At 41.4% G+C, this 62080-nt stretch overlaps 2 protein-coding genes across 2 annotated transcripts; both read left to right on the top strand.

Annotated features, from left to right (window-relative positions):
• Positions 1-8183: 8183 nt before the first annotated feature.
• epas1b (endothelial PAS domain protein 1b) lies at positions 8184-33406 on the top strand. The gene is given in 16 exon segments (XM_076079001.1): positions 8184-8203; positions 17241-17431; positions 20724-20914; positions 22208-22295; positions 23692-23810; positions 24148-24350; positions 26787-26893; positions 28893-29040; positions 29779-29987; positions 30226-30446; positions 30829-30939; positions 31234-31769; positions 31988-32084; positions 32610-32703; positions 32879-32968; positions 33095-33406. Coding segments are annotated over 16 exon segments (2685 nt in total). The 3' UTR covers positions 33355-33406.
• Positions 33407-46450: 13044 nt separating this feature from the next.
• On the top strand, positions 46451-52304 carry LOC142934588 (solute carrier family 22 member 7-like). Its single transcript, XM_076079004.1, has 10 exons — positions 46451-46831; positions 46995-47098; positions 47370-47524; positions 47727-47895; positions 48903-49026; positions 49427-49527; positions 49695-49909; positions 50078-50186; positions 51270-51476; positions 52229-52304. The coding sequence occupies exons 1-10, from the start codon at positions 46451-46453 to the stop codon at positions 52302-52304; spliced, it is 1641 nt and encodes a 546-aa protein (XP_075935119.1).
• The last annotated feature ends 9776 nt before the right edge of the window (positions 52305-62080 follow it).

The following is a 62080-nucleotide window of genomic DNA, read 5'->3' on the forward strand; positions in this document are numbered from 1 at the left end:
TTTCATTTACTTATTTTAATTTTAAATACATTGCTGTATTTTTCAATGTTCAAGACCACAACTTGAACTTTCAGGTTCACATTGTTTTTTCAAATGAACAAAACTCTCGACCTGGATTTAGCTCCATACATACATGCTCACATCTGGTCTGTCATGAACGCTCATGAGGAGGCTGCTTTCATCTCATCGTTTAATTTAATTATCAGTAAACTACAGACGAGTTTAAATAAATGAAGCCGCTCTCTATGTCTGCTACACTTACTGTCAACTCTTACTATGATGTGCAAAGTCTGTGCACAAACACCCTGCTGTTGATTGACAGCTGAGGAGGGAGTAGAGACCATAGATGTGTTTTGGTGAGGTGAACAAGTTCGAAATGTAAAAAAAAGAAAAACTTGGAGCTTGGAATTGTCAGTGTGTAGCAGCCAGCCTGTTCTTTTCCACAGCAATGTTACCCACCTCTCTATCGCCACACATGTGTTTTCAGTGGATAATTCCTTTAAAGCATAACTGCTATAAATAAGATTCAAAATATCATGATTATGGCTTTCATACGAGCATTGTAGCCTAAAGGCCCATTTGTATCATTTTACTGGCGGGAACGGACCTCCATGCTGACATCGTTTACAGCCTGTTGCACCTCAGGTACACTCAGGTAAGTGAGCAGCGCACACAGGGGAGGGCGGGGCTGTTTAGAGGGAGGGCGGGCAGTTCCCGGCTCCCGGCTCCCGGCTGCGTTTCCAGCCAATCACGGCGCGCGGACCTGGACAGCGGCTTTGACTTGTGCCAGCTGAGCTCCAGGTCCAGAGACCGACCGGAGAGCTCTGCGGGTTTTTCACAGATCAGCAAAGCGAGGAAAAAGTTTGTGCGAGTGGACCTGCGGTGCGGCTTCTGTCAGCAACAGCAGCTTCCAGCCCCAGCCGGTGTAAAGAAGGGGTGGTGTGGGTGTCTCTTCTGCGGGTAAGAGGCTGTGCAATCCTCGGCAGTGTTCTGAGACTGTACGGCTCCCGATCCCGATCACCGTCAGCCTGGTGGACTAACCTAACCTACAGGGTTTTAATGACATGATCTGTCAGAGGACTTCTGACCCGCGCACGTCGATATAATAAAAAACCTACAGGTGTTACTTCTTTTGACTTCTAAAGTCGGACTTGACCTAGACTGTCGGGGAATTACAACAGCAGATAAAAACATGACGGCCGATAAGGATAAAAAGAGGTAAGACTTTCGCTTTCTTTCTTTTATTCCCACGTTTTGTTTAAATGCGCTCGTTAATGCGCAGCTTGTGTTGGTGCTCAGATCGCGGCTGTCAGTTGCCTCTCTGGCGCAGACCTGTTGCAGCAGAGCCGCATGTGACTTGGCCCGCGGTTCTGCTCAGATAGCGGTTGCTGCAAATCACAGTCACAGTCTATGGATTCATGTGCAAACTTTTTTTTTTTTTTTTAACGCAACGACGGCACGTTGGTAGTGATTCGACGTGTTTTAGGTGATTGGGTGATTTGAGTCTGTGCTTGGCAGGAGATTCAGTCTGCTACAGGTTGTCAGTGTGATAAACCAGATTTAAGTCTGATTTTGGACATTTTTAAATTCCATACAACCTTAAAGGCTTATAAGACTTGTTTGTTATGACCAAAAACATGCAAAATGTATAACTACACTAAATTCTAAACAGGTGGAGGATATTCCATCATGCCTCTATTATATCTAATGTGTTTACTCCTCTAAGGATAAATACTTTAATCTTTTAAATCCAAATAAAGCCTTTCCTCTGGTAACTCTTTCCATACTAAGTTTCCCTCTAAATAAATGAGCTTTTATCTGATTATTGGTGAACAGTTTTGTGGATATGTAGCTGAGCGGTGGCTCAGGGGCAGAAAGTACAACACTTGTGTTTTTTCTTTTTGAATGAAAGCTGTGATTTGTCAACATGAAGCTTCAGTTTCCTGCAGATTCAGACAGGACATCGTACCTCTGCATAGAGGATGCTTACCAGACAGTTGAACTACCACAACAGCCTTGCATGTTGAGGTAACTGTGTTTAAAAATCTATTAATAGAAATGTTTAAATAGAGCCTGTCAGAGATAGACCATATGAATTGTTTTTCTATCAATAAAGCTGCCCTTTCAGAAGAGAACCTAAGTTCCTAACGTGGAACCTCCTTTCAGAGACAATCACTAATCAGTCATTGCAGCAGATATCAGACTGCTCCGTCAGGACATTTCTAGAACTTGCGGTAGCCGCATGTCTGCTTTCCTGTCGAGGAGATTGCAGCTGGTTAATCACCACTTGCAGTTCTGCTAGATCTGAAAAACTGCATCTATTTATTTGGGGATTTAATTCATGCTGCCTTTATTTTATTTTGTCTGCTTAGTCAGCTGATGCACCAGAATAAAGTTTTGTCCTAAAACCAGCTTATCGCACAGTGAATTACATTGTAAAAGATACTTGTGATATTTGGATTGAAATACTTGATGCTTCGTAATCATAATTTATACATTTGTCAATATGTTGTAGGTGCATGTTCCTCATTTCAAACAACTTCTTTATTGTGATTGTTTCTTCCTAAGTGCCGGTTTTCGGTTGTCAATTGTTAGCGGTGAGGTCATGGACCTAATCTTGCGTAATAACGCTGTACTGGTTCCAGCTTGTCCCAGTTTGTGTCGCCATAACAGCTGCTTCATCAAAGGGAGAGAAGTACCGTCTCACCTGTGTGGAAAATCCTTCATTTAATCGACTGTGTCTATACAATCACATCATAAAAAAACAATGTTTAATATGAAACATGGAAAAAGCAGATGGGACGTTTAATAATCAAGAGATTCAAACTGTTCGCTCAGTTTATTCGAAACTGAGCGAACAAAAATCTTCAACCTTCACACCACTAAGAGAAGAACATTGATTCGAATCAGCAGAGTTGGGTTTGACTTCTGCTTTCTTGTCCGTCCAGATTTTTGTCATTTTGTTTTGCTAATTTAATGGTCTGCCACTTGAGAATCCCCAGTATAATGGAGGGACTTGGTAGCTGAATGTGTATGCTAGGTAACCAGAATGTCCCTGGTTCCTGGGACATTTGTTGCATGTCATACCCCCTAATAAAGCCACAAAAAGCCCCCCCAAAAAATCCCAAATAGGTGATTTTGGATTCTCTTTTTGAAACAAACTCTTCCCCGATTGCATTCGCTGAAAATGGCGCGTGAGTTGGGACTCACCTGCACAAAAACATAACTGCAATATCTGGTTGTCGGGCATGCCGGGTGGAACATTTGAACATATCTGCCAACCTTTATCAGGTGTTAAGACACATGACAGAGACACTGGACTCCGTGTCATCGGCGATGAAAGGGAGACAATAACATTAGGAGACAGAAAGTCCACGATTGTCTTCCTCTGGCTCGTCGGCGCCTTGGCGCCTCCGCCGGAGAGCTTTCGGCCATTTTAGGGGAGGAGATCTGCGAGTGTGTATCCGTCGGGCTGCACATGAAAAGCGTCTCTGTGTGTGTTTGTGTGTATGTGTGTGTGTGTGTGTGAGAGAGAGAGAGAGTTCACCAGTTTCTGTCTCCTCATTGATGTGTGTTTGTATTACACAGTAGCACATTGTCACTGCTGCTGCTGCCTGGAAGTCATAATTGCTCTGAGAAGTTGTATGATTCATAACGGGCTGCCCGGCAATCACAGCTGTAGTCGAGTTCCTGTCAAATATCTTACTTCCCTGTATAAGGACACCTCAGATTGCATCATTACACCGCTGTCACCTGTCACAGCAAAAAAACAGTAGCTTCAAACCATCATATCTGAAGTTACAACCTCTGTTTTTGATAAACACTCCAGTGGTTGTTGTGTGCTGTCACAGCTTTACTCAGCTTTTACCACAATGTGACGCAGTAACACATCAGCAGTGTCTCTCACCTCACTTTCCCACCGCTGACTTTACAACCTAGCTTTATGTAAATTAGGGTTTATGTGTTTTTGACCAATAAGGGTCAGTATAAAGATTGCATAATGTTCCGATACAGTATATCAAAGTTGTAGGTATTTAAAGGGCCAGTGTGTATGATTTAGGGGATCTATGAGCAGAAATGTAATATTACATTCATAACTATGTTTTCATTAGTGTACAATCCCCATATAACTCATGAGAAGAGAGCAAGTTGCCAAAAACAAGTCGGAGAGAACCGAAGGGGAGGACAGGTAGTTGTTAAACATAACAGAGTGATAATCAACTTGGCTCAGAGGTGATATTAGTATGAAGTTGGGTAAAGACAGACAGGAGAAGCAGCTCTGGCATCGTGTCGGTCTGTTCATGACTGTCAACTCAGCGGTTCATATTATCGCAGCGCACTGCGGCGAGCCGAGGCCTGGTTGGCACGGAGCCGCTAACCCCCTGCCAGCCCGGCCTCCCAACACTACCCAAACATCACGCCACTTACAGCAGCCGCTCAGACTGAAACACGGAGAGCGTGAAGCCCAATATGTCTCCAATGAGGGGCTTTATTGTGTCTTGTAGACAGAAAGAGAGGAAGCACATAAAGTGCATGGACTCAAGTATTGTGCTTCAGGAGAGTTTTAAGTTCTGGTTCCAGGGTGTTTGCATTACTCCTCTATATTTCAAAATAAAAGAGTAATTCAGCTTTCACATTAAGCATGAGATATGATCATAATATTTTCTTTCTTTGTGATTTTTTTATAAATTTTTTCCTGGAAGTTTTTGTCATTAAATCTTTTGCCGTCCAATTCAACTCAAGCAAATTCTTATTTTTAAGGGCTGCAACCAACAATTATTATTATTATCATTGATTCATTTCTTTGATTCACGTTGCTTCTCATCCTGACTTTCCTCTGCTGAGTAATCGGTTTGTTTCGGGGCTGTGGTGGACATGGAGTTTACCAAAACCAGTGTGCTGGATCAATTTGGGGAAAGCAGTTGGACCTCTGCATGACAAAGCTGGGAAATGAACCCTTGGACAACACTGAGGTTTTACTTTTGGTTTGATGACTTACAATTATCAGTCTGTAATGATTTCCAGAGCAAAGCTGAACCTTGTGATAGGTCGATAGATGTCAGGCAGCAACAGAATACCTTCCTTTTCCCAAAAGAAACCCACAAATCATTGATTCAGCTCAAAACGTGTGATTGTATCCATGTTTAGATTCTTGTTGTTTTTCAGCTGGAATCTGATGAAACAAGCAGCAGCTTTATATCGGCAGCAACATTAAAAGCCACTTCAGTCTGTTTGTCAGTTTTGAACAAGTCTCTCTGTGGTTAAGAATCTTCTACTGTTTGTGTTTAAAGCTCTTATTCCGTATGTAGACAAGTGAGAGGAAGATGAAGACTGAAACACAGGGAGTCAATATATACTGAGGGGTGGAATGAGTAAAAGATTTACTGGAGAGAGTGAAGGACCCTGGGTTATTAAGTAGAGCAGTGCTAGAGATACAGATGTGTTTCCTAGCTGTGTGATGGACACCAAGTTACGTTTTAACTGAGCCAGCTGCTTCTTGTGAACAGCGGTGGACTTTATACTTCAGAGGTATGTGTGGATTCAGACCAGCAGCTATTTAACACCTCACTGCTGAGAGCACTTAGAGGACGGGGGAGTAATACAGGCTTTAAAAGGCTCATTTGGTGTTTTTAAGTGAAGCTTTCAGAAATTGAATTTTTCTGTACTGTTTTCATGTTATTGTCTGCTTATTGAATTAATCTTTTTGATGCTTTTCACTGAACATCCATGGATTTTTTTGACTAACAAGGAACAGATGTTATCCTAGATTGCTGATTTCTTTATTTTGTTGAGCCCAATAAAAGAAATATTCAAACGCATTGTGTAGCGTAACTTTGCATAATGTAAAAGCTCAATGTAATAATCAGCACATAATGTAAGAAAACCATGCGCGTATAACGTATTCAAAATGCTGTGCATGTAATAAGTTATTACACTATGCACAAAATGATTAAAGGGTTCCTATTCTTTTATCCGTCCGTCCGTCCGTCCTCTTCTGCTTATCCGGGGCTCGGTGATAATAAAATCTAAATGAATTTGAGCGACAGACAAAGTGAGAAGTGTTGTTATTGTACACAACAGTAGAAATCAAACTGTATGTCCTGATATTAAACATACTGGTGGTGAACCTGAGGCCCCGTGGAGCCCGGAGGCCCTCTGGTAAGCCGTAAACTTTGGCCCCCGCACACTGAGGGGAAACAGCAGGGGGTGACGAAGTGGTCTGGGAAACCTCTCTGCATCTTTCCACTGTTATTTTTGTCTCACTCATTCTCACCCGCCCACTCCTCCTCGGGCTTTCCGTCTTTGTTTTTTTTCTTTGTGTCTTTTTGCTCATACGTATCACACTCGCTCACATTAATCCAGGACTCCCCCCTGTTAACCCCATGTTTAAGGTCGTTTGACCAGGCCTATATGTTCCCCTCTCTCCCCTCCTTCAGAACTCTGTCTCCTTGCCATTTCCTATTTCCTGTCCGGCAGCTCCCCTTCTTCCTCTGCCGGTGTACCAAAATGGCTCCCTGAACTGCTGTGTGTCACCTGGCTGAGCTCCAGGTCCTCTGAGACTCCTTCAGGTTGACCATGAAAGTCTAGCGCCCCTAAGTCAAGTCTCCTAAGTTAAACCACTTCATGGCAGCTTAACTTTAGCTAGCAGTCGTTTTCTTCACTGCATCTGTGGGCATGTTGTGCTGCACTTGTTTGCACGTTACTTCTACCGACTGGCATTCAGTGGAATAGAGAGAAACTTTAGCTTGTGTCTTCCTGCTCGTGCACGATACAAAAACACCAAAACAGGACCCCACTGGTAAAAATATTGCTCCATGGTCAAAAACTCCACAGGATACCTTTAACCAAAACTATACTGTAGTTCCCTTGTGTGAAAACCCGACATGGAACATTAGAAATGTTATCGCAATATCAATATATTCATTGTTTCATACATGAGGGAAATAAAATAAGTGACTCTTTCTATGAAAGCTTGATTATCTCATGAAAAGTCTGTCTGTGTTGAAAGGAAGTTTTAAGAGAGTCTTCCTCTCCGTTTGTCCCGCCCGTGTGTTTAATAGTGTTCTTCTTCTGCCTCACTGACAGACAATCTCACTGTCCAAAGTGAATTTGTTCACTCTAACAAGCAGTGAAAACACTAAAGGGGCTGAAAGCCAGACACCCCCGACAGGACACCATAACACTATCGGAGCTGGTTTTCACCTTCAGATGCAGCAGCAAAAACATGTTCTGGACACAAAATGTCCCACGATGCAGTTCATCAGAGTAAACATTCAACCTCAGTTTGGTGTACTTCACTTTTTTTAATTTTTTAATTTATTTTGCACAGTTGAATTGAAGTTATTTAACATGCACAAAGAGAAATCGTTTCTTACCTTTTCATCTTAAACACACGTATCATTCTTTTGACTTTGGCTGCTTTGCAAACTGGAATTTGAGAAGCTTCAGTGAGAATGGTGACGAAGTGAAAAAACAGTGCGAGGCTTGCATTCCTTTCTCTTTAAGTCTCTGTAATCCTTTTCTACAGATTTACACTGAGTCATTCCAGGTTGTATTACATAAAGAACTAATGAAATACAGCTTTCACTCACCTCTCTTTAGCTCTGTATTCTCACTTGCCCAAAGTGGTACCCTTCCACGAAGATGGTCTCATCGTTTATGCTTATTGATAAGATCGATGAGAATCTAAAAATCCTGATACGAAATGCAACATGAAATAAAAGTTACACTGGAACATCTCTGAGGTTTCTCATCCTAAAGAGTAACTAGGAAGGTATTTAGGAAAAAGCCATGTTGCTGTTGAATTTGTTAAATGCTATTTTTCCCCAAACAAACTTCTATTCACCTTCATTGTACTGAGATGAAGGCAGAAGTCTCAGAGACGGATATCCCAAAACCTGGACAAATACAATTATGTAGATCCTATATTTTAATTTCCCAGTCATTAAGTTTGACTCCCAGTTTAAATCTCAGCCATGCAGCTTGTTTGATATTCTGAGAGGGTCCCAGTCTAGTCAGCTGACCTCCCTCACACCACCTGGTGTGACCCCTTCTGTCCCCTCATGCCTCTTTCAATCAGCCAGTCTATCCCGACCATCAGCGTGGCGTGGGTGAGTTTGTTTGTTTATAGTGCCAGAATATATGTGTGTGTGTGTGTGTGTGTGTGTGTGTGCCTCTCTTTCATGGACTATCAGATACATCAGCAATCTCCTGCATCGTTCTTCCCCTGTTTCAGGCGAAGTCGGGGCCACTGTCTGGGATAACTGTTTGTTCGGCCGCACGCTTGTGTGTATGTTGTGTGCGTGTGGGTGTTTGGCTGTGTTTCTAGAACTCTATGTTCCTCAGGATCACAGATTAGCAGTACTGTATTGTTGCTCTGTGTTTGTGTTCGGCCAGGCGCCACAACTACAGGAAGACCCACTGTAAGCAAGGAGAGGTGTGTGTGTGTGCGTGTGCGCATGCTTTGGGTGTGGGCAGACTCATCGGCCTACTTACGGTGGCCCTAAGAGGTCACCGCACTGTAACTAGACCCAACAGAAGCAAATGAAGAAACATCAATTTGACGACAGATGTGCAGCATTTAGGAAACGTTCACTAACTTCACGACACACGAAAGCATCAATGTGATGACACATGAAAGCATCAATGTGATGACACATGAAAGCATCAATGTGATGACACATGAAAGCATCAATGTGATGACACATGAAAGCATCAATGTGATGACACATGAGCAGCATTTAGGAAAAACGCTGCAAGAAACTTTCAACCCAACGGAAACTGTTACCAGGGGAAACAAAAAAGTGATGCGCTCAGCTTGGACTCGCTTCTTGTTGCCATGGTTGTTGGCTTATGATGTTATTGAAAGTCGGCTGTCGGTGGAGTTGGAAAATGACCAAACTGTAAGGTTTAGGAAATGTATAATAGGAGAGTTTCGAAGTTGTTGGAAGTGGTATTTTTCCTCCACCTTCCAGTTTCTGAGGAAAAAATCGACACAGATCTTCAGAAAAGCAGACTGTTCCTTTTTCAGAGCAAGTTAAGGTGCGGTCAAATGTTCAGGCTCCAGTTGACGTCAATTAAATCTGTAAATCTGTTCTTCAGTGGGAGAGATGGAAACGACAAGAACGTGATTAGGACATTTCTAGAGCAAATGATCCATGGAGAGCTGTTGTGAACTTACCGTACCCCCCCCCCCCCCCCCCCCCCCCCCCCCCACACACACACACACACACACAGCCTGACACCTGCTCTGGTTACAGGATCTGTTTTCTATAAGCACCTCTTGGCTTGTTATCACAATAATCAAATGGTCAATGTTGGGGGGGGGGGGGCTGTATTTCTGTGCACGTGTGTGTGCATGTTGCATGTGTCAAGCCTGAGGGAACAGTTTGCATTCAAGATGAGAAAACTGAAAAGTACAGATGATTTTTAATTCAACAAATTATTCCAAATGGCTCAGAGCCCTAAAGTCCCTAAAGATCTCAGTTCTGAGGCAGTGACATGCAGCCCCAGCGCAACAATCAACAATCAGGGACTCTAGCTTGAGATAAAACGTGAAACTGGATACCAACATGCATCGATCGTTCCTCACTCCTGAACATTATTCTGCATAAGCAGTGTTTTCTGGCATTTAATAATGTGAGAAATGAAAGACGAGACTTCAGCAGTAAAAAGACGTTGACATGAGTAAATGCATTACACATTTTAAAAGACATTTCCCCATTCGTGTGTCTGGTTTTTGCATGTCACGATACAGCTCGCATGTAAATGAATGAACATCAAGCTCATTTTCTTTCATCAGCACACGAGCAATGATACGGCCAAGTAATCCTGAACACACACACTGTTCACATGCAGATACGAGCAGGTGAAGCGTCGTGCAGGGAAAGCTGTATTATCAGTCTCATTACTGCCAGCAGAGCGACGAACAGACACAACATATCCTCTATCTGTTGTTTTGTTTGTTTTTAAGATTTGGACCTGAAAATGAGAGCTGAGTAGCATCTAATCTTTCATACGTGTATTTGCGTTTGCACGTAAATGTTCGAGCACATGTTGTAGCCGCTCAGGCTGCAGGGCATTGGAGGCGTTAACTGACAAGTTAATCACAAAGAGAGAAAGAGAAGTGATTGAAAAAAAGCCGGAGGGTGTGTGAGGAAAGCAAACTGAATGAGCACCCCAGGGCGAGGAGGACAGTTGCTGTCTTCACTGGGTACCATGAAATTAAAGTGAGCATAGGCTACTTCGCCCAGGAGCTAACTGAAGCAAGCTTCACGTAGAAGAAACATCTGGCTCAGCTGCATTGTTTAAATGTGCCGCAGCCTTCTGGGCATGCTGATGATGTTGATTGACGGACTTTAATACAAGTTGTAAACATCAGTTTTCTATGTAATTATGGAGTAATATGCCAGCATTGATGTCAATCAGAGCATCCCTGTTGATCAGTGTTAGAAGGCGACTGCTCTTGTTGCCTCTTCTGTCACCAAAAAAAACATTGCGATACATTTAGCACTCGCTATCGTCTTCAACCCTAAATCCTAGTTTCATGCTTCTGTCACCACGGTTCCACATTCAGTGTGAGTCAGTCCGTCTGTGTGTGCGTGTGATCTTTTTCCTCCTGTGTGCTAACTGGCGTTGTGACTCTCTGTGGTTTAGAGTGACAGCGTTGCTTCTGGCACAGAGGTTTGAGAATGCCAGGTATGTATTTTCTTCCTGTCTTCTCTCTCTCTCTCTCTCTCTCTCTCTCTCTCTCAGTCTATTATTGTATTATTGTATTTAATTATCTGTCCATCTGTCCGTCCGTCCATCTGTTCGTGGGGGAAGAAGTACTCAAATCCTTCAGTTAATTAAAAGTTCCACTACAACAATCTAAAAACACTCTGTTACAAGACAAAGGTCTACATTCAAAATCCGGATTAAAGAACATTAATGCGATATTCAGAGAGTTAATATAGCAGCAGAGGAGTAATGTCAACATGAAGTCGCTCTCCCATCGCCATGTTGAGAGCCGTTGAGAGACAACAGAAAGGCTCCCAAACTCAAATGTAGCACCTTTAAGTAAAAGTAAAGAAATATTCTCACAAAAAATGTACTCAAACTATCAAAAGTTGAAGTAATTGTTCCACAGAAAAATGTCCCCTCTGACTGATATAAGAATCATAGACTGTATATAAAAAGTGGACGTAGCTACCGTGACGTCGCCCATTGTTTTGAGTTTGGCATTTTGGTAATAAATCAAGTGAGAAGAAGGTTCATTGTCTAATAGTCTATTATACAATCGGAGGTGCCCGACGTAAGGGTCCTGCCTCGCCAACAATAATAATAATTTTACAATTAATAAAGCAGTTAGTTAAATGAGACAATGTGAGAAGTTTAGAGGGAAAATGTCTCCTTGGTGGAGCTGCTTACAACTCATAGACCTCTGAAACGTGGAGAAAATGTTTTAATCTATAGCAATTTGTTGTTTCATAAACCGATTACATGTTTCTTTATGTACAGTAACAATAAGTGAACTGTTCGATAAAAAAACGACACTATGTTCCTCTTAAATGTATGTCGTAGAAGTATAATATAGCAGAAAATATAAATACTCAAGTAAAAGTACCTCAAAAGTACAGCACTTGACCGATGTCAAACACAAACGCATGACGAACCATCCCGGCGGGCCGCAGGTATACTTCAGATATCCTTTTAGAGCTGCGCATGCAATGTTTGTGAGAGTGCAGGATGATGAAAATAGCTGGCAACCCGCATCGCATCACATGTGATTCATGTAAGGCGTTTTTTTATTCTGGGAAGCTTCAACTTTACCGCGTTTTGATTGGTTTGTTTTGATAAAGGTGCCAAAAGGCCGGAGGTCAATATGTGGACATTTTCTCTGATTCTATTCGAAGTAACAATATTCTTTGGTCATTTCATTGTTTTTCAGTGTGTTTTGGTTACGTGTTGAGTGGTCTGACAGACACTTGGGTTGTGGCTTGTTTGTTATGTGTTACTGCAGTATGCAGCTAAAGATGTGTGGCTAAAGGGCCGAGGAAGAATCCAGGAGGACTTCTGCCTGTAGCAACAGAGAAGACACAAGGGACAAAACAACCTGTGTGTGTGTGTGTGTGCGTGTGTGTGTGACCTTTTTAATCATCACAAGACTCTGTGACTGTGACAGGCATACACCGGTCACATATCTCAAATTGGCTGCAGTTGAAAAGGTTATGTCACGAAGCTCGTGTGTGATTGCGTGAGAATTATTGGCAGTGCTATTTATGAACGACCGTTGGGCTCGCTCGTGTTAACAGCGGCACATACCTGCAGTACATGGCTGACTGTATTGGCCTCCTTTAGAAGACAGACAGGGGTTTTCCTTCGCACTCGAATCTAAATGTTTTGTGTAGAAACGCTTTCACGCCGAAACGTCCCACAGAAATTCAAATGAAAATTGCTACAGATACTTGGATTAATAGCTTAGAAAATTGATTCCAATTTTTTTTTTTTTAGTTAAATATTTTGGAAAATACACTGGTTTACTTTCTCCTGAGCTATGTCGCATCGGATCATTTGTCGGCCGTAGCACACAGCGTATGATCAACACATGAATCATAGTACAGTAAAGTAAAGGTAGCCAGGACGAATGTGATTGAACACTTCAGCACTGTCAAATCGGACAGCGCCGTGTTCCTGTGTGTCATCGTGGGATGACGCTCTCTTTGACAGTTCAAAAAGTCCGTCAAAAATGTATTGTCCAAAACGGATGTTTTAATCAAAACACATAACTACATATTTTTGGTAAAGATCTCTTAAAGTGGGTTTTTAAAGAATACAGTGAACGATTCTCTGGTGACATTTCTGAACTCACATTTATTACTTATCACTTGACATCTAAGCCAATACAGATTTCTTTGAGATTGTTTGTGGGGTTTTTTTTCCTTCATCGCCATCAAAAAATATACAAAATGTTGAATATAAATAATCCAATCTCTAAATAGAGATGATGTTACAAGTTTAGAATTCTCCTCTTGACTCTGTTCATGCTGTGGACCTGTTCACGGTATTTTCTGGTAATGTTTATCCTTTTTTACTTTATTCTCAAAATTGCATTTTTTTTCTATTCTAACCTAATAATTTGTTGTTATGGGAATAAGATAAAGAGTCCGCTCATGATAAATAAACGTAACATGGTTCTATAATAATCCCTCACTGGCTTCAATAAGGTAGAAAAATGTCTCACGAGTGCTGTAGTGACCTGAAAACTGAACACACAAAAGGTGAAGTACGTTCTGATCATACAGCTGTAAGCTGATCAGAGTGCCTTGTGCCAGTGATAATAATGAGAACTGATCCTTCATGCTACATCATCAAACGCCTGACTCCTCCTGACTCTCTCTGTTGGCTGAAGAAGCAAAAGGTCTTAAAAACAGCCCTAAAAAGGAAACTAAATCTGGCCTACAAAAGACTTCAAGTGATTTTCGGGATGTTTGATAAGTGTCTTATTGGGATGAGTGGAGCGACTGATAGTTGCTGTATTTTCACATGGTTAAGCGCATGAACTCAGTGCCCTTCTGCAGCCAGACTGTTGTGTCTGCACTGAGCGACAGCGACTGCACCAAAGATAAATGTTGAAATCAAGTTTATTTACTCAGCACCTTTCTGTCGGACGTCACGAACTGCGTCACAATAAGAGAAAACTGAAGAGTGGGAAAGCTAAACAAAGGCCCGTCTAAACAGGTGCTGTAGGTGGTGGGCTGTGTTTAACAAACCCAGAGCAGACGCTCTCTACAGGGCTGTAGCAGATCAGGTGATCTAGAGGTCAAGAGATCAAGAAAGGTGTCACATGAGACCAGCTGGTTCTGGTTCCCAGTTGTAATCAAATTCGCTATCCACCAGTCTATAGATTCATAATTTATGCCTCACTATGTGGAAGTGACTATGATCAACCTGCTTGAACTTTGCTTTCCTAACATTGTAAAACAAAATGCAAAAAATACATAGATAGATACGAATTTACTGAATTGTTCTGAATTATTAGAATAATAAATTGTACACCAGAAAAAAACAACAAATTACAATTAAAGTGTAAACCTTTCTAATGCAGCAACAAATTAGTCAAAACCTAGACGGGGATTAAGACAGATGGGCTGTTAACGCTGTTGATAATTTCCCCACAAAATGTTGCTTTCATAATACTATGAATAAGGAAACGAAGGAAAGAAAAAGCAAAAGAGTGAAGATAGAACGGAAATGTGAAGTTTAGCTCCAGCACTGTACTTAGGTACAGTATGCACTTAGTTACCTCTGAACTCTGGTGTGTGTGTGTGTGTGTGTGTGTGTGTGTGAGAACGTGAGTGAGGGGTCAGTGAGTGCATCAGAATCAGAAGGCTCAGCAGCTCGATGAAGCTCTGTGACTCCCATTGTCTCAGATCCTGAAAGAATGCAGCAACAATGGTCCCAGACAATCAAAGAGTGGCATTACACACACACACACACACACACACACACACACACACACACACATACGCACACTCAGGAGCTAGTTGAAGTAAGCTGTTCCAGTTGACTTGATTGAGTGGAAGCGGTCGGTGTCTGTCTGCTGGCTCATCAGTAATGAGGGTTTGGGTGATGGTCAGTCGGGGTTAATGAGTTTAAACCGACGAGCAGGGAGACTGATGGGACCTACACTCGATGAGATAAGATAATGGTGCTTCTGTGCTCTGCCTTCCCTGTTAATCGTACGATATCGACTCCTTAATGTGCATTTGCATGTTTGACTGTGTAGCTTCTGTGTTTCTGTAGCGTCTCGATTGTAGCCAGAGGGGGATGACTGTGATTTTAATGATCTGAACCCACCAACACTGATGTTGTTGATGTAAAGCAGATGGTTTCTTTCACCTGTGTTTATTGCTGCATGGCGTTCCCTGTCAAATGAGTCGTCAACTAGATTTGGAATTGATGGATTTAGGAGATGGCACTGTGCCACAATGCGGCTACAATATAAATCATTTTAGTCTGGAATTGGGTCCTAAGAACATTTCTGTGTGTTCTTAATTCATATCATCATGTTATGCGTTTTTTTAAATTATTTTTTATTTATATTAATTATAATATCAATTAATTTATATTATAATTAATATTTTCATTATATTTATATGCAACTAGTTTGCATTGGCTGATACGTTTAGCAGGAAAGTCTGACTACACTGTTGGATTTTGAATCAATATAATGTCAAAATTTCCAACGTACAGTATTTCATCTGTTTCCGTTTTTACGATTGTGTTTAGGCAACTTGAAGTACTTGATCTTCTACAACGTGTTTCTGTTGCATTGTCTGTTTGCACTCTTGTGTGTTTTTTCCCTCTGGTCCTGCATGTTGCAGGTTTGACACAGACCTGATCCTCTGCGATGAGCTGCATGGCGTCACCACAGAGGGAGGCTATCTAAAGTTCAGCCACACCTCATCTGTTGATGTGGTTTATGACGTGATCTGCGACGTTCAGCCTGCAGACGGATCAGAAGTTGAAAATCTCTTTGTTCAGAGAGATGTGTTTTACCGAAATCAGATAAGCTTTTTAACCTCATCACGCTCAGCTCGTGCTAAAACACAACGTTGCTCCCTTCGGGTCTTTGAAATATAGCGTTCATTTAAACTTGGTATGCAAACTCGTTAATCTTCCCCGTGGGACTTCATGAGGCCTGCAGTGACTCTTACAGCTAACCGCCACGCTGTTAACACCTTCTGGCTTTCATGTCTTGATGACAGAAACATGGTCTTTTACTTCTGAGGTCCTTGGAACAGATAACGTATCTCACTGCTGTTGTGCAAGTTGTGATAACCCCGGTCTAGACCAGATTCTCCTTTTTAGTGATACGATTTTTTTCCTCCACCTGCAAGAAAGCATGAGGCAATAACATAAAAAAAGAACTATTTTTCTTTATTAGCAACCAAATCAACAACATTAACTGACATTAGCGGCGACTGTTTCACCAAGTTGTTGATTTCTCCGTCAAAACGAATACCATAGTGTAATCTACAGTTTGTTTGGTTGTATTGGTCATTGTCCATCCCTACATGACTGTATTAGTAGCAGAGACATGACATCAGGGTGCTGCCGAGGCTTCAGTCCATGCTTCTCCATCCTCCACACAGTCTGCTGCCTGTGACGCTGCTGGCCTGAAACCATGAAGAGGATTCAAACACGCCGGTGTGACGTTGTGTTTATGATGCTTATTTATGATTCCTCACTCTCCTCTTGTCGAGTTTTTTTTCTTCGTGCTGCATTCTTTTCTTATAAATCTGAACATTGTTGCACACTGTGTGGACAAGTATGAACGTGAGCATTGGACAGAACCCGGAGAAAGCCAAACTCCACGTGTGATGTCTCAATATGGTTTGTTGTGCTGCTCTCTTGGACTGACCTTCTGGACTGTCTGTCTGTTTGAGCTTTCAAAAGGCGACTCATTTCAGAGCACATGGCCAGAAAATGAAACCATATCCTTGTGCTTGCATAGTTTGGGCATTCTGCAGGTCTCATGCAGTGTTTGTAGACAGCGTGAGTGACCCCCCGAGACAGATGTTGGGATTGTAGGTTGATTGTTGGAATACATTTTATCTCGTGACGTTATCGTTCGGTCCAAAAGCGCTCTTTAAACAACAACCAAATTAATGTGAGGAAATTAAAATAATGCTTTAGAGAAAGTAGTATTGATAATATTAGAGTTAAATATCTTAATTTTTGGAGGCTGGAACAATGCAGATAATTTACTTTGGAGAAAAAACACAACGTCCTGGCCTTTTACTGTATTCAGACTGAAGTACATCTCTTGTTTCTCGTTTTGTGTTTCACTGCTGTTAGAAGTGTGATTGTTTCTCTTTCCCTTATTTTCTGATGTCTCTACATTATGTGTGTGCCAGTGTTTCTGGGCAGCATCGTAGTTGATTATAATTTATGGATATTGTTTTTATTGGGGGACCACTGCTGCTTTAGATTGGTTTCAGTCATCGCTTGGTTTAGGATGAAGGTTTCTTTGAGTATTTGTTTAAGTCAAGGAAAGCTTCCAGTGAATTAAGAAATAATCTGTTTCTAGTCCACTAAGAACTTCTTTGGTTGAGGACAGCCATACTGTCGAATCGCATGAGGATTTATGACAGATTTATAATAATAAGCATCGACACACCAGCTGGTTTTCAGTGTCACAAAACCAACTGAAGGTGTAACTCTCCTCCTGTCTGTGTTGTTTGTTTCCCGTGCAGGAGCAGCTCGGAGCGGCGTAAGGAGAAGTCTCGGGATGCAGCTCGCTCCAGGCGCAGCAAAGAGACGGAGGTTTTCTATGAGCTCGCTCACCAGCTGCCTTTACCCCACAGCGTCAGCTCTCACCTGGACAAGGCCTCCATCATGAGGCTGGCTATCAGCTCCCTGCGCACACGCAAGGTGCTCGCCACAGGTATGAACACTGCACACACACACACACACACACACACATTCAAATTTCAGTGTTTTGTATTTAAATGTGTTACACAAAGGAAACATACAATCTGTGTGTGTGTGTGTGTGTGTGTGTGTGTGTGCGTGGGTGTGTGTGGGTACGTATGTATGACTAATTGTCCAGTAAAGTAGGAAGGTAGTCGTCGGACCCTTTCTTTGCACTTCTTCTCCTTCCTCTTGTATAATTTAAAATTAGAAGCTGAGGAAGCTCGATAAAGAAACAGACCTATTGTTCTGGAATTCCTCCGCCGCGTCGCTGTCCCGATAATGAGATCAGAGAACAGCAAAATTAAACAACTGCAGCGGCGTCGGAATACAAACTGTTCATGTTTTTCTCGGCAGAGTTGGGAAACGGGAGAGAAGTTGGTGAAGTGAGGCATGTTGAACACCATTAGACTTCCTCATGGCCCATTAAAAGTCAAACCCGTTCTTCATTTTCTCAGCATATAGTTAAACCTGCATTCAGCTATTTTTTTTTTACTAATAACATAGAAATAAACTAAGCCTTTTTTTTTGCTGCATCATTATATCACGTGGAGACAATCGGAACTTGTGGAGTGTATATATATAGTCTCACACATGGGTTTGTTTGTTTGGTTTGTAACCTTATCTGATAGTGACATGTGATTTAAAACAAGCTTCTGTGGCATTGAACGATAATAAAGAATTGAACAAGCCTTTGTAATAACAAGCTGTCAGTGCAACAGGAAAGTCATTTGATTAATACGAGAGCTTAACTGTATCTGTAAATCTTTTCACAGCCTACTGACATTTTATTCTACTATTAATGTCTTCTTATGTAACTTTCGGTGGCCTAGTTATTGTCTTTTTATAACCTGCTCTGCAGCGTTTGTTGAGGAAACAGTGATGCATACAACCACTGCTTCCTTAAACAACGGCGGCCGCTACTTCCTATTTCCTTTGATTTGTAGAGTGTCATCAATCAAAAATAATGTATCAATCAATCTTTATTTATCATGTACCTTTTATACAGTAAGTCGGCTCAAAGTGCTCTACAGTTAAAAGTTGTCAAAATAAAAGTACAAAATAAAAAAGTTTGAGCAAAAGTTTTGAAAGCTCAAAAATAAATCAGAATGACAGTAAAAATGTGTGTGAGAAGAATTAGATTTTAGTAAGTCATGTATACAAATTCATTAGTCACTGTATTGGATGTGGCACGTCCTGATAGTACACTATACAATATACTTGATATATACATAATACTTATTATAAACAATTCTGTATATATTTGCTCAAAATATTTTTGTGAACATAACAAAAGCAGAGCAGTTTGCATAATGTTTACGTTTTCCACATTAACAGTGCAAAGTTCTGTGTTGCGTTAAAGGGTCAGTGCCCCCAAATTACAAAAACGCCACAAAAACAAAATATGTTATCTAGCTATGCAGTTAGCTTCAATTTCATGTTCCAAGCTTTTGAGATATCTGCCCCTGAAACTTCAGCTGCCACCGTAACAGCATGAAGGTAAATTAAACTTTCAAATACAAGAAAAACATTTCTGGAAATAGTTCTCGGAATAATCCACAAATCTTCCTGTGAACGGTAAACTGTGAACCCTAAATTCAGCATCAAAAAGGGGAAAACAAAAATCCTGGTAATCAGACATGCTCTTGCAGACAAAGGAGGACAGAAGAGATGAGTACGAAGGAGGAGTAGGGATGGAGGCGAGGAAGATGTAGTTGTTTCGGAGGAGTTAAGGTAATGAGAGGAGGAAAAGCAGAGGAGGAGGACGATGCAGCAGCAGATAGAGTGTTATCAGGCCGGTCTGATTGCTCCACGATGGAAGGAGAGATTGGAGAGGAAACACGGAGCTCTGCCCATCGTTCAGCTGATGCTGGCATCACTCCCGCTAGCCATAACACCCGGCTGCCTTGGCGCCAAACATGCACACGCTCTCCTGCACACACAAATACTGTACATGCACCCGAGAAGCTGAAGTAGGAAACACCTCTCATTTAATGTGAGCTCAGTTGTGACCCGAAGAACAGCGATGATTGTGATACTCAAACGCCGATTTGGGCTATAGTGTTATTTACAATATTGATTATTAACTTGGTTGCAATAATATGAGCACATCTGATTCATGGTCCCAAGTTGACACAGTTTGTAGTTCTTTCGCTAAAGATTTAGTGGCTCACAGGTTGTTTCATAACGTTATTTAGCGACATTGAAATCTTTATTCTCTTAAATAAGTGTAGTGCAGATCAGAGAGCAGATGATGTTAACAGGGTTTTCTCTGACAGGTTTATTACGAGTTATACACCATAAAGTTTGGGTTTCAAACCGTTATGAGAGCAGGAGCAGGAATCTCAAACTGAGAAAAGAAAAACAGAAAAGAAAACAATAAATGCCACCATAAATCAGTGAACTCACATACTACTATCCCAAGCCACATGCTGTGAGAGTCTCACATGTCACTTCATTCTGTCCAGCGTCACAGAACAAATGTCAGAGGAAGTGATTATCTGAACAGCAGCTGTCCCTATCGGACTCTTTTCTTTTTTTTTTTCTGCAGCCTTTTATTTTGAAACCAGGGCGGTTATGCAACCAAAGAACAACAGAGTGCAACTCAGTTCAAATGGCTGGTAATCACAGCTAAGTATTTAGGCCAAAGGTGCCGCCGGTCTTTGGACTGGGTCCCCGAGAGTCTCCCCAGCTCCCCGGGGCCCGTGAAAAAGCTCTGGGGGTTAACTCTATCTGGGCCCGGCTCCAAACTCGAGCCCCAGGCCTCGCCGGGAGCCTCGAGAGCGGGTCTCTCTTATCTCAGGGAAGCACACTGGAGGAATTGCAAGCACCTCCGCCCCCATCGGCTACTGGGCTTTTGTTCAGAGTGAAGCCACCGTCCACACACACACACACGCACTCGTTCTTGAGCGGGGCGCCAGTTTGTATTAATTAGCTCATCAACGAGACATTGTTGACACACTGGAGTCTCGGTGTATAAATGTTTGGATACCGCACTGTACATATTTGAGCATAATTGCACAATGTGTGAGTTATGTCGTCAAAGTGCTTGTGCAGTTTTGGGTGTAATTTGTCGGGGTCGCGGGTCAGGAGCGGCCTGAGACGCAGGAAGAAGCTGCACTGGTTTGTTTTGGCACTGAGCCAAAGCTTCAAGAAGATATACGAGCCTGATGCGCGCAAACACACACACACGCACACACACGAATTTATAATGAGAGAAACAACTTTTGAGTGTAACCCACCTTGTTCTCTGTCTCTCCCTCCAGGCTGTAGCAGCACCAGCAGCAGCAGCAGCAGCACCAGCAGCAGCAGTGGAAGTGACGATGGCGGTGACGATGACGGACAGATGGACAGTCTGTACCTGAAGTCTCTGGAGGGCTTCATCACCATGGTAACATCCGACGGCGACATGATATTCCTGTCCGAGAACATCAGCAAATCCATGGGGCTCACGCAGGTACAACACCATTACTCTGTGACGTAACTCTTAGGATTAGAACAAAAACAGACGCGTGCAGGCGGGCATTCGTTCAATAATAAACACGAGGCTGTACACGTGAGTCACTTCACTCTGATGTCCGCTCTACCAGAGTCGGTGGTGTTTGTTTTTGGGCACATGTACAAAAAAAACCACTCGGTACACACTGTCAGCAACACGACAGGTGGACATAACTTATAGGGGAAAAAAAAAATCAATAGAGACAAGAAATGTATTTTTCAGACATGAAGACAAAACGCAGCAGTTTTAAATTGATTTCAATATTATAACTTGAAGATTTTATTTGGTTTTTATGGTAAATGCACATCAGACAACAAGGCCCTTTATTCTACCAGCTGTTATTATTAGCCACAGATCATTATCATATTACAAAATTCAATCTAATCTTTTTTTTTTTTTTTCTCCAAGTCAATTACCAACTTTGTTCATGAAATTAATTTGATTTAATTTAATTCTGTCATAAACGTCACAAACAAATATGAGGAGTAGAAAACGAAAAACTTGTACATGGATGTAGACATGAAACTACAAGTAACGAGATTAAAAACACCAAATAACTGGTCCTGTCCAGTTAATTATTGCAGGTGTTACTCATCATACAAATAGTACATTTACTAACATTCAAACATCTCTCCCTTTTCCTGTCATAGAAAGTATTTCCACCTGTTTTGTGAAAGAAAATTTGTGTGTATTTTATTATATTAAAAGATGGCAAACAGGAAGGCATTAATCCAGACCGACAGTCAGAGTCGGACACATGGATGTAAGCTGTCAGGCAGACGAGCTTGTTGTGTTTGGGGTGAAATACCTCTCATGCCAGCAGTGTGTGTGTGTTCAGGCCGAAGCCTGAGGTTCAACTCTAAACACACTCCACGGTTTTGTATTCTCTGGCAGCGGTTTGAAAAGCAGATCACAGTAGAGGTGAAGTGTACTGTAATATATGGAGCAATATCTCTTCTTTTCTTGATGTTCTTTAGTGTCTGTAGTGATGAGTTTCTGTTGGTTTTGAAGCTTTTGAGTGACACACTTTCTTTTATTTGTTTAATCACGTTCACTGTCATTACTCACACTCACAACCCAGTTCTTCTTCTTCTGTTTATTCCAAACAAACCACGGTTGCTGCTGCCAGAAATAAAACGCGCAGCTTGTCTTAAGCCCGATGAGTGTTGAGACCAGCTACGAAAAGAAAAATTAGAAGAGAATAACTAGAAAATGTATTTATATATTTAAAAAAATGTTTTTCTACTGCAGGTTGACCTCACTGGTCACAGCATCTTTGACTTCACACATCCATGTGACCACGAGGAGATCCGAGAAAATCTCAGCCTGAAGACATCTGGTTAGTGTGCACACACATACACACACACACACACACAGCTGTTATCCTCATTCTTGTTTTTACCTCTTGACAACAATTTTCCACAACCACATCTCACCGTCATTTTAATTTGTAATTCATTGATTGAGGAAATGTCCTCTGGGGACCATGAATATCCACACTGAGCTTCATGGCAATCTGGTCAGCAGTTGTCTTATCTTGCTCTTGACCGAAATATTTAATGAACACCGTGACGTCCGTATCCTTTGAGCTTTTGGGGCCCTTATATCACCGTTCAGCACCCTCGCTTCTGTTTGTGGGACAGAAATTAATCTGAGAAAAACAAGTCAAAAACCATACATGTATGGTGTTATGTAATATTATCTCTCATGAACAAGTGTCCAGAACAAATATAAGAACAGAAGGTCAGAGACCGTACAGAGAGGAACCTAAAGGGAGATACAGTAGTGTGTGTGTGTGTGTGTGTGTGTGTGTGTGTGTGTGTGTGTGTGTGTGTGTGTGTGTGTGTGTGTGTGTGTGTGTGTGTGTGTGTGTGTGTGTGTGTGTGTGTGTGTGTGTGTGTGTGTGTGTGTGTGTGTGTGTGTGTGTGTGTGTGTGTGTGTGTGTGTGTGTGTGTGTGTGTGTGCGTGCAGAGGGAAAGATTATGAGAGAGGGGAACAGGGCATTATCTGCAGCAGATAGTGAACGTGGTGTGTTACAGTGTCCGTAGTGGAAAGTCACACACAAGATACAAAACAAGATAAAAGTAAGTAAGAAGTTCCAGAATTGTTGCATCTCTCAGAAAAGCAACATTGATACAACTGTGTAACACTGGAAATGAATCAGTGTGTAACTGACCAACGTTTATATGAGAAAATAATGCACACACACACACTCCCTAAACTGCGGTTGATAACTCTTATCAGCAGTGGTCACAAAACACACAAGTGGATTAATACCGTATATTTGATAGTCCCTTTAACATACACAAAACCACACATCAACACACACACACTTAAACACACACGCACACACTTCATCTCCAGAGAGGACGAGAGAAGGTTTGTTTTTTTTCCAATCGTTTGTTTTGTTGAAGTGTAACTACCTAAAGATAATGACACACTTGTGAGTGTGGAAGTCGACCAAAAGACACACTTCGCTCTGTGACTACAGCTCCGAGACTGAACTCTGACCTTGTGATGTAACAGCTTGGCCCAATTTCACGTTGTGTGTGTGTGTGTGTGTGTGTGTGTGTGTGTGTGACACAGAGAGAGACTCAATCTTCACTGTTTTCTCATAAGCGAAAGACAGATTAAGGATTCTGTTAATTTTGCCACTAAAATAAGACAATATAATCTAATTAGTAATGAATGTTGGTTTAATCCCCCCCCCCCCCCCCCCCCTTTATGTGTTTCAGGCAGCGGCTTCGGTAAAAAAGGCAAAGACCTGAGTACTGAGCGAGACTTCTTCATGAGGATGAAATGCACGGTGACCAACAGAGGACGCACCGTCAACCTCAAGTCAGCCAGCTGGAAGGTGAGAGAGAGAGAGAGAGAGAGAGAGAGAGAGAGCTGCTGCAGCTTCAAGCCAGCACATCTGCAACATCTGCACACCACGGTTGCAGGGTAGCAAAAGAAACGCATCCTATACAGATATTATAGAACTCGGCAAGTAAAACTATACATACATTAAAAAACATGTTGAACGAAAACAGACAAGTATGGTAAATATGACTTGAATATGTTGTAAAGAACAAAAAAAAGTTCACTTCACTGAAGAAGTAATTTCACAAAAATGACAAGCAGCCACACATCCTGTGATCTTCATCGCTGCGCAGTGTGAGCTTCATTCGTCCCCCTGCTGCTCCCTCCAGGTGCTGCATTGCACCGGACACCTGAAGATGTACAACAGCTGTCCTCCGCGCGTGCTGTGCGGCTTCACAGAGCCCCCGCTCACCTGCGCTGTCCTGATGTGCGAACCCATCGCGCACCCGTCCAACATCGACACACCGCTGGACAGCAAGACCTTCCTGAGCAGACACAGCATGGACATGAAGTTCACCTACTGTGACGAGAGGTAGGCAGGAAACACATACACAGTCGTGCACAGAAGGATATAATGTTTAATGCCTTGTTGGGATTAAAGTCATCTGAGAATAACCCAAATTATGAAAAGCAACAAAAAAAAGCCACCACATTTTAGAGACTGAAACCAGAAACATGACTTCACAGAAAGAGAATCCGTGTACTTACTGAGTCCTTACCCTAACACCTGTAGAGTTCAGTAGAAGAACATCTTCATGTTGTGGACAGCTGCCATTTAAAACACAAGCCTTAAAGTGCAGCACACTGTTGACTGATTGCAATGTTTTCACTGTGTCAGTTTGACTTGGCAGGGACGTCGGTGGGAAATGTAAGCCAGGCATGAAATATAAATACTTTAATAAGACGCCCTCACGCACATTTTCAGACTGGGCCAAGTGTTCCCGATGACAGATTCACGTTCCAGTTCCCGTATTTCAAAGTTGTCCCTCGACATCAATCCTGTCGTGTGTGTGTGTGTGTGTGTGTGTGCGTGTGCGTGTGCACAAGGGTCAATATGGTAACATTACATTTTTTGTTATAATTACATATAATTACATTTTTGTAATTATTTGTCCTTCTGCTGCCGACTCTGTTACAGGCACAGCGGCCATCTTGAAACCAAAGAGCCGGTTCATTTGCATCCAAATATTTCTCTCCCTTTGGCACGAGGAGGCGATGACAAACACACACACACACACACACACACACACATTTCTGATTCGAGTTACACAAGCACATGCTCACAGACCTCTAATCTTATCAAGTTGCTCATGATGCAGGACAAAGGTTTCTTTCGGGGAAAAAAAGCATGTGTGCGTTTGCTTATTGCGTGACCGTTCTACAAACAAGGACCTATTTTCTTTCTCGCCTCCTTGGTGCAATTTGATAGCTGCCCAAATCTTTGCTCCAATTACGCAAATGAGTTCATAGTGGGCGGGTCGCCCTCCTGGATCAGCGGGGACTTAGACTCATTAGGGAAGGGACAGAAAGTTCCCTTTAGCTCATGTCTGGCTTTGTGACAGGTCGAGTAGGGGTAGACCAAGAAAGAGAAGTGAAGGAGGGAAAAAGGAAAGGAGACTTCTCACTTAGTGGAGAAGGAGACAATGAGACCAACTTCTCAACAAAAGGCAACGTCCAGGAGAAGTCTAACCTCTCATGATCATCATCATAAGCATTATTATAATTTGATGCTATTCTTAGTGCAACCACTCTTGGATATGATTCTGTTTTCTTTCTTTTTTCCATCTCCTTTCTCCCTTATCTTTTCTATCTTCCATGTTTCCGACCGTTCCTGTCTGTCGCTCCTGTTATTCCTCCCTTAGTATCTCCTTCTCACTGCCTCTTTTTTCACCTGCCTCTCATAAAGTCTACATTTTCTCCTTGGCCTGCATCTGTCAGGGTTATCTGAGGATAAGAGTCTCTGCACTGCCAGAACCTTCTCTCTCCTCTTTCAGCCACTCACACATCTAATCCACACAACTCGTAACCATCCGCTGATGGTTCATCTTCATCCTAAATATAATTTGCATAGTGTGGTAAAATAGTTTTAAAAATAGACTTTTGGTTTAGTACAAAAATTGCACCATTGTCTAGTTTATTCATGTTCACAAGCCAACCCAAGCTCCTACATAACAGGCGTAAACACTCACAAGCAGTTTACTTACTCGAGATTATATTTGCCAGACTGAAAGATTTTGGTGGAGGGAGGAGTCAAAAGAAATCACATTCCAGCCTCTTTTAATTTGGGCTAAGCATGACGAACGAGTCTGCACTCTATGTCCCAGTTTATCCTCTCTGGCCTCCTTTAAACCTCGTGTTCAGGGGTCATTTCCTGTTGATGGTTTGGATTATGTTCTCACAGCACAGTTTGTTGGGAAGAGACCCTCCTTTGAAAGTGAGTAAACCACTCCAAGTATGTTCGGTGTGAACAGGGCCTAAAACTAAGTCGGTATTTACCTTCTGCACTCAACAAAGTAAATATAAGTTGAATGTTGAGACGCATCTGCACCTCAGTGCCTTTTTTTCTTGGTAGCCTAATCGGATTACTGTAATCCTGTAATTTACTCCCCAAAAACCTGTGTTATTGAGGTAAGAGAGATTTGGAGAAAAATAAAAGGTAAAGAGGTATTTTTAAATGAGGTGAACCAGCAACAAGATCCTCATTAGTGAGTGACAGAAAGAGATAAGCTGTTCCCAGAAGCACATAGCAGAGACTCAGAATGTGAACAATTCTTATTTTTGGAAGACTCACCCCTCTGCTTGATTTCCAAATCGTGTGTGAAGCCTTTTGAAGTGCAGAGGTTCAGGGCAGAGAGCGGCATTTGTCTTGTGAGCACTGCGTAATAGAAAGGAATCAACGAAAAAGCTCAAATTGATAACATGAAATCATGTGCATTATTGAATGTGTGTGTGTGTGTGTGTGTTACAGGGTATCGGAGCTGATGGGATACACTCCTGAGGACCTGCTGGGTCGCTCAGTCTACGACTTTTACCACGCACTGGACTCAGACGGCGTCACCAAGAGCCACAACAACTGTAAGCACACACAACTCACATGTATATACACTCAGAGGCATACGGTTAATATGACTCCACACTAGCTAACTTCTGTTTAAAGCACCATTCTGACCGGAATAACAAGGTGGGGATATTCCCTGTGCTCCGCTGAAATATAACTCTATGATCTGGATGGAAATGTTGGCGTTAACATGTTTCCGTCTATCAGATTAGCAAAATTAAGTATGAATACCAGGCTGCATTTCCTGATGATTTTTCTTTTAGTTAATGTGGTAAAAACATTTGTTTGTTAGTGTGTTTGGGTGTGTGTTTGTGTACGGAGCAGGGGCTTGGTATTAAGATGTCTTGTCTTTATTAGATTAAGCACAACCATTGATGGCTTAATGAGGTTTGCCCACACTGGACAAAGGGACCAGGTGGCCTCTATTACATTCTAATGACTGTGTGTGTGTGTGTGTGTGTGTGTGTGTGTGTGTGTGTGTGTGTGTGTGTGTGTGTGTGTGTGTGTGTGTGTGTGTGTGTGTGTGTGTGTGTGTGTGTTAACCAGCTTCTGAAGTGTCATGGCTTTTCTCTCCACTGACAGTACTCTGTTCAGAGCCTCTAATGATAAAGAAAAAAGTGGTAATTTTGTTCCTTAAAACCACTCATGCAACATAATGGCAGCGTGCAAAACAAACATCCCTCTAACTCGCATCATCGCTCAAAGTTTTCTGTTCCAGGGGCCGGTGCAATTTTTGATTTTAGAACCTTTAATTATAATCTTGCCTTGCTGACAATGAGACGTTCCTTTTTTATTTATATTTTTCATAAAACAAGGAATAACTCTGCTGTGAGATTCTCATATTTCAGGTGCAGTTTAATTCATTAAGGAATCTTCTAGAAATGCTGATTGTCTGTATCTTGAAACTAACAAACGACATTAAGGTACTGACTTTAAAATAAGATTTTAGGACCCAAGATTGTCTGCAGACTATGTGTGTTGTGGTGTTTGTGGATTTTTAGCTTTGTGTGTTTTTCTTTCCTTTACTTCTGTTCTCAATCATCCATGTCTAAAGTTCTTAGTTGTCTGTAATCTGCTGAGATAAAGGGCTCTCTATCTCTCTCTCTATGACACACAGACACACAGACACACAGACACACAGACGACCCGCTCTTACGGCCAGCGTGACCAGCCTTTTGATCAGCACATGCAAACTGACAGTGTTCTTTACTACATTTAATATTGCCCTTCCTCACACTCACACACACACACACACACACACACACACACACACACACACACACACACACACACACACACACACACAGTCACTGGCCTTATGTACACTCTCTGACCACAGTTCTGCTCCTTTCCCACGCCAGTGTTGAACTTTGGATTGCAGCCAGCACATCTCCTTCTCAGCTCAAAAGTCACTTTCTCCTGCTAACTGATGTCAGGTCGATTTCACAGCCTTGTGCAATGTATATATTTATATATATATATATTTATATAAATATATACATTATACATTTAAATACATTAAACAGATTGTTTAACTATCTGTTCTATTCTGTCATTTATATGAAGAGTCTCATGTACAGCAGGCTTAGTCTCCCTCTGAGATTATCTACTGTAGTGCGCTGCTGTACTGGACAATAAAATATATTATTCAAAACATTACATAAGATCAAACAATGATTATTTCTCATAGCGTAATAAATCCAGCTCCCATAAGTCACTCAAGTGTGTTATCCAAACCTCATAGGAGCTAAACATCTTTAACACACTATTACTTTAGCTGAATGGTGACACAGTTGACATCATCAGATGGCCTTGAAAAGGGTTCTTATCTGACTAAGCTGCTGAGGAGTGAGAGGACATAAAACATGGCTCAGTTCCATTCCTGAGTTGTGTTAAGTCACCAAACACAATAGCTCATAACTCAAAGCTCTTTCCTACTTCTCTCTCTCTCTCTCTCTCTCTCTCTCTCTCTCTCTCTCTCTCTCTCTCTCTCTCTCTCTCTCTCTCTCTCTGCAGTGTGTTCCAAGGGCCAGGCAGTGAGCGGTCAGTATCGCATGCTGGCTAAGAACGGAGGCTACGTCTGGGTAGAAACCCAGGGAACTGTTATTTATAACAGCCGCAACTCCCAGCCGCAGTGCATCGTGTGCATAAACTACGTCCTCAGGTGAGCACTGTCATCCTTCAGTGATGGCAGATTCTAGGTGACAAGATCGGGTTTGTTTAAAAAAAACGTTATTTAACGAAGCAGATTTATGGAGGCCCATGCCCCATTCTTAAATTAAGTGTTTAGATCTGAGACTTGTACTTGTACACGGTGGTTTAAGTGCAAAAACATATGTAGAGTACTCCCCTTATTCACATGTTGGCGTGTGTATCAGCTCGTATCAGCAATCTCTTGCTTGTATATTTACCCATAATATTAATAGTTAAAGTGCTTTCCTGTGTTACTTGTAGCCCATAGTATAATTCTATAAGATATTATGTATGTGTATATATATATATATATATATATATATATATATAATGAAGATAAAAACAATGTGGACGGCCTCTGGACGAGCCAACGGCGCAAAAAAAACCATTATGTCATTATGAATCGCCCAGAGAACCGGATATGAAGAGGGCAGAAAAGAGCACTGGCAGCTTGTGAGAAGTATCAGTGCTCAAGAAAAAGTCACAATACGCTACGAATCTCGAGGTCAAGACATCAAAGCATTTCAGATTGAAACAATGTATAATCTCACTGGGAACCCAATGTAGAGGAAAATCTCAAAACAATCACACGCCACATTACATGAGAGCTTTATATGGGCTTCCGAATCCTTCAAGTGTTTAATGTGCTTTTATGAGTTCTCTGAACACAAAAGCCGACTCGCTCCGCTCTCCCTCTCCGAACCTGCAGTGACATCGAGGAGAAGTCGATGATTTTGTCCTTGAAGCAGACCGAGTCCCAGTTCAAACCACACCGCATGAGCAGCTTCTTCACTGCTGGAGGTGCGGGTGTGACCGGAGAGCCGGGAGAAGCCCTCTTCACCAAACTCAAAGAGGAGCCGGAGGAGCTCACCCAGCTGGCTCCGACACCCGGAGACACAATCATCACCCTGGACTTCGGTCTGTATTGACTTCTGTCACTTGTTTTAAACTTTAGTATTGATATTAACAATTTTCCCCTCATTTGTTGTTATAAAAGCTACTTAGATCCTTGCAAGACAAACATTTGTTTGCATAAATTTGTTTTATTAAAATGGACAATCGGCTGTCGTGTTCGTCAACCCTCTTCCTCCACACCACTTTGATTCTTTATCCCTTCTCTTTACAACTGACTCTGATTTCTTCTTCTTTCTTGCAGATGGCCCTCAGTTCGAGGAGCCCCAGCAGCCTGCAGGATACACCCAGATGTCTGCCGCAGCTATGCCCCCTCTAGGACCTACTTGCTGGGCCAGCGAGAGCCACAAGCCTGCCCCTCCGGCGTCAGTTCCAAGGGACATGGCTAACATGGCCGGTGCATTCACCATGCAGCAGAATCCGCCACCGGGCAGCGCCACTCCGAGCCTCAGTAGCTGCTCCACGGTGAGGACGAGGAGGGAAGCTGAGACTAATAGAGACTGAATGTTACACTGAAAGGAGTAATTAGTTAGTGAGCGAGCGACTGGTTGTGTTTGTTTCGTAGTTTGTTCTTTCTGTGTTCAGTGAGGCCTGTGGGGTCGAAGGTCCCTAACTGTGGGCAATGTGTGTGAGAATAACGGGGGTGGATATTTGGAAGGAACAGGCTCTTAGCGGTGAATAGTGCCTTTGTCGAAACTCATCTCTTTCTCTTTCTTTTGGTTGTTTCCCTTTTCTTTTTAAACTGTTCTTTGGCTTACGTGTTGTCCCTTTCTTTCCTCTATCTATCTCGCCCCCATCTCCTCGATCCTCCTCTCTTCCATCCTCCTCTTCTCGTTCACCCCTGCAGCCCAGCAGCCCAGGTGATTACTACAGCTCAGTGGAGAGTGACCTGAAGGTGGAGCTGACTGAGAAGCTCTTTTCTCTGAACACAAAGGGAAACACACCTGCAAACACCGAGGTGCGTGTCCCATTAATATGTTTATGTTTGCCTCTCTGTTATCAGTGCAATCATTTGATTTATGAGGTTAACTGATTTAAAAACTTGGCTTTCCTTGTCTCTCTTCCTTTTTGGCAAAAGCTTATTTCAACATGTGCAAGATTATACTCGTGTCGAAGGCTTTTGTCTTCCTCACAAGGAATTTGTAAAAATGTATCTACCTGCACAGTCTGAGAAGGAAAAACATAATGCAACAGCTGTATATCTGGCGAGTTGGTTTAACACGCTCTATAACTGCGTTTTTCACTTTCCCAGAGCGACTTGAGTGACTTAGACCTGGAGACGTTGGCTCCTTACATCCCGATGGATGGCGAGGACTTCCAGCTGAATCCCATCATCACAGAGTCCGAGCCCCTAGAGGGGGGTCCAGCGGGATCCATTGGGAGCAAAAGCGGCCTGCCCAAAACACAACAGCCCAACCAGGGGAGCTTCAGGAACATCGCCAGCCTCTTCCAGCCCCTGTCCCCCCCTCCTCAGCCACAAGGCCACTACCAGCACCAGGCAGCTGCGTCCTGGGCCGCGGGGGAGAAGAGAGGCTCCAGCCAGGGGGCCGTGGACTCCCGTGCAGGGTCTTGCATAATGGGGCACATGCAGAATCCTCCATTCCAGGCTTCAGCAAGCACCCCTCTGTCCTCCATTAGTGGCAGGCAGAATCTGCAGTGGCCACCGGACCCTCTGATAACGTACCACCAACAACAACAAGCCACCAAGGCGTACCTGATGGAACCTTTGTCTGGAGATGAGCGCCCGTCCTGCCAACAGAACATGCCACACCTCATGCAGAAACAGAGGTGATGTAACAATCAACGCAGTCCGAACATTCACCTTTTAAACCGAGACAAAACAATAATTCACGAGAGACGTTTTTAGGTTTCCCAGCTATTTCTTATAATGAATTGCTTGAAATGCAAAGTTAAGAGGGCGGATAAAAGAATACAATCTAAGAGCGGCTGGCTGTTTCGACATCAAATTTAAATGTGTTTGTGTGTGTGTACATGTGTGTGTGCAGGTCCATTGACAACTTTGTGCAAGCCTACAGAGACATGAGTCCAGCCAGAGTGGCCATGGCCAACAGTATCAAGCGCTCCTTCACTCAGATGGCTGTGGTGAGTTTCTCTGATAAACATGCAGTATTTGTTGTACCATTGAAGTTGAAGGTGACATACAGTATCATGAAAAACCCACTTTTTCGGTGCTTATGTACATACATTTGGGTATCTAGAGTGCCTACAAACCCACAAACTGTAAAATAAGACAACCTTGTCAGTTTCTGTCGACTGTCTAGTTAAAAAGAACACGTGATTCAACAAGCCATAGATCTGGCTCCACTTCTTACGTATCATGCAGGCTCATTCAAATAAACCGACATCCATCTAAGTATCTTTACCCACGACTTGAGAACTACCTTTGCAAAGGTGCGCCAAACTGGGCTTTTTGGGAGGCGGGCTTAAAGAGACAGGCGCTAAAACAGTGTTTAAAACAGATGTATATTCAGAGAGATAGTATGAGAAAAGATGTGTTTTTTAAATATTAGTATGAACCTGAAACCTCACATTCAGTTTTACTTTAGCTTGTTATGATATAAGCAGCTAAATGCACTCTTTTGTTGCGGACACGTGATTGTGTTTCAGGATGAACGTACGCCTTCAGAACTCATATGGAAGAAGATGAGGGGTGACACTTGTGCCGCCATGGATCGCTCCCTCAGCGCAGGATCACTGACAGGTATGAGCTCATGTCTGTGTGTGTGTGTGTGTGTGTGTGTGTGTGTGTATGTACATGTGTGTGTGTGTGTGTGTGTGTGTGTGTGTGTGTGTACATGTGTGTGTGGAAAAAACATCTTTCACTATCATCTGTTCCACCCAACAACTGTACCTGTGTTGTTCTGTCTCGCCGTCAGAGATGGGCAGGATGATGCCCGGCAGCATGTCTTCATGTCTCAGCTCTGTGCAGCAACACCGGAAGTGTCAGTATCCAGGAAACAGGATAGGTGAGGGTGAGCTGACCTGTCTGTACTGTTTACAGTCCACAGTGTTAAACTGGCTAGAAACTGATATCACTATGTAGCAGCGGCGGCACTGTACTGTTTTCTTATTTATTGAGCCTTTTTGGAGAGAGGCTGAGAACAAAGAATGTCATTGCCAAAGACTGCACGACAATAACAGCAAACCGAATGACAAATAAAGGACATTGAGACGTTCTTTCCATTTCTGTCATCTTCTAGGTATCGCTAGCCGTCTGCTGGGCCCTACGTTTGAGTCCTCCTGTCTGCCGGAGTTGACCCGCTACGACTGCGAGGTCAACGTCCCGCTGCAGGGCAGCCTGTACCTCCTCCAGGGCTGTGACCTGCTGAGAGCCCTGGACCAGGCCACCTAGAGCCCTCAGATTTAAAACCTGCCTTAGACCTGGACTTATTCCCAACCCTAAGCCTCAGTCTGTAGCCCAAGACTAAGCCTTTCTTTACCTTCATACCTCTGGGCCTTCTGAGAGCCCTGGGGCTAAGCTACCTATAGGGAATGGTATTCATAACCACATCCTGCCTTATTTAGCTTGTATGGCTCAGCCCACACTACTGTTCCCTGTCCCTTTATAGATCTGTACCTAGACCATCTAAGCAAGCTGAGATATCAGGGTCACGGCCTTTTTCCTCTTGACTCAAATCAGATACAGGTTGAACACCAGTGTACAAAAGTTGCCCTGCATTGAGCCAACCACATAGATGACCCACATACATATATAGTAACATGCGTCAGTTTGTGAAAAAAGGTCAACGCGGGACAATTAACAGAGTAAAAATAATGCAACACTTTGTCCGCGTCAAAAGGTCTTGACACCGGGATTTATCGCCGGTCGTCGGGGTTTGGCGTAGACGTCTCTGTGTTCAGAAGCACCGGCTGAACTCGGGTCTTTGGTGAAAAATGAGTATTTGTGGCATCGGGATTCAAACGTTGAACCGGCCAGGTCTCCGTCACAGACCTGCACCCTGATATGAACTCTATGCAGCTCAGTTCCCAGACCTACCTTCTCTTTAGCAGCTAACCCACTAGCTCAGAGGAGAGGTACTATACTGCCTAGACTACACTGTGTTCTTTCACTTTGAATATCTAACCAGCAATTAAACCCAGCCGAGTTCTTAGTCTCTGTCAAAGTCAAAGTTGGGTATCATGAACATGTTCTGAATTGTAGCCATGTTTAGATTTAAAACAACCAAGAATTTGTTTTTAAATCATTTCTCTCTTTAAAAGCTTTATCTTATGATTGAAAAGATAAAGCTCCCAAAAATCCCAAATCACCTATATTAGGATGTCCGACTGAAGTCAAAATAACATTTAACTTGTACATGACAACACAGAGGATATTTCTTTCGTCATGTTTAGCTTACCTCGGCTCGAGTTAAGACAGACACACTTAAACGGCCATTAACCTGCCTGTTCTTGCCTGAATCCATCCCACCTGAGTCACCGTAACATCTCCATCATCTGCTCTGTTTAAATATCAAAGTAGTGCAGTTTGATCATTCAGGAGTCTGTTTCACGGTAGCATTACTTCTGCTTGAGTCAACTGTAATGACATATGCATTATATTGTTATTTTACTTATTATAAAAACTCTATTTTTCTGCTATAGAACTCAGATATTTTAGCTTTTATCAGATGTCCCCAGGTTATTGCATCCTAATCAACAGGAAATACCAATACTTTAGTAAAAGCTTTACTTTTCCTCATTTATTTTTTTCATGTTGTTATTCTACCAGATTCTTTTATTTCTTGGGTCAGACACACTTCACATATATTGCAATACATGTATTCTACTGTAAGTTCTTTTTTAACTTCTCTTCTTAAATCTGTCCTTTATTTATCCAAATGTGTTTTTCTCTCGCTTGACTTTCTCAGTCAGCTAAGTAGCTTGTGTGACTACAGGGTTTTTCTCCTATTGTGCAATTATTTAATTGAGCTAAAGCTTATATAGTCAGCAGCAAAGCTTGCCTTATTCACCACACCGATAGCTTGCGCAAAGGATCTGACTTGCACACACAGTAGTAGTTCATGTGATTACATATTGTAGACTTGCACACACACTTCACGCGATCCATACAAACCAGTGGTGTGCACAGACGATCTAAGGAGCAGGGGTGGGAAGGAAAAAGGGGGCACCTCTTGTGAATGAAAGTTTTACTTTAAGCTTTAATTGTTGCCCTTAATAGATCACATATTTTAGGCTTTGTAACTAGAGATTAATTATATATTAGCTTATTTTGCAGAACTTGGTCACGTGTACCTTTTCTACCATTCATTTCTAATACATTTCTACAGGAAACAAAGTGTCTACACCACAAAGACATAGTTTGCAGAATGGTTAGCTGTAATGTAAAGTATGCAAGCTTTGTAGTTAATGGGCTAAAACTTTCTTTTAGCTAACCGGAGTATATTTGGGGGTATGTGAAGGGCATTTGAGCCACAGGAGCTGATCAGAGATGCACTAAGAGGGCTCGAAAGAACACTTTGGCTGATCCGACGGACGATTGGCCAATCAGATTGCCACTTGCGTAGGTTCTAGTAACCTCAGTTGCCCCTTTGTTGTTATATTAGCGAGAAAATGAATCATGTCCTATTTAGCGAGAAAATGAATCATCTCACATAAAAAAAATAAATAAAAAAAAGGCCTTAAGGAGGGCAGCGGAGGTTGCTCCCCTCACCCTCTTTGCACACCACACCACTGCACAAACCAATCAGTCTAAAGTTGATGGCAGCAACAACTGCATAAGCACTTACCCATTCAGACTATACATATGTACAGAGGAGCAGCAGCCTTAGTTCCAGTGCAGTACAGCAGCCTGTGAAGTGACTTGAAGTGTATGTATTATTCTGTATGGTTAGGACAAGGCCAGTTTATATTGTAATTCACGACATGGAGTGGCTGCCAATATCAGAAAGCTTTGATACAGACTAGTATGAGTATACCTAATACACTATGAACTAGGAGTAAGGTCAGAGTTTTTATTTTCAGACTACAAACTGTAATTTTCACCCAAATGATGTCAGTAATCTCACCGACAGTATGCGCTCTGTGGCGGCACGTTAACCATTGTTCTCTGTTCTCTCCTTTCCTGTACACTCAAAGTATTTTTTCTTAATCTCACTATATTTTTTGAGGTAATCGTCTTTGTGTGGTGACCACTTATTAAGAGAATGAGTTATAGATCTTTGTTCACATATCCGTTACGTATTTAAAGACAACTGATGTTGAAGATAGTGTTTTTAGTGTTTGTGTTCTGGTACTTTGTCCTTATCTACCCCCGTAGATGCAGATGGATCAGATCCCTCGCTGTGCAGTTTGCTCTCGTGCTGTTTCTGTGTTGTGGAATTTTTTTTCCCCTCCAGGGTTTTAGCCTTAAATATCCTATCGCTAAAATATCTATTGGGTCTGTTGGCTGGGCAATGCTGTTTTTTGTTCTTGCTTTAAGACGACAAAACTAAAAACAACAGGAAAAAAGTTCAGATAAAAAAAAATGAATCGGTTTCACTTTTCAAATATGTAGCATTTTGAATATTGTAAAGAAGGTGAAGTTGCCACATAATTAATCATAGTTTTCGAGTTGCATATATAAAAGCAATTGTGCTTCATAGACATGTATGTGTCATTTTTCTAGACTTTGTATAACATCTCTTGGATCCTAACTCTATATTTTGATGTCGTGCTGACATTTTCTTTAAAGTCTAAAGTTTTTGAATCCTTATAATGTGCCTTATGTTTGTCCCACATACTGAGTTTGCCCTTCAAGAGCACAGTTAACTTCCTTTGACTCTGGAGTCTATTATCGAATAAAATCCCAACTTGACAGAATCTGAACACCTTAACAGTTAACAACCAGCTAGTATTTGTTGTGTCCACTTAACTTTTGTACATTGGAACACAATGTCACAGTTGGGATGATTTTTCTTATAATAACCCCTTAGGTTCTGTAGTCAACATCTCCTTAATATCCTCCTCTGAAGCATTCATTTAGATCCAGATAGAACAGCAGCCTGGTAGAACCACATTAGAACCCATTGTAGATCCCCTGGTGATAACAAGTTCACATTGGTGAAAGGTTTTTAAGGGAAGGGATTCCCCAGCTCATCAAAACAACATTTTTTTGTTGATGAAGCTGCTTTTAAACTTTGGTTTGGTTGAGAGAGATTTGACTTTACAGTAAAAGTTCTCCGGGGAGGGTGAAAGGTCAGAGGGGGACGGCAGTGACAAAGTTTGCAGATTGCTTGACACACGTGTCGAGAGTCCATTACAGTCACTCTGCAAACCAAATTTGCATGACTTTTATCTTTATAAATAAATATACAGGCTGCACAGTTTGCCTTAAAAAAATGGGGAAGGCAACATGATGATGCAGATGTTTAGAAAGGCTATAACCAAATCTGTTTCAGTGTTTAAACTGAAAGGACGTACACAGTATGTATGAAAGGAGTATGTAAAGCTGTCTGGCAGTGACTAAAATGCTATTACAACTAACGATACTAAGTCCAAATCTATAAATATTAACTCCAGGTTGTAGAAGAGTAAATCAAGCCAGCTAAACCACATGATGTTTGATAGGACTGGAGATTATTATCATCCTGAGAGGGGATGTGGGCAGAGAAACAGTATGAGAAGTTATGAAGGTGGAACGAAAAGAAGTGATGTCGACTTGAAAGACACAAAAAGAGAGCGATAGATCCTGCTCAGCCTGCCCACTGATGCATATCTCCTCAACTCCTCCACTCGACATATAACTCATCTGTTACTACTCTCACTCCCCCTCTACCTTCACTTTCTTGTAAGACTCAAAAGCCAAATTTGGTTTTCTCTCCTGATCTGTCAGCAATTACTTTAGGTAAGAGGGCATTCTTATCACTGCTCAAATTCAAAGTTCTTCCTTTTTCAATGTTGAAAGCAAATTGAGATATTCCTATTTGCAGGATTATGTATAGTATTAAATATGTTCTGTATAATGATCAATTATAATAATGAAAGTTGGTTAGATTACAGAAAAGCACCTTAAAGCATGTTCAAAGCACCTTTTAAATCATTATGTTCACTACGATTTACAGAGTATAAAAGTAAATTTATGAAGACCAAAGACTTTTTAGGCTGAACATGTTTAATGTTCTGAAACGATGCGCATGGAGGAAGAAAAGCACATCAGATGGACTTTTTATCAACTGATGAGATTTGAACTAGATTGGGTTATTGTATGTGGAAAGAGTTGGCTAGATGGAAGTCGATTTTAGAAATAAAAATCTAGGCAGAGGGGAGGTCCCGCCCCCGTTTTAGGATAGCTTCTGCTCCGCTAGCTTCGACCTGAAATTTTTTTAATTGTTTAAAAATGCCAAATTTATACAACCAGTCATTTTAACAAAGATTAAACATATTTTGTTAGGTTTCTTGAAATACACCTCAGTGAGTCTTAAAGCTTCTTAGGAGATGTAGTTATGTATTCTGACTGTTTTATCTTTGCGAAAATGAAAACAAGTCAAAATTTGGTTATGTTGGAATATGGATAGTCGACCTGAGGAGCAGGTGTCAAGAAGACAAAATAGAGAAAACTCTCTGAGAGAAAAAGCAAATGCTAGTAGCACAGATGCTAACCAAAAAATGGGCGGGGCTTAATCTCTCTATTTAAACCCTAGAAGGCTTATCACCAGTCCTAGTGCTCAACATGCTGTGCTGCTTGAAGGGTTCCCCCCCCAAAACAAAAGTGACAAAACGTGTCATGAGTTGATCCACTCATTCATTGCACCTCCTCTTTAAAGAAAATATCAGCATTTTGTGTCTCATGTGACAACAGGGTTTTTTTGTTTTTCCTTATGGGATCCATGTTTAGCAACTTGTATTCTGTTTTTGTCGATGTCATACAGTACAGTTATATTAGCTGATCAATGATCTGCATTTTTTTTATATGCTAAAAATCCTTATTGATCTTATTATTATCATATATTGTTATCAATGTTATTACTATATGGGGAATTTAACCCGATAAGAAGTTTGTGTTTATGCACTGATATCTTATTATTAAAGCATACTGATCTTACCCTCCCTCATCGGCTTCATGTGTGGTTTATTGTTTTTCAATTTAATTTATGTTCTGATTCAAATATCATTAGCAGCTGTGATGAAGGAGATCATTAATTCACAATCACAGATTTTCCATTACAACTATAAGGTTTGCTTTTCAACCTAATCCAAAAAAACACGGAAATCTTTCCGTTTCTAGATAATTGATACCAATCTGTAAAAAATTACAGAAATGTTTTTTTTGTAAATATATTAATGATATCTTTTTATTTGTGGATACTTATTTTTGTATTTTATATCGCCTCAATAGTATAGTATATAATATTGTAAAAAAAAAAGTCAAAGTATAGTTTGTCATAACAAATAATCATGAAAGATGTCTTAATATTATGCCATAAACATGTCATAAAAAGTCAAGGTAAAGTAATAAAGTCGCAGTCTGTCATAAAGTATTACAATATGTATTTTACTCATTATTAATCAATTAAAACATTAGCTCATGATGTTTAAACTGTACAGTTTAAGGAGCGGTAATCACACAGGTTAAAGCAATGAACAAACGTAGGAACAAAACTGTGGCAACCTGGAGACGGGAGATCTAGGAATGCGCTGGCAGAGAGTGTCGTGGTTTATAGTCAGTTTGTTGGGTGTTGTTTTGTTTTGTTTTGTGCTTCTTCCTTCCTCTGCAGGAAGACAGGAACTAAACTTTATGGGCACGCCAACAAAGGCATGATGGAGATTCAGACAGAAATGTAGGTAAACAGCACCGACACACACACACACACACACACACACACACACGCGCACGTCTTGCGTCTCTTTGTTCCAGCTGATTCAGAGCCTTTTGTTTCCCCTTAGGTGGGGAGTCAGGAAAACACGATGGAGGTAAAAAAGGGAGGAACCGGCTTCCTCTTGATTCAGACATGAAGGGCCTTGATCCAGTTTCTGCTGCAGTCTAGAACAATTCACGCTGCACCAAAACCTTCCGAGAGCTTCTGTGGCAAGTAGCAGCAACCACTGCTGGTGCATGGAGTGCAGAAACACCATTCAAAAAGACATACACTCTCATACACTCCACACAATTACTCTAACACACACAAACAGTTATGTATGAATAGGTTGTCGCAACAATGGACCTCTCAACTTTGGTATTTTATTTTTGCCACGAGTGTGGTTCCTGCTTTTTCTTAACTGACGATATTTTTCATTTTTGTAATTACTCAACATTATTTTGTTACGATAATGAGAATTAACGTTACGACCAGACCTCCCTTTTAGTTGCTTTTTTATTTTTTGAAATCCATAACTTTCAATACTTTCTAGGAAAAGTAAGAGCTTGAACTTAGAAAACGCCTGCTGTGTTCCGACAGCCAGCTGAGAGACAGAGACGGAAAGAAGAGCTCGTCTCAGCTGTGTCACGCTGTGAGCTGACCCAGTCACTTCCCCCGTCAAACCTCTGCCTTTCTGTCCACACATATGTCTGTCTGTCCTTTGGGACCTCAGCAGGTCTCAGGACAACTGTCCAACATGCTTATCTAGGACACTTTGTTTATGCTGTGGTCCAATCCCAGGACACTGAGCTGCTCTGACTGGGACTTAACCCTGATTGAGCTCAAATCTGACTGTAAACAAACATTCAGTTTCCCATGTTAGAATCAGAGACTACTTATGTCTGGCTTCTAACATATGAGAGGATGTAATGTACTGGTTTTTTTTCAGATTAACATGAAAGTCAGTCGGTCACGATGGCAGTCAGAATTGCCTTTTCTTGAAATACTCTCAAAACAGTGGACGAGAATACTTTATGACCCTCCATCCAACGCTTTGATCCAAAGGAAGATATTCACAATCCCCAGAGGACAACAGAACATTACACCATTTATGAAGACTTATCACAGTACTGTTGTATTAATCGTCGACAAAGCAGCAAGTCAACAGGGTTTCCTCCAGGCTTATTGCCCCTCCTCTTCCACCTCCTCACAAGGATGCTTCGTTCCGTCACACTCTTGCAGCGTTAACGTGGGCCAGCTATGCTAGTGAGATAGCATACCTGTCACCATTGGCTTGTGTCTGCTGACACTCGATGATCTGAACAGAGAACAGTGTTTTGGGTAAACGTAGGTCGCACATGCCTCCCAAATCTCAACAGCACATTGTGTGACCCTGATTAGTTTGGTTGTTTCTCCATCTGGGGGAAACAGACATTCACAAGAACAACGGCAGACCTTTATGAATCAATCAACAAAATTTGAGATTTGGGCAACACTGGAACCAGAATACTTTGGCCTCTCTGTTATACAGCAACACAATGGATATCTTACGTCATACAGTTATTGACAAACTTATTGTCCTGTGTCTTTTCTTCTGACTTAGTTTTTCTGTGAGAATTCATTCAGAAATACAATTATAGGCCAAATCAAGTCTCTCCAGCCCACAATTGCATTTTCAGCAATTGTTCTGATCTGGGAAGCATGAAGACAAAGAGCTTACGCACTGATTACTCACTGTCCTCACTGTTTGACCTCTTTGTGTCTCCGTTTGGCTTGATCAGGAAAAGAGCCAAAAATAAGCCTTTTCAATAGGACGAGGTTGGAAAGAGGGTCAGTAATTATATCCAGTATTAATACATAAGAAGGCACTACATTTAGAGAGGATGGCAAATAAACAATAACTAGTTTACAGACCATAAAGAGACTCTAATTTATTGATACAACACAATACATGCTCATCTTGCTTTATTACATTTTGTAATAGTACTGCAGTCCGTTCTACATAGACTTCACTTTCAACTTTCCCTGACAACGCTCCTGGAGTATACGACGTTGACAAGGGACCCGGAGTTCACGGTCATTTGCTTTCTTCTCTATCTAGTATCAGCTGCATCCCAGTCGTCTCTTCATCTCCGTCGGCCTCTTTTCTTCTCCCCTTTAGGGTTCCATGTCAAAGCTTGTCTGTTGGTGTTTCACACTATTTTTTTGCAGTGTGCGCACAATCCTTCTTGTCCTTCCAATTTCCTTTGTTGCTGGTGGTTGTTGTGTCCTCGTCCACAGATCGTTATGGCGGATCTTTTCATTCCTATTTTTCATTATTTAAAGTTTTTAAAGTTTGCTGCTTGCTCTCATTTTTCGACATTTCAAAAGACTTTTAAATGTCACCTTAACATACATTTAGATGGGAAGCCCTTTTACTGTGCTGTGTATGAAAGATGCAAGAATACAAGAAAAGATATGTTTTAGCTTATAAAAGTGTGTCCATCTTGCGTCATAATTTTGTTATTGATTTCAGAGACTTCAGTCTTCACAGATTCATCAACTCATCATTCTATCAGCCTCATCATCCACCACCACCACCAGTGTCTGGACTCCACGGGGGGATTTATCTTGCTGCTGCTCAGGGCAGACGCCCCTCGATTACAAAAGTGCAAGCGCCAAAGACTTTATCATCACATATCTGTTAATACAAAACAATTTTCTTTTCTTCATCTGACTTGTCTCTTCAACTGCCCGTACAAAAACACATGTCGACAGTGTTTTTGTTAAAACTGTCACTGCTGCAGGTGTCGGGGGCTGTGTGTAGCTCCTCGCAGCTCCAAAAAACGTAAATTTCCAAATAGACGTTATCTTATTGAGAATCGAATTGGTTCATTTTTCACATGAAAAAGAGTTTTTTTTGGCAAGTAATATAAAAGCTAGCGACGCTGAGCAAAGTAATCACAATTTCACTCTCAAATAAAGAAAGATTACAAAGTGTTGCATTGTGGAAGCGCCCCAGTTCAGGCAAAGAATAATGTGAATAAAATTTCAGAAAATAGTCACACGGGCAAAATATATAAGTGGAATCATTAAGGCAGTATTAATTGTGTGTGCATTGTACATTTTCTGATCCTGAGGGACCTTTGGGCCTTGTGTCTGTCTGCCTTTTCCAAACCTCTCAACGACCTTGAGAGCACTTCCTGTGTGTAAAAGAAACCCACGGACAGATTGAAGAGAAGCTGTTTCATCCTTCATTATGTGTGTGTGTGTGTGTGTGTGTGTGTGTGTGTGTGTGTGTGTGTGTGTAAGTGAACTCCACTGACGGAGCTGGCTGTAAAGCTTCCGGAGGGCAAACATCGTCTTTCTCATGAGAATGTTTCTCTCTTAACTGCTCAGACCTCTCTCGCTCTCGTTCTCGCTCTCGTTCTCGCTCTCGCTCTCGCTCTCGCTCTCGCTCTCGCTCTCTCATAGTCTAGTAAGACATGAGTGTTGAAAAAAGTCAGTCATAGTATAAGTTTAAAAAATAATATTATAGCATGTCGAAATAAGTCAAAACAATTTGATAGCATAGTATTTTAAAAATCCATTAAAGTCATAGTATATTATCGAAAAAAAGTCATCGTATAGAATGATGGAAAAAGTCATAAATTGTAATAGTGAAATATGTCGAAAAAAGTCGAAGTCATTGTGCTATAGTATAGTCTTTTATACTATATTCTTTCACCTACTTTCCACTGTCCCTGTTGTTGACCTTAACATATAATATGTAAGCCTCTCCAGGAACTCATTTTGTTCTAAAAATCTAAACATTTTGATCACTGCACATAAGCAATTTGAGATTATGAGATAATAATGAGAAACTTAAAACATCCCAGCTATTCCTCTACAGCTACTGTCTTTCAATGCTATTGTTTCACCAGCTGCAACATGCTGAGGTTCATTACCCACATCAATATGAATATACATCGCCATCTAGCGGACAGAAACGTGTACTACAGCGGTGCTCACACAAGTCAAGCATGACCTTAACTGGCTTCTACCATGTTGTCTTTGATAGATCAGCCCTCTAATGAAGACATGTCTCAATTTTACTAACCTTTTTTAGACGCAAAACATTTTTAATACAGTAAATAGTTTATGGTAAAAACATGTTCTAAGACATAGTATAGTATATCATAAAAACAAATAATTAAAAATAGAAGTATAATATGCTACTACGACTGTTCACAACATTTGTTTATGGCATATTATAAAGTTATTATTGTATTAAGGCACACTGTACTACCTTTATATTGGCCAATAAAGCTGTTTTTGATTCTGATGTTCTGCACCCTTAATTCCTTTGTTCTGATGGCATGACGCTGTATGACAACCTCAGGACAGGACGCAAAGGCCGGCTGGGGTAGTGACCACAAGTAACATCTACATGTGGACAAAGACGAGCACTGTCTGAGACTTCTGGAACTAACTTTGCCAAAACACCTCATGACTAAAAAAAATGGCAAATTTACTCACTTACGATTGCATATCCATGGAAAATGTATCCCATCTTTTAATCTTTGTTCCAAGTATAACTTGAACACACTCACATCTGTATCCACTTCTACACCTCAAATTCAAACACATATTTACATAAATACAGACATAAAAGTATGTACTCATATACTTTAATACACATATTTCTAATGTGTTTAAATTTTGTGTTTTTGTTGTTATTACTGTGCTTATTTCTGGCAATATTAACAGTGTCGTTATTGATATTGTTACTATTAAAACCTTGTAATCATTCATCCACAATTCCACCACAATGCTGACAACATCCAAAACAATCCAACATCTTTTTCTGTCTTGCTATCAACAATACAAATACAAGCACTGGGTTTACTAACCCTATCAGTTATACAAAGCTGAGCTTGCTGGCCATTATATACGGTGGGAGAAAAAGACAAGAAATCTTGTGACCTGTTGAACGTCTAGTGCTCCACGGGGGCTAATCTTATGCGGCTTGTTCAAGACCTATAAGTATAAGAGCACTTTATTTTGTATTCTTCCTTCTAGGAGACACTTCCCTCTGGCTTCTGTGAAGGTATGGTGCCCAATATATTTTACATGTTCAACCCATCAGTGTTTTGTGTGTTTACTTTTTTGAGTACAGGTGTAGATACAAGCAAAAGTTCATATTTAATTACTTTCTGAGTAAGCTGTTTCAACATCTAAATTGAAACTTCTAAACCACTTAGAAAGTCTGTATGTTTTCTTTATCGATATTTTTGATGAAGTAACAGCAAAAGAAAAAGCACAGTTCCTGACATCCAGTCAGTTAAATCCTGCATTAACTGACCTGCATTTCAAAGAAGAACAGTGATGCATTCTGGTTAATGTTTCCCTTTTTTTTTAACTCCAGCAATGTGTAGCATTTAAAACCACTCTCTGACAATACATTACTTCTTAAGACTGCTGTGCCCTGTCCATACATCGTGTAGGTGAAGTTGTGCAGAAACCTCCACTCTACTAATATTTTCCTACAGAGTTCACTGTGTCACATAATATACCATCACCGCTCCCATGGGACTGTGTAACTTTCTTTTGTCTTGCTGATCATGTGTGGGAGGCTCATTTACCGTTCTGCCTCCATGTTTTTCACCGTGGTTTGCTGCTACATGTTTAAACAAAACTTATAGACCTTTTTAAATTCTCTTTTAATTTTTACAAAACGTTCCACAGATAACTATTTATCGTAACTGCAAAGCAGATTAGACTGAGACGGTATCAAAAGGATTGTCCTCAGCTGCACACGATGGAAGAAGAGACACAGACCTAACGCAGGACAAGCTTGTAAAAAGTCTCGATGAATGTTGCTCAACACTTGAAATATCTTAAATTCTGGGCTATGACATCAAACACTTTGACGTTAAAGGCAAAAAAACGTTGCACAGAAATGCACAAACACAGAGAGGACAGCCGTTCTATGATTGAGAAACATTTCCAGACGTCTGACACCTAATGTTTTGCGTATTTGTCCTTTTTTTGCAGTGAAGCTATAAAAAAAAATACCTGAAATTAAAAGAAAGGATGTTGTAGGCAAATCCAGCCCCTGACATATACAGGAGTTTGCAGATTTTTATTGTAATTACTTTGTTCGCTGTATACAATAGACATATCTTGTTCCCTCAGTTTTGTCATTTGGGTCATCTTATTAATAAATATTGCTCTCAAAATGAAAACTAGATGACATTGCAAGTAGCTTTAGTGAAACAGTCCTGAAAAAAGATAACTCAAAGTGCTTCTTTTTGCCTGAAACCAAAGAACACTCTTCTTCACGGAAACATCTGCTGCTGTGTCCGATGTAAACACGCTGATGGGTGATCTATTCAACAAGTTGCACTAAAAGATAATATAACTTTATGACGTCCAAAGGTAATGCTGCTGTTAATGATCAAGTTGGGTCGGTAGGAAAGGCTGCAGAGCCTACATTCAGTCCTGCATACCAGAGATCTCAGTACAGCAGTAGAGCAGAATTAATAGTGTATCGATCTTTCGCAGATATCTATGGCAGGTGAGTAATTGCACTTTAAAAATTGCAGTTGAAACAGTTGATTTACCTCATATTTTACTTGTGTCTACTTACAGCATTCTAAATGTGTTCTTCTAGAAACCGTAAGCACGGTGAAGATGAAGTTTGAGAATATCCTGGAAGAAATCGGCGGTTTTGGGCCTTTCCAAATCGCCATCATCATCCTGCTGTGCGCCCCTCGAATAGTTCTGCCCTGTCACTTCCTACTGAATAACTTCATCGCCGCGGTGCCTCCTCACCGCTGTGACATCAGCACGCTGGGTGCTGGAGGACTCTTCAGAAATTTAACTCGGGAACAGAGACTGACCGTCAGCCTCCCCGTGCGGGAAGACGGCGGCCCGAAATCCTGTGAGATGTTTGCAACGCCTCAGTTTCAGCTCTTAGCCAACAGCTCCGACAGCGCTGACCTGCCAACCGTTCAGTGTCAGAGCGGATGGGTTCACGACAACTCCACCTTCACGTCCACCCTGGCAACAGAGGTACAGAGGAGTTTTTATCAGCATCAAACACTGTGTTTTTATGGTTCTGTCATTTTATGGAAATGACAGAAATTTAGTTTTGTTGTTTCAGTGCCACGCTAGGAAAGAACCTGTTCCCCACTAGATGATCTAATGACCTGTTCTCTGTGATCTGCTTCTCCAGTGGGACCTTGTCTGTGATAGAAAAAGCCTGTCACGAACCACAGGCACAATCTTCTTTTTTGGCATGATGATAGGGACCATTGCTTTCGGATTCCTCTGTGATAAGTACGTGAATAAAAAGTGTGCCTCCAACTTTTTTATGATGAAGTGAAAATTTGATTTAAATACTTCAAATGGCAAATACATTTTTTTTTTGCATATACTTATACATACAAAATTAAAGGAAAAATTCGCCACCTTTCATATGGATGGGCAACTTGGTTCTTTAGAAAAAGATCATGTTTTGGGTTCAAATAAATCCTCGGTGGCAGAAAACGTTTTTCACACCTGCAGTCCCTAAGTCGGATAGATAAAGTTAAGCCTGTCTTATTTGCAGGTATGGGAGGAAAAACACTCTACTGGCCTCGTACATCATGACCATCGTGTTTGGCTTCGCCAGTGCGTTTGCAAACTCCTACATTCTGTTTGCAGTGCTGAGATTTCTCACTGGGTTCGGACTGACAGGAATCGGCATCAACTCCATTGTTCTCAGTAAGCTAACTAAGCTTGAAAGATAATGCAAAGTCATGTTTTGTGTTCACAGCTTGTTTTCCCCCAAATGGCCAGATGACATTTAAGGTTTAAGATTTAGGGAAATGCAATTAAAACAGAAAGTAACTGCATTATCATTGAGTTATTATTGTTATTATTATCATTATTACTAACTGATTATGTCATTTTCCTCACCTTGCAGGCGTTGAGTGGGTCGACACAAGTCACAGGTCATTTATCGGTGTGATCGGCAGTCTGTCCTGGTCTGCAGGTAACATGCTGCTGGCTGGGTTTGCCTTCCTGGTGAATGACTGGCGGACACTGATCATGACCGTCACGGCTCCACTGGGCTTTGCCGTTTTGACCTGGTGGTAAGCAAAACACATCACGTTATAGAATTATTTCAAATGAACAATGAAAATGGACATTTCACCATGTGGAGCTCAATGAGGTCAAGTACCACTAAATAAATCGGTATTTGTTTTAAATCTGAGGATACCTTGAACTGCAAATGAAAATGAGACAAAGATTTCTGTTGAAGGCAAGGCAAGTTTATTTCTATAGCACATTTCAACATCCAAGGTAATTCAAAGTGCTTCACATAAAACCATTAAAAGCATCAAAACATAAGGCAAAAGTAAAGGAGATTTAAAAACAATTAAGAACATTCATTGAAACAATAAAAACAGTCATTAAAACTACACAGTGAGATACACTAGTCAAGTATTTTCCACCTCAATTCTTAGTTTCTGTTAGATCCAGTCATTCACAAGTGCAGTTTATTTCATAGTTTTATCACTACAGTTTTATCACTACAGTTTTATCACTACAGTTTTATCACTACAGTTTTATCACTACAGTTTTATCACATTGCGGGACTCTAACCCGGCCTCCCTGAGGTCTTATTTAGTGTGGGACTCCAACCCCGCCTCGGGACTCTAACCCGGACAATTGGACGCGGGACTCTAACCCCGTCTAGACGCGGGACTCCAACCCGGTCTCCCTGAGGTCTTATTTAGCGTGGGACTCCAACCCCGTCTCGGGACTCCAACCCGGCCTCTCTGAGGTCTTTCAATGATGCTTACACTTTTTATCGGTTTACCAGGACTTTTCAGACATCGTAACGTAACATCACTAAATTTCGTGTTTTCAATCAGCAGTATTTGGAAATTGATTAATATATTAATTGAATGTGGTTCATTTAAAGGCAGCAGCAAACAGAAAAGTCTTCAATCTTGCTTTAAAGGAGCTGAGGGTGAAAAGATAATTCTCTCCAAAATCAGTGGGTCTACCAGTTGGCAGTCATTTTCAGTGTTATTTCAGTAATGTCCTAATTCAAGTGTCCACTGATTATTAACTATTTTCAATATAATTGCAGGTGGGTTCCTGAATCTGCCCGCTGGCTTTTGGCCCATGGGAAAGTGGAAAGGGCTCAGTTTTACCTTGACAAATGTGCCAAGTTCAACAAAAGACAAAAAGTGTCATCCAAATTAAAACTGGAGGTAAGTTCGAGGTTGATGTTTAATGGCTTTTGTATACAGGGTATTATGTGTATATGTTTTACATGATTAAATACATTGTTCTGATGAATTATGTTTATGTTTGTAAAAAAAACAAAAAACTGGTGCAGCGTATGTGTCGCTAGAGTCCATGGAGAAAATCCACATTCCTCTGAAGAAGCAAAACACATTCTAAAGTTCAGTTGAAGACATGTTTCTTCAGCGTTTTGTTCACCAAATCCCTCCCTGCAATCCCTCCGTCACAGCTCAGCAAGGAAACACTGTCTGGCAAAAACACACGCAGGGAATTGTACTAAATTTTAGTTTTGTATGGGCATGTAAGAATTGCTTGACCAGAAATTGTGAACCTACCCTTTAACATCCCTTCTCTGCCTCTGTACAGTCACTCGCCAACATAGAAAAGCAAGAGAAAACCTACACATACCTTCACCTAATCAAGACCCCGAAGATGAGACGGTTAACTCTACTGACTGGGATTGTGTGGTGGGTATTACCTCGAAAAACACGATATGAAAAGGATATAAAAATGTTAATGGTTATTTCTTGAAACATTATTAATTGAATCTCCTCAGTAGAAATAGAGACGTATGGAAGGAGACACATCAAGCTACGGAAACATAATAAGCAATGATTTGTTGTTCATTATGCAGGTATGGAGTTGCCTCAACGTATTATGGAATCAGCTTCAACATCAGTGGATTTGGTTTAAACATTTACCTCACACACTTCATCTATGCTGCCATTGAAGTCCCTGCCAAGCTGATGATATATTTCTTTATTAATATCTTTGGACGGAGGAAGTCCCAAGCAGGCACGCTGTTACTGACAGGAATCTGCATCGCCATAAACCTGTTTCTACCACAAGGTCATTATTTCCTTTTACGTTTTACAAAAATGAGATAATCACATATTTCTGCATGCAATTCTGTGAATTGGTATGAGCAGTGTCCTGTCTTCTTTTTGTTTAAAGTTAGTTGAACGTTTTACACACTTATCTTGTACTGTATGTTGCATCGACTGTACTTCTGTGTAGGTCTGTGGCATGTGCGTGCTGTTGTTGCCATCGTTGGAAAAGGCCTGTCAGAAGCTTCCTTCACGACTGCCTTTCTCTACACAACAGAGCTTTACCCCACAGTTGTCAGGTCAGTTACTGTCATACAGTTGCATTTAGCTGCTGCATTGACAAAGGCCTTATTCTGTTCATCATTCATATGATTGTATTTTACATTCGCATCATATCAATAGGGACTAAAATTACCGCCTCCGCCAACCAGTCGAGTTTCAGTTTACATGCATGTCAATCCAAAATGTCATCACTTGCACCATTTTGTCAGTTCCTCCTTGCGTCCAAGTGTGTTTTTTTTTTTACAAATTTGAAGAAATTCCTTCTTGGTGTTCCTGAGATATCACATTTACGGGAATGGGCAAGACGTGTTCACAGTGACCTAGACCTTTGACCTTTGACCACCAAAATCTGATCAGTTAGTCTTTTAGTCCAAGTCGACTTTTGTGCCAAATTAGAATAAACTCAGTCATGGCGTTCTCCAGATATGATGAGAAAGGAACGGACTTGAGGCCACAGCTGTTGCCAGCATGGAGGCATAAAAATGGCCAAAACTGTGTAAACACATGTTGTAAAAGAGGTGTGACTTCCCTTTAAGTTAATCTTTGTAATTTAATATTTAGGTTCAGACCCAGATGCAAAAAATTCTAATCATCCTTTTATTTTTTCATTTAGATTGTAATTTCAGTGGTAGAAAACAATCTTTTGTTGTGTACAACACTTCAACCAAGTTCACCAGTTATTGACTTTTTATAAGATTGCTGCTCCGTTAGTTATTTTTTGTTGTTGTACTTAATCCCTTTTTATCCACTCTTTACAACTTTGGTCAAATTAAGACTACCCAATAGACAGATCACTTTATTATTATCAATAATGCAGGACACATTTTTTTTCTATGCTTAATTTTAAGCCTCAAAAATATATCTGAGTCAATTATTTCAGTTTTGACGTGATTGGGGTGAAGTTTGGAGAATTATTTACCTGTAGTAAAAGTCTTAAACCAAAATTTGGAGCATTTTTTGGGAATCTTATTTTTTTTTTTTTAAGAGCAAATTAAGAGTCCTGAACACTTCCTATCTGCAGACCCAGAGAAGGTCACATAATGACTATGTAGGACTAATTAATAAAGTCGGTGCTTATGATTTACCTTCTGTCTCTCCAGGCAAAACGGTTTGGGTTACACGAACTTCATGAGTCGTCTGGGAGTGTTAGTGGCTCCGCTCATCCTGCTGCTGGAGGACGTGTGGACAGCTCTTCCTCAGGTCATCCTCTGCTCTGTGGCCATCACTTCTGGCCTGGTGGCTCTGCTGCTTCCAGAGACGCTGAATGTGAGGCTGCCGGAGACAATCGACGACGTTGAAAAGCCAAGGTTGGTAAATGTTGTGGAAATTTATCGTATCGTTCTTTTAGATATAACTTGTATCGCTTAAACCTGCATATATCGAAGGTATTTTAGCATGTCTGGCTTGCTGTAGTGTCATCCTGATCTCACCACCCTCCACATGAAAATACACCACCAAGGCTGGGAACCTCGCCTTGGTGGAGGCATCGGCAGACAGAGGAGGACGACATCTGCAAAGGGGTGGGGGGGGGGGGGGGGGTCGAAGGGAGAGGAGGCGAGATAATGTGCATATATACTCTGTTTTGTCTATTCATTGTTGTTAGACCTCCGAACCATCCGTGGGGAAAGAGCTCCATCCATTCAGCTGAATTATTATTAGCGTCTGGCCAATAAATATGTTTTTATATTTAAGAGTTTTCTCATCTCGATCATTTCTCACAGGGAGGCTAAAAAGATGATTTTCCACCACAAATACATGAAAGCCACAATGTGTAAAATTAGAAAATGTTTTTGGTGACATCTGCTGGTAATTTTTCATTTTCATTTTGCTTCTGATTTTCAAACAGAAAATCAGAAGCACATCCTGCCACGCCATAGTCAACTTGGCATTACCTACGGAATAAGTGGGTTCCCCTTTGGCTGATATGTACGTGTCTGTATATGAAAGGTTGTCTGTTTAATACGAGTCACAGATGTGTCATTGTTAATGGTCACAGTTTGAGGTATTGTGTTTGACGGCATTATATTATAAGTTGTACATTGTTTTTGTTTCATTTCAGAGGAAATGAGGTCTCCTCTCACTTCGTGGAGTCTCCAGCTGTTTTCCTGGAATCAAAGAGCACAACTGACATTTAGCTGTGAAGAGACAATCAAAACAAGGACTTTGTTTTATGTTCATACACATAACACAGAGCTATGCACTCACTGCCTTTACAACTGTAAACAGCGGAGATGAGTCCACTGTTATCACGTATAGAACATTTAGTCATCTCTGCTGTTTGTGGGGAAATGAAGGTCAACATCTTGAAGTGTTAAGATGCTTTGTAAACATCAAGATGCATTCAGATATTGAAGATAATGTATTTATAAGCTACTGTAGAGGAAATGTTGTTTTAGTTTAGATATTTTTCGCTCACTATTTTCTTTGTTTCCTGTCTTCTTCTAGCTAACTGACTTGTTTATACTGACACACTTAGAGGATGTTCCCCCCTGAGATCCTAAGAAACTCTCATTATATAATATCATTACATTATTAAACTTTTATCTATTTAGAAGTTTATCACAAGTTGCTGCAAATATTGGTTTGCCAATGGGGATTTTTGTAATATTGCAGAAAAACAAGTTCTGTGGCAAACACAAGTTTAGTTGTTCGTCTATAAACGGAGTACACCGCGGTCGCATGAGCACCAGCATACACAACAAGGCTGTGAAGGCCGACTAGTCAGCGTGATGTCATTTTGTAGTCTTATTTAGCCATTTGTTAGTGCTTGTTGTATTTTTTAAGACACATGAAAGCTTCAAAATTCACGAGAGGGGTATTTACTGACATATATGTTGCAGATCAAAACACCAAAATCTCTTTAGCGTGTGTTCACCACAGACCTTATTTCAGGCATCTAACTAAAAACCCATTAAAAAGCCCATTGACTTTGAGACCAGGGAACCGGAACCGCAAAAATGTTAACTCATTTCCAGATTTTGGGACTCCAGCCAGTGGGACAAACCTTAATGTTCATATTCTGTGAAATTTAACGATTTAACATTCATGTATGTGTTGATCAAGAGCAGAGCCTTCCCTGTTCTGGTTGTAAATGGTCAGTTCCTGGATGTAAAAGGCTTCACGGCACTTAGACCCAAGCTAAGTGAGAGGTTAGCCTGGGGCTAAAAAGCTTTCACATTGGCAGATCCAAAGTGGGGTAAACCCAGCTTTAGCCTGTGGCTTGCTGGCACTGCTCTGGAGGATTAGCTTCGAGTTTGCTGGGTTATCCAGTGAAATTCAACTACAGACGGTTCTAAAAGCTAATCTGACGAGCCAGATGGTTTGTTACACAGAACCAGCTGAGAAGCCGTCATTGGAAACTGTTTGGAGAAGGCCGGATCATTTCAAATCATACTCGGCCGACGATTGGATGAATCTGTCCATCAAACTTTTGCCAGTCGTGAGAATAGGGAAAACATCTTCTCAAGAGAAAAGCCTTCAGTGTTCTTTGCTCTTCTTTTAGTGAAGAAACATTCTCTGATACATTTTAATATTGTAGCATCTAAGCGAACCTCTTCAGGAGCCGTCATTGTTTAGAACGAGCGGTTGCCTCTCTGCGCCGTGTCGCACACACACTTAAGCCAAGCCCGTAGCTGCCATTACTTGAAGCCTGACAGATGGATTTTCATGTGATATTTGACATTGCAAGAATCCAGCTAGCATGCGAGGTAAGCTAAAAGCTACCAGTGGGCCGTTTTCCTCCCTTAGATGAGGAGGACTACGAAAGTGAAAGTGAAATTGTTGTGGCAATTTATCATGTTGTTCTTTTAGACATAAATTGCGTCGCTTAAACCTGAACATATGCAGACGAGGCCATCCGAACTCATCCAAACCCAAATAATAAATGTTGTCATATCGAAGGTATTTTCATGTCTGGCTTGCTGTAGTGTCATCTTGATCTCACCACTTAACCCTCTTCCACTGAAGACAAGGCCAAGGCTGGGACCTTGGCCTTGGCGGATGTCTCAGCGGACAGAGGAGGAGGAGGACGTCTGCGAAGGGGGAAGGGGGAGACAACATAATGTGTATATACTTTATTAAACTATTCTCTGTTGTTAGACCTACGAACCATCTGTGGGGAAAGAGCTCTATCCATTCAGCTGGATTATTCTAAGTGTCTGTTCAATAAATACGTTTACGACATTTTGAGAGTTTTCTCATCACGGTTATTTCTCACAGGGAGGTTGAAAAAATGATTATTTTCCACCACAGTAAACCGTGGAATTTGCATTCAATTTTTGCTGCTTAATCTGTTGAAGAGTAATTACGCATGACTCTAGATTGTAGACACTAGTCATGTGTTACAATGGACACACACACACACATCTTAGGACAGCCCTGAGCAAAGAATATGCAGTGTGAAAAGCATTTACAGCAAGTATCTCTGACAGAACATTGGTTTTGGTATCTGCTACAAAAATCCAACAGTAGTACGTGTGGTCCCAAAATAGACTGATGGTTGTGCTTTTTGAAAACTGTATGTCCTCCTCAAAGCCTTGTCTCCACGGTCTCAGCCACAGTATCCACAGTGGGTGTCATGTTCTCTCTCCGACTTTGGTTTTGGCAGCAGGGCAGCGCCTGCAGCACCTCTTTGAGCCCTTTGGTCATGAATATGTAGAGGAAGGGGTCCACCAGAGGGCTGAGGAAGAGCAGCAGGTGAGACACCAGCGCCAGGTATGTGACTGTTTCCTTAAAGGACAGAGCCTCCAGGAGGATGCTGAGGATGAAGGGGACGTAGAGGAAGGTGTAGTTGGCCCAGATCGCACCGATCCCCCACACCGACCTCCTCCTCTCTGGGGTTTTAGGGTTGGATCGAGAGCAGATCAGGGCCCTCCAGGAATCCACAGCAAAGAAGAGGAGGAAGGGAAAGGGAGCGAGCAGAGACACAGCGAACCAGAAGTTGTAGTGCAACACGGCGAGGGCCAAGATGGCGAACGGAGCAGCCCACGTCATCAAGGTGACTGCAGGGGAATGCCTGATGCTGCTGCAGCAGCCGAGACACTGCGGGTAGGCCACCACGAGATGGCGCTCCTGAGCTATGACCAGCATGAGGGTGACGTTGGTGACGACTCCAAAATAGAAGATGAAGTCGGTGGGGTTTGAGGGCCCAGTTTTCATGTCCTGGTCCACACTGGGACGGCCGAAGAAACTGATAATGTCAGAGACCAGGAGGAATATGACATGCATGGGAATTTTGTTCTCACCTGGAACAAAGAAACAGAAATGATCCATACCGATACTTCTCTTTTCTTATATGCCTCTTTCTTCATGCACCTGAAACCCTGTGTGTGCCACTTATTTCTAAAGGCCTCCCTCTTATTTGTACCTTGCTGTGAAAAATCTAAATTTACTGTTGCTGATTATTATTGCTACGATTGTTCGTACTACTGTACTCCTGATACTATTATTACCAATGATAGGCCCATTAGTGGTACTGATACTGGAACTAAAACTCATACTGATACTGCTATGACTTGACCCCAGTACTGGTATTGATACCCACCCAGCCTTTTTTTCTTACTCTGTCATGTTAAGTTCTTAATGACTGTTGAAGCTAAAGCTTTTAACGGTGAATTAAAGCTAAATCTAGAAGAAGTAGCTAGCCAAGCCCAACTGGAATTGCAGTTTTGCACTTCCTCTTGTGTGTAGGAGGTGGTGGCATAGTTTGTAAATTGCTAAAGGATTGGTGTACACATTCACTGGACATAAAGTAGAGCAGAGTAAGTACAAACCTTTGGACAGATTCTTGAGGGTATAAATAGCCAGTCCGATAGCGGGCAGCCCGATGCTTATCGTCAGCCAGTTAATCACTTGAGCGGCTGGTATGGTAGTGTTGCCAGTGAGGTTGCCAGTGACATTGTTGCGGACGGGGACAGTTGCTGTCACTGTATTGCTGTCAGCCATAAGAGACCACACTGTAGCTATTTATGTGTTCAGTTGTTCAGATTAGCGTTGACATGCCGATTGTTGCTCAGCTGATGTTGAGGATGCAGACTCGGTCTAGTTTCAGTCAAAACAAAAGACCAAAATCAGTCCTTTGTAAGAACAAAATAAATACTGAACAGTTGTTTGTGACATAATGGTGAAATCTTTATCAAAGATCATTTTTTTGTATTTTTGTTTTGCACAAAAGACAGCCGAGTCCAGTTAATATAATTACATGGTCAGGTACAAATATATAAAATAAATAAGTCAACAAAAAAGCAGCTAAATACACTCTGACTGCACTTCAAGGAGAAAACACAGAAGTGCTGTAGTCAGACAACACTGAAACATACAGTGTACAAATGCTATCAGGGAAGTGAATTATTCTGTTTTTTTGAGTTTTCATATTTTTTTGCTCTATGAAAATTGAAGCTTCTGGTTGCAGTATGACTTTAAAGCAGCAATAATCAGTTATTGGCCAGTAGGGGGCAGATACATGTGAAAACAAGCTGACAGAAGTACCTCCCTGACATTTTACAAAGTTATTACTGTGAACATGTTAGCAAACAGCTGTTTATTTATACATGTAATACATTTGAAGTGAGCTTTGTGTCCACCTGACTAACGTTTATCCAATACTCGCCCTTATTTTTCTTCTGGTTTGATCTCCACCAACTCTTTCTGGATTTTTAGCTCCTAAATGTTCCACTTTCATCATCACCAGCAAGTCACTAACTGTGTCTGTTTGATGTTGGTTGCTAGGCAGGGAGCGCACAGTGGTTTTACTAGCGCTTGTTTGATTAAAACAGCTGCCAGCTGCTGCTGCAAACAGGGTTGATGAGAGCAATTAGACTGAATCATACAGTAAGTGTGCCGTAATAACTAAACTATGAGCTAAAAGTGGCTAGAAAGAGCAGGTGAGGATTTTCAACAGTTGAGTCAACCCTACTATACATTTTTGTCAAATAAACGAACTATTGCGGGTTTAATATTCATTTAAACATCCATATCTGCTAATGCCAATTTCTCCATCTTCCTTTCTCTCCTAATTTACATGTTTGAAAAATAAAAATGTAGCATTAATAGTTCAGGTTTTGTGGTGTCTCCTGTTCAAGAGCCCCATTCTTTTTAGCTTCCAAAGCACGATAATAATTTTGAATCATTATCTTACCTGCAACAAATGATGTCATCTTTCATCCATGAACATCCCCTCAGTCTCTCTTGTTTTTAAAGACTTGACAGCTGAAACATCTTGAAATGATTTCAAATGAGCGTTGAATCTTGTTGAAATATCTCAATTCCCACTCAGACAGTGAGAGACAACTCGTCTGTCTGAATATCAATGTATTGGTCCTGGTTTGTGTGTTTGCTTCAGGTGTTCTTGGAAGCTATTTATTGCAGAGCTGAGCGTCCTTATCTCTAAAGAGCTCAGCCGGCTGCTTTGAATGAGGCCTGGATGTGCTGAATATTGTCCATTGGTTTCAATGGGTCACCCTGTGTGTTCATGGTAATGCACGGGGAGAATATTTGCATGAAAAACTGGTGTCAATATATTCCAACAATCTTTATCTTAAATGTATTCTTGTATATTTGTGTGGCTCAACCGGACAAAAGGGGCACTCTGGCAATTTTACACAACGATCAATTTTAGGAGTGCCACTGTGCAACTGTTGTCTGATGATGTCATCTGGGTTATCTCACTTGAGCTTTAGCAGAAAGGCTGCGTTACAGACAGGAAGCACGGAGAATAAAAGCCATGGAGGGTGTGTCTAAGAAAAACACTATTGAGTTGCACTGTGGAAAATATAGGATTCAGCTTCTTCTTTGTTTTTAGCTTGAGGGCTAAAAGAGTCCTCCAACTTGATGGATATGCAATACTAAATTGCTGGATTACTTTATTAACTACTGAATTCTCCATTGTGCAGGTGTCATAATATGTGCTACAATAGCATAAATATCATGTTCAAGTTCATATGCTGTACAGATTGTAAAACCCTCTGAGGCAAATTTGTGATTTTGGGCTATACACCTAAATTAATCCAAAACTGTACATGAAATTGTTGAGGGTGACATGTCTCTCTGTCTCCACATGACACCATACCATTTCTATTTGAGAGAAAACGGACATCATACGGCAGATATCACCAAAACTAGGCAACTCGCACCAAAACAATCTATATTGATAAATAGCACTACAGGTAACTTGAGATGAATTGTCCCCTTAAAGTGCCAAGGAGCCCCGCTGCTAAGACTTTTTCAAGGCCCCAACCTGCACAAACATCAGCCACGCTTAATTTGCATACAATCACTTCTGACTGCGGTTTCATTTTATAACTGTTATGGCACCAAATACAAGTCATATAAGCCCAGAGTAAATACAGAAATTGCATCACCAAAAGGCCGACTCGCTGTCGGCCTAAATCCTTCTCTGTCACACATAATACACACATATGCGTGTTTACACACACAGACAGACATATTGCTGCAAGTTCTTTTAACAAGCTCTTTAAATGTATGTCTGCTGCACTACGGTCCTGGAGCCACTGTATGCGGTTCTTTTCATCACATGCCTGTAAAAAGATGTAATGAAAATAAAAGCACTTTAAGATGCAAGGAGAAGTGGTAATGAGCCCGCAAAGGCAGTGACGAAGTCTGCAACACATGGATGTAAATTATTCAGAATATAATGATGTATTTATATATTTATCAGCTTTTCCAAATGTTTTATGAAGAAGGAAATGTATTTGATGCGTGTGTTAGACCTCAAGGACACACAGTGTGTTTTGGTGAGAGACACTGAATGTAAATACAACTTTTTTGTTTTATTACAAGAAAACTCCACAGAGCACCTTTAGGTTATATTTTAACCACACCTGAAATATTTCCCAAATGACTACAGAAAGAAAAGTAGGGAAACATTTGTAACCGTCTGTGCCACTGGGACGCTGGTCTGTAATCTAAAGTACTTTGTAATCTGAAGAATGTGATACTGAGGCGTCCCACTTGTTACTCGCACAAGTAGTGAAGGTGTTGGCGACAGTGTTTGACAAGTGAATGGCTGAACGTCGCTTCCTGTGCTGGCACAGTTACAGAATAATAAAACAGTCGGCCCCACAGGCTGCATTTATCACTGGAGAGTAATAAATTCACAGCTGTTTGTCGTGTTGACAGTGTCGTTCAGTCACATGAGCATTTCAGTGCCACTGGCACGCGAGGAGCGTCCTCATAAACAACGGAAGACAGGCAGTAGCAGGCTATATACACAGTGTCTGCAAATATATGACTAGCAATGAATCATTATGACTAACAGTCAGGACCACATAAAATAGTTCTAATTCTGAGATTAAAGCCAGGATGAAAACAATATGTCAGATTTCAAAATCAATCCAAAAGAAAATCCTCAAAGGTTTCATGAAAAAAATTAATTTCACAGCAAGTTTTATGCAGCTGTGAACAATACAACAAGTGCATGATTTGACTTTCTGATAACTTATATTGAATGAAAGTCTAACATAAGTCTAGTGTGCCGGTGGAATCCTGGTGTAGGGACTATGAATAATAAATATAAATCAACTCAAACTGTCAACGTGCTCTGACCGGCCTCATGCTGCGGTAGATAAATTGTGGCACTCAGGTCCTCTGACATGGAGAAACGCCTCAAAGCTTTCTCCTTCTGCTTCGTCCTTCCCTTGCCGAGCTGTAGGGGAACTTTAAAAGGTGCAAGATCCGAGATTGGGAGCATCTCGATTGCCTCTGAACGGCTCTCAACATGTCGGCAGCGAGTCAGCTGCTTTCGTCTTCGGCTACAACGTTCTCTGTCAGGACGGCATTATCAGCTGTAACTGCCATATGAGCACAGTGCAGAGCGGCGGGGCGTGAGCTAGCCAGTGGGGCACGCTCAAATGCACGAGCGACTTGTGAATAAAGCTCGGATAAGCTCGGATAACAACACACACAGAGGGAGAGCGACTTCACTCTCTACTCAGCTGGACATTTCTCCACTATATCTTTACAAAGATAATAGCTGTTTGCTGCTATATTAATGCATTTTAAATACAGCTCTTTTGAAACATGTTGAGCCCCCCCTCGGCTCTTTTCAAACATGTTGAGCCCCCCCCCCCTCGGCTCTTTTCAGTCTGTCTTTACAGATGATGTGTTCAGACCTTGCAGTTGGCCTGTGACCAGCAGAGTGCTCAGAGATACTGTGTCTTCTTTCTGTGAAAAGGCCCAGGGATGATCTTTACTATCCCTGAGGGCCAATTTGTTGTTCAGCCAAACACATAAGAATCAAACAAAGAATGTGCAACGAATACATTTTAAAGTTCACATTGAGTTATTTAGGCCAATGGCAGCAGGGACAGATAAGTTCTTAAGTCTATCGGTCCTGCATCATGGCAGATTGTATCTGCGGCCAGATGGAAGCAACTTGACCTCCATTGACAGAGGGTGGCTAGGACCAGCCAGGATTGACTGGGCCTTCTTTAAAGTCCTAACATTCACAGTTGTGCCTGCAATTTTGCAGCGTGATTAGAGTCAGCATTGCAGGAATGATAACGTGACACCTGACATATTGGTTTTGGCATGCAAGACCAAAGAAAGAGGTTAGAGGGTGCACACCTGCGTGATCCAGTAGAGGGGAAAAAAGATCCAAAGATCCACAATCATGGAATCCTTCCAAAGACGAGGAACCATAGAGAGCTGGATTGACAAAGTGAAGATAAAACAAAATACATCTGCTAGCTGATCATTACAATTTTTAGGAATGCAACCTCCAATGCTTTCCAGTGCTGGGGGTGTCCACTGGATACGAAGGAGGTGGTGGGAGACAGGAGGATGATGGATAAGCTATCATCCTTGATGGACAACACCTCCCACCCCATGTGGGACGCCCTGGCAGCTCTGTGCAGCTCCTTCAGCCACCGGCTGATTCACCCCCGGTGTGGGAAGGAGAGGTACCGCAGGTCCTTCCTTCCTGCTGCTGTCAGGCTGCACACAGCTGTGCTCCCAGTAGACCACACAACACAAAAATATGTGCAATACAACAATTATTCTGTCTGTATATATAATATTTTTAGTTATATTTTAGTTATTGTGGACGTTTACTTGTTTTACTTAGTTAATATTCTTTACTGTTTATTACTTATTTATAATACATTGTTGTTTTTACTCTGTCTGTTGTTTGCACTATCCACTATGTTGCTGTAATCCTGTAAAATGTCCTCACTGCGGGACGAATAAATGTTCTCTTTTCTTCTTTTCCTTTTGAAAAAGAAAACAAAAAGTGTTGTTGAAAAGTGACTGCTCTTCGCTAAAATCATGGACATTCAACTGATTATGAAATATGTCCAGCTCATTAGAAAAGTCAAGGGCTGGCTTCTCCATTATGAGAAATTAGACACTCCATCCCCATCATGGACTTCACACCCTCCCATTCATGGTGTGAATTACCAGTACTGAGCATGCTCTCTATGTGTCCTTGTAGCTAAACTGAGCTTAAGTTCCTTTTGTAGCTAGTTTCTGTAGTTCCCTCTACCAAGTCACATCCCCTTTGTTGCGCAACAGCAGGGGGAACTCGCGACCACACTGGAGAGGCTCCCGGTACTCAGAGAGCACAAAAAGGTCGGTCACATCAGTTTCTGAATACTATGAAAAACATAGAAGCCCTCATACGTTGCAATGCAAGCCATGTTTTTGAGTTGGGGGACAGACAATACAGTCTGGGTTTTCTGAGAGGTACTAGAAATGTATCAACACATAAGAGAGCATTAAACTAACCCTTCATGGTTTTCACTTGACAGTGATGAAAGCTGTTATGTAGTTAAATAGCAGACACGTTAGCCAAAGATGATCATTTATTAACGGCCAAAATCAATGGGAGACAAAAGGACATATTCTTACTTTTCTCCATTTTTCTTTCACGCCACTCGTGTATTTCAAATTTTTCACT

The sequence above is a fragment of the Anarhichas minor genome, unplaced genomic scaffold (assembly GCF_050575085.1).
Source record: "Anarhichas minor isolate MPS153535 unplaced genomic scaffold, ASM5057508v1 ptg000069l, whole genome shotgun sequence".
NCBI classification, from domain to species: Eukaryota; Metazoa; Chordata; class Actinopteri; order Perciformes; family Anarhichadidae; genus Anarhichas; species Anarhichas minor.

What these genes read in the sequence shown, in the direction of transcription:
- LOC142934588 (XM_076079004.1), top strand. Translation starts at nt 46,451, where the DNA reads ATGAAGTTTGAGAATATCCTGGAAGAAATCGGCGGTTTTGGGCCTTTC. An exon ending in CATCAACTCCATTGTTCTCA is followed by an intron (nt 47,525 to 47,726) that starts GTAAGCTAACTA and finishes CTCACCTTGCAG; the next exon opens with GCGTTGAGTGGGTCGACACA. An exon ending in GACGACGTTGAAAAGCCAAG is followed by an intron (nt 51,477 to 52,228) that starts GTTGGTAAATGT and finishes GTTTCATTTCAG; the next exon opens with AGGAAATGAGGTCTCCTCTC.